Source organism: Sorghum bicolor, chromosome 9, assembly GCF_000003195.3.
Source record: "Sorghum bicolor cultivar BTx623 chromosome 9, Sorghum_bicolor_NCBIv3, whole genome shotgun sequence".
Classification (NCBI taxonomy): domain Eukaryota; kingdom Viridiplantae; phylum Streptophyta; class Magnoliopsida; order Poales; family Poaceae; genus Sorghum; species Sorghum bicolor.
This window is the reverse complement of record NC_012878.2, coordinates 52786249-52857484: the sequence shown is the minus strand read 5'-3', so window position 1 is coordinate 52857484 and position 71236 is coordinate 52786249. Positions and strand designations below refer to the sequence as shown.

Below are 71236 nucleotides of genomic sequence, written 5' to 3'. Positions count from 1 at the left end.
ACAGTGTCGAAACCACACTCACTAACCACACTCACTGGCACACGTTATAAATTCCTCCCACTATATCGTATTAGAGTTTTACTAGTATGGTCTCTTTTTTTTTTGAACTTCCTTCTATGGCCCTCAAACGAACTTTCATTCCTTCTATGACCTTTCATTCGTTTTCAGCACTTAACGGTGTTAAGTGGAGAGTAAAAAGATCATAATACCCCTGACATGAATTTTTTTTCACAAAGTTTGGTTTGTTTCTTGTATAAATGAAAATTTTTAGCACATACTGTATTGCTATCCAAATATTTATTGTGACCCAAATATGTACTGTTATAATGTTTAAGTTGTCAATTTATTTGTTTACTACTCCCTCCATCCCAATTTGTAAGTCATTCCAAGAATCTTGGAGAGTCAAACTTTTCTAAGTTTGACCAAATTTATATTATAAAATAATTATTATTATGATACTAACTAAGTATCATTAATTTTTTCTTAATTATATTTTCATATTATACTCACTTTACGTTACAAATCTTAGCATTTTTCTCTATAAATTTGGTCAAACGTGAAAATGCTTTGACTCTCCAAGATTCTTGCAATGACTTACAATTTGGGATGGAGGAAGTATTACTCAAAATATACAAGAAACAAACCAAACTTTGTGATTTTTTTACGCTAGGGGCATTATGGTCTTTTTACCCTCCACTTAACACCGTTAAGTGCTGAAAACGGATGGAAGGCCATAGAAGAAATAAAAGTTCGTTTGAGGGCCATAGAAGGAAGTTAAAAAAGAAGCCATACAAGGAAGAGGTATTTTTTTAGAGCCATACAAGTAAATCTCTCATATTGTATAGCCCTTCACAACTACTACAAAAACAATAATATTTTTAATTGCAAACCAATCACACGCATACTATATCTAGTAACAAGATTAAGAATGTGACTGATGCACCTCACATGAAAACTTGCCCATCACAAACTAAAGAACTATGCTCGCCTTCAGTTCTGGAATCGCATCCTTTACAGCAACCTCACATTGTCCAAAGTAAGAGAAAACATTTTCTTCGCAGCATACCGTTTCAAGAGACATGCGGTGAACATGTGTATCAATAGCTTCTCACTAGTAATATCGTCCTTCAACATGGATGAAATTGACTATCGGCTTCCAAATATTCCAGTCGTAATCAATCCGATGTACAATGATACACATATAGCCCTTGGTCTAGTAAACATCCACATGTCCATTGTGGCACTAAAATGAAAATTAATGGTCTTGAAATTTTCATACATGTGATCCTTCCCTTGCATACAAATATTCGCTATTTGTTTCCTCATTGTGATCGGGACTTTAGCAGATAACAATGTGGATGCAATGATTTGACCTAGTCTTGAAATAACTCATGCTCAACCATATTGAAGGGATACTCTTGCATGACTATTTCCATATAAAACTTCATGTCCTCTTCTGATTATACTTAAAGGTTTGACAATAATGACATCGAACCAATCATTAGTTTTAGTTTTTAGTTGCTACTGGCATTTAATAATACTATGCATTTCCTTACGTGACCTTGGAAGCCTGTTGTTCTGTATCTATTCTCACATCTATCTGCTTTTACAACCAAATTTGCATTTTGCCCAGTGATACTGCTCCTACTTGCCATTACCACCACTTCATCCAGTACTTATCAAAGTAATCCCAAACTTATTGTGTACACTTCTTTTGCATCTTCACATCAAGATCTGCCTCTCTGTCACTCAAACATTCAAAATTAATGGCTTCAATAGCATATGTACCTTGTGTCTCATTCTCATTAGTGGTATCACTAGGAACTACTCCCTCTATGCAAAGTATTCTAATGTTGTAGGTGTTGCAGATTATGCAGACATAAGTCTAACAATTATTTGAAAATGAGGAAAATTAATTTGATTAACTCTTCTTTTGTTTGGTACTTTTCGTATATGATCATGGTAGAACAACAACGATAATGAAGTAAATAATTTCTTGGGCAATGGCAAGAACAAAGGAGGGGTTCAAACATTTAGCCTACCTACACTTGCGTTGGTGGTGGTGGTGGCCCATCAAATAGTGTTGGGATTGGGCATATTGATCTCTAGCCAACACCATGAATTGTTGATGTGCGACATGATATGTTGGCCTCTAGGGTGTATGAATGGAGGAGGAGGCATTATCTTGCTGCCCATGAGTGGCAAGCAAGCTTTGGCAGATGGGAGCAATCGTGGCATGTGACCCGTAGAGGCATACCTACAACCCATAGAGGTGTAACACAGTAGGTTGATCTAGTGTATGGTGTAGGAAAACTAAGGAATATAGTGGGAGGTGAAGGGCAGAAGAGTAGCGGAGCGGGTGGTGGAGGGTGGAACATGAGCGAAGCGGGTGGCGGTGCACGACGTGAGACTAGTGGGTTAGTGTGGAGTGCTACTAGAGCCCTGTGCGATGCATGAGCCATTGTGCACTATAAGATTAAGCAAGTGCGGGACTAAGGCAAGTTCTTTGATGGGCTTGGGCTGCCAAGAGATGACCTCTTTTTTCCTTGGATGATAAGGGTATTATGGGTGGCATTTTATCGCCAGAAATGGGAAAATACCTAAATTGAGAAAAGATAAGTATGTCAACTCTTATAATTTCCATATTTTTTATTGTCACCATTACTGCATTTACGATTACCACTGCATTTCTGTTTTAGTCAAATACGCGATAAAATCTCGAAAACAAGCCCTCATAAGTGATATCTTCCATTTTTTTGCTTTCATCCTTACTTGCCTGTGACTGTGACCTTGCGCTTGCTTTTGAACTCTTCCCTTGTCTTCTTGACGAGTCAGGTTGGACCTATTTGTGTCATTGGCGGGTTCACTGTTTTGAATAAACTAAAATTATACTAATGTGATAAGTGAAGTAGTACAATATGTTATTTTTTCTTGGGACGGATAGACAAGACTCGATCAATTTATCTTATGAAAAAAAAAAATAATTTTTGCACAAACGCCTATTCTCGCCAATGAGAGGTGCTACCGTGCTAGACACCTTGCTCCAGTTGCAAAACCGTAGTACTTACATGTTACACCTTATTACAAAAAAATATTATCTATCATCCTATTAAAATATTTTTTAAAACAAGTAACCGCGTTTGTCAAGATGGAGTAAGAATTAACCTTACAGAGAAGGAGATAGATGTTGCTAATATCTTCTACTCCCTTTGTCCTTGAATAACTAAATTCCTAGCAAGTTCAGGACAGATTAATATGATAGAGAAAATATCATACTACCATTCATTAATTGTGGTATTTGCATATTCATTGGTGTAACACACTAATTATAATATTTACTACATGCATCCAACTACAGAGACTCAACACTGGATTGAGAGATGGGAGAGCGTGCAGTAGATGTGAGGAGACTTTGAGGAAAATAAATATATAGGCCAATGGACCATTCAACCTCCTAGAAATTGATTTATTTGTAGATAAATTCGTAAGTTAGGAATCTATTTATTTAGGGACAGAGTCAATATAAATTTAGTTAAATTTAAGAAGATTTGCCCGACACAAATTTATAATGATAACTTTCTTTTTAGCGATGGAGACATTTTTTTTAGAACGGGAGTATGGATATACTCACGTTTTGTTTAGAAAAGACACAATGCAAGGGTCGTGCAGGTCAACCGCAGTCGGGGTGAGAGACACGGGGGTACAAGGAGCCCAGATTTTGTCCAGCACCCCCCTGTGGTCAAGCGTCTCAACATCAGGAACCGCATCATCAGTCACCTCACAGCCGCGCTCTCAAGTCGCAACGTACGCGATCCTTTTCCTTCCGGGCCTGGGGCCTCGCCTTCGTGCCCACGCGGCCACGCGCCGAGCTCCGAACATTGTCTGCGCGCGCGCGCGCGCGCCTAGCTGCCCGCCGTCTGCGCCGCCTCCGTTTCCGTGCACCGGACTCGACCGGCTCACGAGCCAGCAGTCGCGCTCTGGAGGGGAGGGGCCGTATCGTCGATCGATCGCCTGTCGTCCATCGGTCCATGAGCCATGACAAATCATCGGTGTGGTGTGGTGCACCGCGCACGGGCACGGGCACGGCCTGCGACGGCAAGCAGCGACGCATGGGGGCGGTGCGGGCGGTCGGGTTACATCGGATAAGACGGCGCGCGAGGGGATCGAGAGCGACGACCGCCCCCTGCGCCGCGACCGCGACGCCCACGCACGCACGCCAGACCGCCCACGCCCGCGTGGTTTTCCGTGTGAGGGATCGCTCCAGGCCGGCCGGCCGGCCGATCACGTGAATTCGTGAAACCTCGCGGCGGATGCATGCTGAAATTGCTGGCCGATCCCGCGGACCGCGCGTCGATCGCGAGCGAGTTCGCCGCCGTCGCGCCGGCCCGCGCGTACTACGTGCGTGTGACACTGTACCGAAATCTAAAAAGTTTTCAAGATTTCTCGTCACATCGAATCTTGCGGCACGTGTATGAAGCATTAAATATAGACGAAAACAAAAACTAATTACACAGTTTATCTGTAAATCGCGAGACGAATCTTTTGATCTTAGTTAGTTTATGATTGGACAATATTTGTCAAATAAAAACGAAAGTGCTACAATAGTGAAATTCGAAATTTTTTCGAAACTAAACAAGGCCATATATATATATATATATATATATATATATATATATATATATATATATATATATATATATATATATATATATATATATATATGCATCGGCGCGCCACACTTTCTCATGACGCGACGTACGTACGTGGTTCTCGTCGCGGCCGCCGCTGCCTGTCATTCGCGTGACGAGGGCGGCGTTCACACACGTACTGTTAGCAGCTAGCGAGGCGCGTATTACGTGCCGCCGTGCGTGAGTTGAGCGAGGACGAAGGCTGGACCTGGACGTCAGGCGTCAGGTTTGGCCAAAGGCTTGGCAGCTAGCATTCCTAATGATCTTTTTTCTTTTCTAATGACCAAGAGCTCTTCACAAGGATACATAAACGATGTGATGTCACACTGAACGTGTATTTGTAGTGTACTCCTACTCCATAGGACGCTGGACGAAGATGAAGATGACGAGGCTGTGACAAAGACGGACGATCGACTTTAATTTACTGAATGCTGGCCAACTGTGCGTTAGTTTGTAGTACTATACTTAGTAAGGACTAAGGAGGTTGTAGGCTATGGTTTTATGGAAACACGCGTGTATGTACATCCCTACGGCGCCGTGTGCTTCGAAACTCCAAACGTACTGGATGCCATCCTCTGCCATATATTGTTGGTTACACTTGCGAAGAACAGGACGACTTCTCTGACCAGTTTCGTATTTACCAGATCCTGAGTCAGGGAAAAACGATAGATGCGTGTATTTTTTTTATTTGATGAGAAGGGTTATTTTGCGTACAGTTGGCCCCTCTTTTTCGTTTCTGCTGCATATATCACACATAGTATATATGACCCTGTTTGATGAAAAGCTGCCTATCTGAACTGTTCGCACTCACCAACAACTCTTTAAGAGCCAGCCACTGTGCCTTTATATTTATATCTTTTTTGCATCTGTTATATTTTTATCTATATCTATACTCTTTTTTCTAGATAAAAGATATAAAATCTTGTTGCCATCTATATCTATACTCTTACCTGATATATTATACATTAAAAAACGATTTTTCTCCTTCTTTTTTACTTTCCAAAGTACCATCACGTTCTTCGTGTCCCATATGTGATCCAGATTGACAACCTTATAGAAGAACAATTTGAGCCCAGTGATGATTTATAGTCAGATTCTAAGAGGCATTAATTAAGTTCCATTGCAACATTCGAGCACGTCAAGAAATCAGCCACAGCTCGAACGGCTCTCGTTCTGTGCAAAGATTATTGACGTGGTCAATCCATGGAATCTAGAGCAATAGCTAAGCCCTGTGGGATGCTGAAGGTACTCCGCATGCATGCATTGGCATCACGTATTCCTAGCTATAGTTGCTTCCCTACCGATCGCGATCAGCAGGGTTTAACTGTGTGCTGGTCTGATCGGGTACCAGCTGCTGCAGTGCCGCGTCCATTCATCAACTAACCATTTCATGAGTCCCCCTGGCGTGTTATGCATGTATCCATTCACTGGAGTACTACTGAACCTACAAAGGTCTTATTAGCTACTTGATCGTACTAATAAGCAGGTAGACGTAGGCATGGCATTTCTTGTGCAAATTCATTTCATCACGCGTGTATCGAGTATCGACTGATTAGCTTCGACTTACATGCATGATGCATCGCAATCACTCAACTAGTCGTACGGCCGGAGGAATTGATGAATACAACATGCTATACGAACATGGACGATCCTACTCGTATCACAACGACAAGCGACACACTGTTCCAACATATAGTACTACATATAGTACTGCCCGTGGTGAAACTAAATAAATTAAAGTAGAGTGCTCTTAGTTTGTAGTATATGCAAAGAGGTATACTCCCTCCATTCTGAAATAGAGTGTACTGTGACTTCTAAAATTTGTATTGAAATATAATGCATTCTACATAATGATTATATTTCAATTTGGTAAGGTTTGTTAAAAAGGAAGCCACGATTCGAGGAGAAAGTTTATTGGAATAGTCTATGAGTACATACGTTATTTCAGTGTCACTTAAATTGTCTTAAAATTTATAGAATACACTATATTACAGGACAGAGGGAGTATATCATAGTGATACACATATATGGAAATGACTTGGTTACAGGCTGGCGGCCGATAAACTCTTTGCATGACCTCTCTCTCGATCTCTCTCTCTCTCTCTCTCTCTCTCTCTCTCTCTCTCTCTCTCTCTCCACAGTAATTGCGAGCTCCCTGCGTCTGCGCCAGTGGCTCCAGCTGAGCCAAGCTAGCTCGCCAACCATGGCAAATCTAGCGAGGTAGGCCTCCACCTCCTCCTCATCCCCTCGTGTTAGGGCTCCATCAAGCCCCTCCCTTCTTTCCGAACTCCGGTGGCCTTAAAATGAAAGTAGGTTTAGGAAGGAAGGCGACCAGGGTAGGGAGGCTGGCATGTGGTTTAGTGGCCCTGGTGGCGGTGCAAGAGGTCGGGCTAGGTTGGGGCGGGGAAACTTTGGCGAGGGAGGAGGGGGAGGCGGCCGCCGCAGGGGCACTAGGGCTAGGACAAAGTTCTGCGACAACGGAGTTCTGGCCAAGCCCTAGCGCGATGCGGCGGGGCTAGGGAGGCAGCGGGAACGAGGGCGACAAGGAGCACGGCCACCGGCGAGGAGGAAGAAGGCAAGAGCCCAGTGGGTGGCGAACGAGGGGTTGAAGATGGACATGCATGCGGCCTAACATACACGCACGGTCCTTTTTTAGCCACATCCCATATATAATGTAACTTTATATTTTTGAGAAGGAGCATTTGCACTCCTAAATACAACAATATATCTTCGTGCCCGAGAAGTACTATTAATAATAGCAGATTTCGACCATGATAAACCAGACACAGAAACTAGGGAAGAAGAATAGGTCCAGACATTCATCACGCGTGCAAGCCATGTTACATGTATGGGAATTATCCAACTATCCAAGCTTGCACCCGCACACTTGTGAGGCCTAACCGCCTAAGGAAAGGGCTGATTAGGCTATTCATCGATCTCGATGAATGACAAGGACTAGATGTCTGCTTTGGCAATCGGCACTGATCTCTTTCGATGATAGGCCGGTCCATTTCCGAGTTTTGGCCACAACAGATTGTAGCTCTACTGCTCTAGCTAGCGTAGCCGCGTAGGTTAGGCAACAACTAAAAGAATCTTGACCTCTGCCTGTTCTTCTGCACTTCTGCATCAGTCGTAGGTTGGACTTGGTGTGTAGCTGAGATGTGTGTTGGTGCGTGCTTTTGGTTTTGGTATTCGGTGCGTGCTAACGAACGCCCAGCTGATACTAGCGGTCTAGCGCTAGAAATGGACCAAACATGCATGCACGAGTCCTCAGTGACGGTTCGATTCCATGTGAGCACCAGTGCAGTAATGAAATCAGACTGTGATCATAGAGTATTGACAGCAGCTCATCGCTGATACCGCCGCCTGCTACAATGGCAATATATATTGTATACTCGTTTAAAATAACAGTAGTTTACTTTAGATTTATTCTGAATAAAAACTATCTAACTTTAGCTATGTTTTTAGAAGAATATATTGCCATCTAAAAACTTTTTATCGAAATATATTGTGTGAAAGAAAAAAATCTAATGAAACAAATTTGATGTTATAGATATTTGTGCATATTTCTATAAACTTAGCTAAAGTTAAAAATTCTTGACTTATGATAAATCAAATAAAATTTATAATTCAGAATGGAGGGAGCATAAGGTTGTTGCATTTTTTCCCCTAGGATGGTTTTTGCCTCGTTGGTTACCCTATATTCGTTTTTTTTCTTCAATTGAGATCGCTAGTTTAACTACTTTTTGTCAGGCCACGGAAGGGAGGACTAGAAAGTTCGCCATGCACTGCGTAGTGGCCAGCAGTATTGCGCTCTGTAAGTTTGCTCTAATTCACATTTTTTTTAGAACTTCTAAATTCACTCTGCCTCTGCTAGGTACTAGTGTTCCACCGTGCTTTTTTTAAGAGTTGCACCGTGCTTTGGCAAGGTCAGATAGTTTTCTTTGCGAGAGGAGCCAAGCCCATAAAATACGACAGGTAAAAAGAATTGGGCTAGAGGTTCACCTGCTAAATTGGTGTTATGGGCTCAGAGTTGCAGCACGGGTGAACTTTTGGCCCAATTCTACACGGGCCTCAAGCACAGTCTGTTAGAGTCCAAACACGGTAGCGCTATTCTACATGTAGAATATATATAAGAGGAAATATAGAAAAAAAGGCAACATTTTCAACTGCAGGGGACAAGATTACATTGCCTACCATGACATGAATTGTGATACTAAAAGTCTGACATCATCATAGAAAACTAAGTCATATCCATATATCAATCAAGAACAACACTCCATTAGAGGAAATGGAAATAGTTAAATAAATCACACAAGATCCTGAAATTCTGAGAAGTCATCCGATTCAGAGTAATAGCCAGCAAGCTCATCGACCAATCCTGGTGCAAGCACAAGCACCACATGTTAAAAACGAGAAAACATTTGCCAACTCAATTGGTTGTTGGTTGAGTTTTCTTTATGGTGGAACCTTTTTATCTAAGTTAAGTCTTCGACATCTCATCGCCAGCGAAATGTTTACTGTGACTTCATAAATCTCAAGATCTGTCGGCTCAGTCTATCAGAGATACTTATAGAGATAGAATTTACGTACTCCCTCCGTATAGGATTTGGATGTTGTTTAGGACAACGACATGATCTTCAAAATATAACTTTTATCTCTTATTTTTATAAAAATATTTAAGTAAAAAATGATGAGAGAATTATTTTTTTGGCCTATTTGGCTAGATTCAAGTTTTGCTTAGTTTTAAGGTCCTTTTGTTAGTTGGCAACGGATCTAGTGCAAACTCATCTCCCGTGCAAACTGTGCAAACTCTAATCTGGACCACATGATGTTGATCCAAGGGGCGCGGAGAGATTAGATAATTTTGCACTTAACCACCCGCTCTTAATCACACTTTTACAAATCCCTCCTTCCACCTCTCTCATGCACCCCCTTGGATCAACATCCTGCGGTATAGATTAGAGTTTGCATAGTTTACACGGGAGATGAGTTTGCACTAGATCTAATATCTTGTTAGTTTGATGGGGTAACGGGGTTAAGTAGTACACGAAAAGACTATTTTACCCCTGACGCTGAATGAAAAAAGCAGTAATCTACATATGCATTGTACGGGTTTTTTAGACGGCTTGATATCGATAATTTCATAATATAGTCTGCAATAATTTTTTGAAGCATGGAATCACTATTTTTTATATATATTTGCACACGATAATTATAAATTTAAGTGCATACATACTAATAATAATTTTCATGTGCACAAATTCATATTAGTGTTGTTATGTATGTGTGTATGGGGTTGTCACGAGCAGTAGCCTACATAATTTTTTATATATTTTTATAAATTCAAGTGCACATGGCAATGATTATTACATATGTGTGCACTTGAATTTTTATATATATATATATATATATATATATATATATATATATATATATATATATATATATATATAGGGTCCTTCCAGCGAGTCGAGCGGACGTAGAGGTTAGTGGATTCCGGAGGATCCAATTAGACATGCCGCATGCATGTAACAAATTAAATTAATGAATAAATAAAATAATATATACGGCTGTACTGTTGCCGTGATTCTTGCTGGTTGTGATCTGTATTATGTAATGCTTGAGTAATCGTCATGGCCGACTACATACCAATCGATCGGATTATATATGTGTTATCTGACATAAGGAGTACTTGTATATACTTTTTAGAAAGGAGTTTCGTATATACTTTTTAGAACAGTATTTATACATACTATTTAAATACTTTTTAATTAGATACATTTTGAAATAAAGTATCTATACATACTTATTAGAATAGAGTATTTATATATACTTTTTGAAACGGTGTATGCAGACATACGTAATGAGAGTATGGGTACATACACATACATAAGAGATATCAGTGCATATTTCTTAGTATGGGAGTATGTGTTCATACAGCCGTATACCAAAATATATACTTTTTTGAATAGGATCTAAAATATTTGCAAGAGTATAGATACATACTTCTTAATTAGGTAGTATATATATGTACATATACACGATCTTTAGAAAAAGACTACGTTTATATACCAGAATTGATACTTTAATCTAAAAAAATGAATTGATACTAGTTGAGTAATGAGATTACATTACTTTTACTCATACTTTTAAAAATAGAGTATTTATGTATACTTATTGGAATTGAGTATCTATACATACTTTTTAGATACAGTATTTATACATACTCTTTAGAATAGAGTATGTATACATACGCAAGACTGAGATTGCATAAGTCCATACTTAAATCACATGATTGGAGTATATGTGCATATATTCACCTGATATACAAAACAACATTTTTCCATGGCGACGAATATACATGCTTAGGCAGGAATGCAGATAGAAAGGAGAGAGATAGATGCATGGCATGGAACATACGGGGCAACACAAGATCCTAAATTTTAGGATCCTAGCTACCTTCCTAGACGGGTGTGTTTATTAACCCACTAATCAACCCGCCACCCGTTGAAAGCCCTAGTTTGGTTTTGGATAATTGATGAAACCCTAGTACTAACCTCTATGCTAAGTGTGTGTAGACTTAATGAGGTTGGTACATGCCAAGTGATGGAGCAAGTGATGATCATGGTGATGATGGTGATGACCACAAGGTGATCAAGTGCTCAACTTGGAAAAGAAGAAAGAGAAAAACAAAACCCTATGGAGATCAAGGCAAAGGTATTGCTTAGGGTTTTGGTTTTGGTGATCAAGACACCATAGAGGGTGTGATCACATTTAGGATAGATAGCCATACTATAAAGAGGGGAATTCTTTGGCTAAACGGTTATCAAGTGCCACTAGGTGTCATTGTTCTTGTGCATGCATTTAGAACCTAGTGAGCTAACTTAACTCCTTCGAAGAAAATGTTTGTGAAAATGCTAACACACGTGCACTTGTTGGTACACACGTTGTGGTGTTGGCACACTTTGAGAAGGAGGTGGAGTTTCAAAGGTAGAGAGAGGATGGGTTCCTCTCTCCCTCCCGCCGAGCTTGCTCAGCGGGTTTTCGGCGCTTTTCGAGAAAATGAAGTGCATTTTTTCTATTGCGCCGGTGGTAATTTTTTTGGAGAAGTCGCGGGAGTGTTTTCGCTGAGAAAACACTCACCGGACGCTGGCCACTGAGGCACCGGTGCAGACAGTGCCTGGCCTAGCTAGGGTAAGGCTCCGGACGATAGGCACCGGACGCTGGCTTGAGCGTCCGGTGGTGCGGGCGTTTTGCGACCCTCTCTGCGCATGGGTCCGGTGAGCACCGGACGCTCAGGGTGCGTCCGGTGGCTTGCGTCCGGTGACCCTGCAGGTTTGCGGAGCTCTCTGCGCATGAGTCCGGTGTGCACCGGACGCGTCCGGTGCCAACCTGCTCAGCGTCCGGTGCTCTGCAGGTTACCGTTAGACTCTGACACGCGGCTGATGTTGGAGCACCGGACGCTGGTGTTGAGCGTTCGGTGCCCCTTTAAGAGCGTCCGGTGACCCCGTATTTCGCCCAGTGAAAGAGCCAACGGCTCTATTTTTTTGAGGGGCTATAAATACGTGTTTGGTCGGCTTAGGGCTCACACTCTTGGCATTCTAACATACTTGACATCCTTGTGAGCCTAAGCAAACACCTCCCACTCATCTCCTTCATAGATTAAACATCTTTGTGAGATTGGGAGTGATTCCAAGTGCATTTGCTTGAGTGATTGCATCTAGTGGCACTTGGGGATCGTTCTAGCTGCGGTTTTCTTGTTACTCTTGGTGGTTGCCGCCACCTAGACGGTTGGAGCAGCGGAGGAGGATTGGCACGAGTTGGTGATTGTTCGTGGCCATCTCCCGTGATTGTGAGGGGTCTTGTACCTTCCCCGGCGGAGAGCCGAAAGGTAACTCGAGTGGATTGCTCGTGTCATTGAGCTACCTCACTTGTGGGTAGGTTCTTGTGGTGTCCTAGTGAGGACGAGGTTCGTGCTACACCTCTTAGCCACCGAACCACCAAGTGTTGGTCGACACAACGGGGACGTAGCGTGCCGGCAAGCACGTGAACCTCGGGAGAAAAATCGGTGTCTCAGTTGTGTTTGATTGGCATTCTCCCGATGCTTGATTGTTTATATTGGTGATTGGTTCATCCCCTACACGGCAGTATAAATATCTCATCTTATCTTTACTTACCGCAAACTAGTGTAATTAGTTTAGTTGCTTACTTTGACTTGTGTAGCTTAGCTCTCTAGTGTAACTTGTAGAGACTTAGTTCTTGTGTGCATAAAGATCTTAGCAACTAGAATTGTTGGGTAGGTGGCTTGCAAACACCCCTTTAGAGCTAGAGCAAAAAGCTTCGCTTTGTTATTTACTAACCTTGCTCTAGTGAGTTTGTAGAATTTTTAAATAGGCTATTCACCCCCCTCTAGCCATATTAGGACCTTTCACCCGTCAAACGTGAGGAGGCGTGGATGTATTTGTGCATGCGTACATGAGGGAGTAATTACTCCTAGGGAGTAGGAAAAAATTACCATATATATATATATATATATATAATAGCAATCCCATGCTTCAAAAAGTTATTGGAGACCATATTGTGAAATTATTGATACTAAGTCATGTAAAAACCCGTACTATGTATATGTAGGCTACTATTCTTTTTCATTCAGCATCGGGGGAAAATAGTCTTTTCGTGTACTACTTAACCCCATTACCTCATCAAACTAACGAAATGACCATAAAATTAAGCAAAACTCGAATCTGGGCCAAATAATGAGCATCTCCAACAACTTGGTATTTCAACATGCTATCCTACCAAATTTGCTAAAAGCATAAAAATCCTCCTCCAACAACTCCTTATCTCAACTTGCTAAATTTTTCAAGTTGCTATCCAGAGGTTTCTACTGCCGAGATTTGTCAAGTTGCTATCCCAAGTTGCTATCCCGAGCGCAACTTGTTGGAGACACATATTCTTTTACCAAGTGAGCGAGTCCCATCTGTCATACTCTATTTTTACCAAGTGAGAATAGCAATTTATTGGAGACACATCCTTTTTTTTGCTAAACAAATTAGCAACTTGCTATAACTCAAGATTTGACAAGTGAATTTTACCAAGTTGTTGGAGATGCTCTAAGAGGCACTTTTTTAGCCAAGAAAATAATTCTCTGAAAAATGATATATGTATACTTTTATAAAAGTATTTTTCAAGACAAATCCATTCATATAATTTTCACATTTACAAACTCAACAACTTAAAAGTTATTGATAATTTATATTCTAAATGTTTGACTCAAACTTTGTCCAAAACGACATTTAAATTATATATGAAGAGAGTATATGTATTTATATGAGTGAGTGTGTGCGCATTGTGATGTCTATATAATTCTTAAAAAAAAGGAAACGGGAAAACATCTGATGTCATGTGTAATTCTTAAAAAAAAAAAACGGGAAAACTTCTGATGTCATCTCGAAAGTGTAGCAGCAGAGGAGCCGAACTTCTGAGAATGGAGGGTCGACGGAAAGGGTGACTGGGTGAAAGAATCTATGGCTCCACCGGCCCTCACTTCCGTCTCGTCCTTGAGGCTGTACACGCACACGTCTCCCTCCACGACGTAGTAGATGCAGTTGGCTTCCACGGAGGCACGGATGCGAACTTGTCAGCGTCCACGGATAGACTTGCAGTGCCCGGTAGGTCGCGCGCGGATGTGTTCTCCGGCTCGCCCGCTGGCCGAGGTGCTGGCTGCTGCTTCCGGTTGTCCACCACATGTTAAACAAAATGCCACAAAGAGATAAAGTTACCCACTAGGCCTTGTTCAGTTCCTAAAATTTTAGGTTTTTCGACACTGTAGCACTTTCGTTTTTATTTGACAAATATTATTTAATCATAGACTAATTAAGTTTAAAAAAATTATCTCATGATTTATAGAGAAACTGTGTAATCAGTTTTTTGTTTTCATTTATATTTAATGCTCCATACATATGCCACAAAATTCAATATGACGGATAATCTTAAAAATATTTGGAAACTAAACAAGGCCTAAGAGGTGACTTTATACAACGAAAACCAAACAACTAAACAATCATAGATTGGTTTGGTGGGAGTATGCTAAGGCTTACCGACTATAATTCTAGCCAGGTTAGGACAAAGAGAGGAAACTAAACGGACCCTATATCTAAAATATCTTTCATTTTGTATCTAGGCAAATTATAGAATGGAATATTTGTTTTTTAAGGAAAATCGTACGGGTAAAACTTTGAAAAAAAAACTTTAAGGTCCCTGAATTTTCACAAGATAGAAAGACTTCGATCAAAAGAAAAATTCGGTTCCTCAATCAGAGAATAATTTCCCTTTATCTCCACAAGACATAAATGCTGCACTTCTACCAAGAGGCAACAGGCAAAAAAAAATCTTGGATTATAATGACCAATTTCTGATCGTTATAATGCAAATCGTACTACTATGATAGTATATAAATTTTGTCCTTATAAAGTAACATTGTTGCGAAACAATTAAGGCCTTATTTAGTTCACCCAAAAAACCAAAAACTTTTCAAGATTTTCTGTCACATCAAATCTTGTGGCACATGCATGAAGCACTAAATATAAATGAAAATCAACCATACTATCAATCATTCTTTTACCGGCCAAAGTTGATCAAATATATAAATAAAATATTACTATCGTATGTCACTTTCATCATTTTTAGGTTCGATTTTATTTGTATGTGTTAGTCTTACCATCTGATTCACGTGAACTTATCAATTAGAATCAGCCATACTTTTCTAACCATATAATAGTATTTTCACTCACAAGAAATGAACATCAGCATCAGCCGCATAAAAGATCCAACAAACAAGGGGAACTAGATGGAAATAAACCGTGCTTTAGGAATGTTTGGATTTCGTAGGGTTAAAAAAACAGTCCATCTTACAACATTAATTGAATATAGACTAATAAAAAATAGAATTAGCCCATTACTTCTTATTGATCCATGTTCAAATCAACTGAAAAGTAAAAAAAAAAGGAGTACTAAATGTTGAGGGCGAGTGGCAAGAAAAGGCTAAATGGCACGTTTTATTTACATGTATGCAAATTTGCAGTCCGGTCAATGAAATTTTTTGGTGCGCATACGTTTCTGTTGCGAGAACCATTCAATTGGCATTTCTGCGGCGATCTACCACCTACCATGCAAAAAAGTTCTGCCCTCCTTCCTCATTTGGGCAACAGCAGCGGCAGCCAGCAGTTGATCATCCTGGGCGCATCATCATACACCTATCGCAGTCTTCTTTCTCCAGAAATTGCTCGACTCATTACATGACCTTTACCAAACTTCGTAAAAGACTCGAGAGATTACGGCCTTGTTTAGATACACCCAAAAATCCAAAACTTTACAAGATTCTCTATTACATTAAATCTTGCGACACATACATGAAACATTAAATATAGATAAAAAAGATAACTAATTGCACAGTTTAACTGTAAATCACGAGACGGATCTTTTAAGCCTAGTTGCTTCATGATTGGATAATGTTTGTTAAATAAAAACGAAAGTGCTACAGTGTCAAAATCCAAAGCCTACACGTAGCGACTTGTGCGGCAATCCAGTTGTCTTTGTCACCGTCAAATCGTCCGTACATTGTACAGTACAGACGCATGTTAAACATGGTAATAAGGCCTGATTTCTCACCCAAAATTTTTTTATCCATCCCATCGAATTTTTAGACACATGCATAGAACATTAAATGTACATAAAAAAATAAACTAATTACACAGTTTGGCTGAAAATCGCAAGACGAATCTTTTAAGCCTAGTTACTCCATGATTAACCTTAAGTGTTACAGTAACCCACATGTGCTAATGACAGATTAATTATGTTTAATAGATTTGTCTTGCAGTTTTCTGACGAGCTATGTAATTTGTTTTTTTATTAGTTTCTAAAAATCCTTCCCGACATCCTTCCGACATATCCGATGCGACACCCAAAAAATTTTCATCTCCAATCTAAACAGGGCCTAATAATAATCTCTGCAGCCCTTGTAAGTATGACGCGTGTTAAACATGGTAATATATTTTTTTTCTAGAATACACACGAGTATGCGTATTTTGTATTAAGAAGAAGTGTTATATACAAGAAAATGACGCGTGGCCAGGCAAAATAGAAGGATCACATTGTGAAAAAACAACAACGAGAAGACCACTCGACGAGACGAGAAAGCTATGGCTGTGCGATTACCCGAAGCCCGTTCGCTCCCACTTCAATCCACCGTTTAGCCTTTGCATGGATGACTCGCAGGAGTTTAGATGTCGTTGTCGGCAGCCCCTCGGAAGCATCGCACATTGCGCTCCTTCCAAATCTCGCATGAAACCAACGCGAATAGGGAGTCCATGCCTGCACGCTTGTTGCCGGTGAATAATTAGTCCATGCCTCCTCCTCCCACCAGCGTATAGTGAATAATTAGTTTGGATTGTTGAGAGGATCAGAACCAAACCTCCTTTGTCACCAGGCACTCACATAGGTTGTGATCGATTGTTTCCTGAGCACAAAGAAAACATTCATCATGAGTTTCAAGACCATGTCGTCTCCTGCAATCACCAGTCTAGTGACGTCGCCTGAATGCTAGCCACATGAAAATCTTGATCCTAAGTGGCGCCTAGGTTTTCCATATGAGATTATGCCTTTGGAACGGTGTTACCCCGGCGTAAAGCATACGGTAAGCCGACTTGGTCGTGTAGGTACCATCAGAGGTCCATCTCCAAATTGTCTTATCTGACTGTAAACATGGTAATAATAGTAATAATAACAATCCTTCAGCCCTTCTCATATGTCCGTTTCTATGAAATTTAGCTTATGCTAATTCTCATATGTTTATTTTACTAAAATTTAGCTTAAGCTAATATTAATGATGAAATATTGTAAGTGAATACTGAAGTAGTGCAGCACAACATGTCACGCCAATAGTGAGTGCTGATTGCTGAAAAAGATCAGCACCGGGGCTTATGGTACTAGCCTTCGTACCGATTGACTTTCTTGGGGCAGTTCGCATGCCAAGCTGTCTGCCTGTCTCTAACGTCGCATGGGCACGCCAATATTTGTGCTGAAAAAGATCAACACCGGGGCTTGTGCTACTAGCCTTCGTACTGGTTGACTTTCTTGGGTTCTCACGTTGCCCAATAGCCAAAACTTGCGACAGTAGAAATAAAAAGAGCTTGACAAGTCCATGCGCACCATGTGAACATTTAGGTCAGAAATTGCGTGCAGATGCGAGCCACCTTCGCCAGTTCAACGCGTACGCACCACCGGTTACGTGATAAGCCATCGAAGCATGTTCTAGCTTGTGGCTTGTGATCTGTGAACGCGTAAGCACACGGCCACCGCTGCCGTCGAAGGAAGCTCTGACGCAGAGGCTGCCTGCGGCCACCGCAACACCAACACACACTGCATCGCTCGCCCCCCAATCAGTCAATCACGCATCGCGGCCAGCGGCGGAAGGCGCGCCCGCATCTCGGTTCTTCAGGCCACACACACAACGCGCGTCGTCGGTCGACCAGAATTCAGCAGACCCATGGACAGCCACACCTTAGAATACGATACGGTACTCGGTACTACAGGAGTATCTTTTTTTTTTCCGTTCAGAAAAGGAGGGGGTATCTTTGCTTTCTCAAAGCGAACGGCAAGGATGGCGTACTTGAATCGAAGCAACGCGACGCGTCGCCAAAGATACATGCATGATTGGCATCAAGATGCACACTGGCAGGCAGCACGGCAAAAGCGGCGGCCTTTCGTGCTCAAAAGCCGGCGGATGCAAGCTGGGTCTGCGCTCAGTTGCCTCCCTCGCCAAGCATTTCCAGCTGAGCCGCACATTCTCGTCGTGCGGCCTTCTTTTTGGGCGTTCCGAAAGGATTTCGGATTTCGGTACTGTAGTACTTTTGTTTGTTTGTGATAAATATTATCTAATTATGGACTAACTAGAATTAAAAGATTTGTCTCGCGATTTCCAGCTAAACTGTGTAATTAGTTTTTGCTTTCGTCTATATTTAATGCTTCATGCATTGGCCGCAAGATTCGATGTGATGGAAAATCTTGAAAACTTTTTGCTTTTTGGGGTGAACTAAACAAGGCCCTGATCAATCAACCGACCGGACCGGAAGGCTGGAAGCTCTGTCCCCGGCACCGGCAGCGACGAGCGGAGCCCACGAGGACATGCCAGCCTAGCTGCACTCATCGACTATTGTACACAATCATTGGAGGAATTGTCTTGCGTTCGTACGAAATTTGGGAACAGACGACAACGTTAATTGCGCTTGTTTGGAATGCGGACGTCACAACAATGGAGCTCAAGTCACTGGTTCGAGCGATTTTGTTGCTTTCCTTTGTATTTTCTTGAGACATGACAATAGGTAACAAATGTTTGATGAAAAAGGGAAAAAAAACGTACTACAGTACTAGTATCTTGTATTCACAGTTGATCAATTACCCACGGCCCAAATCACGGACCAAAGAATCGTGAAGGCCTTGACGGCCAACAACAAATTTTGTACAAGAATCGTGGTAAAAAAAAAATGGCTTCGCTTCTTTTTTTGAGCTTCTATCTACTATACTGATCGTGTAGTAGTGGATTTCACGACGCCACCGTGAGCCCCGACGCGTCGCCGGAGGTGGGGCACTCGGTGCCCTGCTCCGCGTTGGCGGCAGCGGCCCACCGTCGGCACGCCCTGCCGAGCGACGCGGCCTTGCGACGCGCGCGCTCCGTGCCGGTGCCCAGCAGCTCCCAGATGGCCCACTCCACGCCCGGGACGGCCATCACCTGTGACGCGGCGGCGGCGCCCGCGCGCCGGCACAGCAGCACCAGCGCGGCGGCCGCGCACTCCCGCGACCACTCCGTGCCGCGCCGCATCTCGGCCACCAGCCGCGCCACGGCGCCGTCCAGCGCCACGATCGCCTCCGCGCCGCCGCGCTTCGCCAGGGACGCCAGCACGGCCGCGGCTGCCTCCGCGTCGCCGATCGCCGACAGCGCCGCCTCCGCGGCGCCGGCCTCGACGATCCTCGGGACGTTCTCGCGCTCGGCGGACAGGCACAGGAGCGCCGCGAGGGCGTCCTTCTTGGTGCTGGCGGGGCCCGTGCGCGCGAGCTGCACCACGCTGTCGACGACGCGCGGGTTCCGGCCGAGCCGGCGGCGGTACGCGTGCACGGCCGCAAGGCTGAGGACCGTGGCCGCGGCGTTCTCCTTGGCGCGCCACGTGGCGCCCGAGCACATCACGTGGCAGAGCGCGTCCACGGCGCCCTCGGCGTGCATGATGCGCTTCTTGTTGGCCTCCAGGATGGAGAGGTTGAGCAGCGCCGTGACGGCGTTGAGCTGCAGAGCCGAGTCCTCGGACCGGAGCAGCGGCACGAGGAGCCCCGCGGCGCCGGCCTCCCCGATGAAGGCGCGGTTGTCGGACCCGGACTTGGCCAGCTGCCGGATCTCCTGCACCACGCGCTTGGTCGCCTCGGGGGAGAACGAGGCCGACAGCTTCTTCACCAGGAACGACGCGGTCATCCGCGCCGCCTTCTGCGCGGCCTTGTTCGCGCCTACCACCACCGGCGCCGGCTCGGATTTCCCAGACTCGCTGCTCTCCATGGGGATGCCGTTCTCCCGGCACCACCGCGATATCAAGTTCTTGAGCGCCTTGTTGGGCACGAGCTCCAGATTCGGCAGCACCTGCCCGGTCTTGGGGCACGTGGATTTGCCGGAGCCGAACCACCGCGTGATGGAGTCGCGGTCGTACGTCTGACCGCTAGAAGCCACGACGGGATCGGCCATCAGCTCGAGGGAGATGGGGCACCTGAAATCCAGCGGTGGCGACGGTGGCTCCGCGCCGTCGTCGCCGTCGCCGTCGTCGAGATCCACCTTGTTGGAGTCCACGGGCCGCGGCGTGGCGGCACTGAAGAGGACGCACTTGGCGTAGCGGAGGAGGCCGACGAGGGCGATCATCGACGACGTCCACCTCTCAGCGACACGGTCGCCGATCTCTCGCTCCAGGGTCTCGATCTCGTCGCTACAGCTAGCCGGATCATTGATGCCCACGTCCTCCAGTACGCCCTCCAGCCTCTCCCGCCCCGGCACGATCTCCCGCTCCACCTCCTGGATGAGCGCGAGCACGCCCGCCTTGAGCTCCAGCTCCGGTGCCGCGACCGCGCGGCGGCACTGCCGCGACGCGAGCGCCAGGAGGTCCGACACGTCGTCGGCGAGGCCGAGGTCGGCGACGGGGAGCAGGTCGAGGAGCGTGGCGAGGTCGTGCTGGAGCTCCCGCGCCCGGGCCGCCACCTCGTCCGACTGGAGCAGCAGGCGCGTGCGGCTGCGCGCGGCGCAGTCGGCCACCAGCGCCTTGAACCGCTGCAGCACCAGCAGGAGCTCCCGGAGGCACAGCGACGCGGACCGCGGAAGTAGGAGCAGCGGGCCCGCGGCAGCGCCGCAGAGGAGGAGGTCGTCGAACACGGCCGCCAGCAGGCGCGCCCGCCTCGCCACCGCCGCGAAGACCGCCCGGAGGAACGGCGCCGGTGCCTCGGCTGCAGACAGGTCCCGCGCCAGGCGGTGCAGGGAGCGTAGGACCTCCCCGTCGGGCGCCGACGAGGAGTAGGGGGAGGATGGCCACGCGTCGCTCGTCGCGCCGCTAGCCATTGTTACTGCTGCTGTAGTTTGTACCTTGAGTCTGTGACGATGCAATCCGATTGCAATCCCAATCCGAAGAGAAGGCGGCGAAGCAACACCAACACGGATGGATGGGTGAGACGAGTTCGAGCTGAGATGAGACGAGGTGAGAGGAGAAGACACGGAACGGGAGCGCGGGGAGGGGTGGCATATATACGGGTGGCCGGCATGGGGGCGGTAGGCGCGTTGAGTTGTGCGCGAGCTGGGGTTGAAGGGGCTGGAAATCGGGCGGAATCCTCCTGACTTTTTGTGGCAGCTGATGTGAGGGATACCCATGTCAATATGTCATGGCATTGGCATGTGCATTTTCCTTTCTTTATTGCTGCCGTTCTCTCCTCAACACTACTACTAGTACTATCTTTTTGTTCTAAATATAAAAAACACTAGGGCTTTGTTTACTTCCAAAATTTTTTACAAAATGTGAATAGTAGCACTTTCGTTTGTATTTGACAAATATTGTATAATTATAGACTAACTAGGCTCAAAAGATTCGTCTCGTCAATTCCGACCAAACTGTGTAATTAGTTTTTATTTTTATCTATATTTAATACTCCATGCATACGTCTAAAGATTCGATGGGACGAGAAATCTGAAAAGTTTTGCAAAATTTTTGGCCAAGTAAACAAGGCCGTTGAGAGGCGAAATGGTTTGAAGCCGAGATCTTGTCAACTGCTGACGCGCTCGATTTTGGTGTACGGACGGCCGGATTGGCGGGGGTCCTGGCCGACTTGGCTTGGGTCTGGCCGTTAAGAGAGAGGGGTTGGTAAGCAACAAACGGGTTTGAGCGGATCTCGTCCATGGTCTTGTTTTTGTTGCAGGCCGGGATAACAAATCAGAAATGGAAAGGTTCAATTTTCATCGAAAAGGCAAAAGAAATTGAAATGGAAATCTTCCAAGCTTTGTGCTGTGCAGTTGCAGGCCGCAGGACAAATTCCAATTCCATGCCATCATCCCCTCGATCGGGTGAGGACAGTTTCCTGTCCTTGCGCAGTTGCTCATTCCCCCATGTGGAAATCGATGTGGCAACTTTGGATCACAAGATCCGACCGGCTCTACGCTCCTGGAAGGAGACGAGAGGCCGATGGGTCGCTACCTGATGCACGTGTCGTAACCCAGGCGGATGTGTGTGATATAAAAGCTTACACTACACTACATTTTGCATGTACTACTGGCAAAGTTTTGGTCTGCACATGACGCCCGCGTTGCACCGAACTGGCCAAATTTCGGTTCGTGCCACTGTTGGAGTTGGACCGCAGTGACCACTGATGGAGCATACATAACGAACGGCTAACAACAACTGTGGCAGGACAGAAAAACAAATGCCTAATCAGGTACTCGTAGTAGGCACGCACTTGCAGTCGTCACGTAGTGCTTTTGCCTAGAGAGGCAAAGAGAGCGGCATATGGCGACCAGCCGACCAGGCCCCACGTACGGGGTTCGCATTCACGTCGTCAGAGACGGGCGGCCAGAACAGAATTGACAAATGCCCGTGCCAAATCCACCACGTACCGCCGCCGCATTCACGGCTCCACCACGTACTAGGTGCGCCGGACGGCCTGCGCCTCCAGCTAGGCTGTGTTTAGTTTACGAAGAAAAATTTTTTATGATAATTTAGTATTTTCATTTATTTGTGTTAATTATTATTTAACTATATACTAATTAGATTTAAAAAATTTATCTTATAAATTCTAATCAAACTGAATAATTAGTTTTTATTTTTATTCTTTATAATTAATACTCTATATATATGTTTAAAGATTTAATGTGACGGAAAATCTTAAAAAATTTTAAATTTTAGGATGGAAGTAAACAAGACCTAAGAAAAAGAAAATCTAAAGCAACCTGCCGCGGCGCCCGATCCCGTCCCGAGCCGCGGTCAAAGCTTCGGCGGTAAAGAACCCTTTGACAACCGAAAGTTACCGAGCTGTGGTGCGTGCAGTGGGCAAGGCTTCACAAGTTACGGCCAGGTCGATCGGTCTGTCCTGCTACACACACGCACGCGATAGAATACTGATTAGCTTTCCCTTCGTATAAAGTAAGAAAAGTATATTTTATTTTTAAAAAAATTCGCAATTAGCCAGGTGCTATGTCCAGGAGCCACACGTCCCCCGATTAACAAATCATTTGACCCGATCCGTTCATCCGATCCAGTTAAGACTCAGGGCTGTGAGGCGTGGCAGGATGACATGTGGCAGCTGGCGGAAATCTTTGACGAGCCGTTGACGGCCGGCCGGCGAGCCGTCGAGTCAGTGGCTGTGAGAGTGGTGGCCGGCAAATCTCCAGCTAGCACGGGTTCGCGTAGACGGCCGGAAGAAAGCAGCTGGCCCGGAGCGCCCGTGCCGTCCGCACGACAGGCGCGCCGGCCGGCCGACGTGGAGCCAAAACCGTCCAGAATCCAGATCCTTTCCTTCGCCCTCGCCCGCCGATCCTGGGAACGATGCGGTAAAAGCGACGGCCGCGTCTCGCGTGCGGTGCGGTGCGGGCGACGGCGACCTTGCCTGCCGCGGCAAAGCAAGCCCCGGCCCGTGCGTGGTGCGTGGTGCGTGACCGAGGCCGTGACGGCGCGGCGCCGCAATCGTGACAGACAGAGTCAGCCGACGAAGGGAGAAAAATAGAGAAAAATCCCGTGCCGCTGGCGCGCGCGCGCGGGCACGTTGCGTGACGCCCAGGCTAGTTTCCCCTGCTGGTCCGTTTTTCTTCTACTAGATTAGTAGAGAGCCGGCGGCTGCCCGCGGTTGGTTTCGTGGATTTGCTTGCGGTTGTAACTGTAGTCAGCGATGGGCTCGTCGTCACGAGCCGTCGCTGCAGCAGCCTGAAGAGCGAGAGCGACCTCACCTTGCGATCGGTGAAGCCGTTGGCCGGCGTGGGTGGAGCAAAAGCGTTGACAAACGCGGATGTCGGGAGAGGAGCGGCTTCGCGTCCACGCGCCCTGTGGTGCGCGGTGAGGGACGATAACACGGACACGGAGGGCGTGACGATGATATGATATATACGAGGACGATCGGTGATGGTACTAACAAATGCGGAGTTGCAGACCCGTGTTGTTTTTTTTTTTAAAGATTTTTTTTTCTATTTGGAATTAGCCGTGTGGGGTTGGGGGTTGCGCGTGTGACTTGCGAGCGTGACATCCACTGGCTGGACCGTTCGAGGTTAGCGACAACAGGAGTAATAGTAGCACTCCACAATACTAGACGAGCTGAGGTGCCATACTAGTGGGGCTGATGTGAGTGTGACACTGACATCTACGTATGCGCTGTCCATGTTAAGTTTCGCGTTGTGTTTTGTGGTCCAATAAAATTAGTGCAGTAGCGATGCAGGTGCCGTTGTGACGCTTGCATATACTGACTACAACTCGGACAAAATCGCCCACGTATTTCTCCGCTACCAGATCGGTGGTCTAATTTCGCTTAGATCATGTTAATGTTTCTGTGGTGTAGGTAGAACGCCAAGTGAGAGTCTGGCAAAGGAAGGAGAAGGACACGACTAGAGATCCATTATACACTGAATCTTCTGTTCAATACATCCCAACACAAGGGACACAGAGTCATGTCTCACTCTCGCCTAATCCGTCGCTAACTAATTAAGTAACTAGTCTCGTCGGTTCAGCGGTTGGTCCGGCCAAGTTCATCACACGCCACACCATGCCGCCAACTACTGGTGCACAAACACAGCAGGCTTCCATTATTGACGCTCCGGCCGGCATCATTCAGAATTTCATCAGATTATAATCATCACCAAACTAAAATCTAAAGATATATATATATTTCACGATGCAGTATTCTCAGGAGGCAGTTTGCACTAGAATAATGCAGCCTCGTCAATTCCAGATCAAAGGATCCAGCTTGGTTCCTGAGGCCTGACGAAGCCGCAGACGCAAGCAGATGGGATGGAGCGAGTGTCCACCGCGGCGCTGAATCAAAGCCATGGCTGCTTTCGAAACAAACAAAAGAATCACCAGATGTTCTACGGTGGCAACTAATCCTAAGCAGCGATAAGATTAAGAGCGCGAGTAGTCTTTCGAGCAAGTTTGTTTGAGCAGAGGACGCTGCTGCTGCGCGAGCACCGCACCGCACCGCCCCGCCCCGCCACCGGAGTCCGCAGGTTGTCTGCCAACGCCGCAACGCGCAACATCTTGGCGCTATGCACGATTGCAAGTTGGGGGTCGGCAACCTGCGGCTGGCCTATGCAATGCAGCCCATGCGGCTGGGCTGGCCTCGCGCTGGGTTCGGCGGTGTGCCCTGCCGCTCGTTCCCAACGCAATTGGCATACGTTGTTGACGTTACACGCACGGAGCGCAGCGGCAGCAACAACCATTTGCCGCCGAAATCATGTGAGGTCGTTCCTCCTCCTTCCTGAAGCTGTGTCAACTCCACGTTATAACTGTCTGTCGACCTCATCTTTGCTTCCCTTCTCGGGAAACGCAGAGTGCCTGGACTGCATGCTTTTTCGGTGCCGTGCATTTACTCCTCCTGCGTCATCCACCACCGCACACGCCGATTGTTCTATATAGAAAAAATTCCCGTTGCCCTTTTTTTTGGAAAAAAAAAATCCACTGCCCTTGCCCAGCACACGCATGCGCTGCCGACATTGTGTTTTTTTCTAAAAAAAAAAATCAATTATGGCCTTATTCAGTTGATAAAATTTTTTGGTTTTGAATATTGTAGCAAGTTCGTTTGTATTTGATAAATATTGTCTAATTATGAACTAACTAGATTTAAAATATTCGTCTTACAAATTACAAGCAAATTTTATAATTAGTTTTTGTTTTCGTCTATATTTAATGCTATATGTAAGTGCTGTAAAATTTGATGCGATTAAGAATCTTGAAAATTTTTAGGTATCTTCTGGACTAAACATGGCCCAAGTAAAACTCGTGTACACACAGGACAGGACGTTGCAAACTCCGGGGCTTCAAGCGGTCTTTGGATCTTGGGTGGGCCGGCCTCTATGAAAGAATTATGGGCCTAAAAAATAGTCATGTATCTGGACGGGTCAGTCGCTCTGGGGAAACAGCGCCTTCAAGAACATTAAGCGACCTGTGGCCCAAACCAAGTTAGACATCTTGTACTAGTAATTCAGAATGGCATTTTTCTCGATCGCGCACAAGAAATTCAGAATGACATGGGCAATTTGCTGGAGCGTTTCGGTTGGTGTCTTGCGCACTTGAAGTTGCAATGAGGGCCACAAGCAAAGTTCCAAGGCAGTTTCTGATCATAGGACCTGTAACAGGATTAATGAGCACGGTCCCCCGAAGGAATCCTGGCATTAACACTATTTTCTGCAGCAGTTTGGGCCACAAATTGTCATATCCGGATGAGCTTTTACATATGTATGAGGTCCCTGGTCTTCTTCAACACGAAAACTTTTGGTTGCATGCTTGCATTTGCTTGTACAGTATCACTACATACCACTGTGGCAGTGACATGAAGAGTCAGAAAGTAGGGGCGGCGCACAAGCCTTGGTGTGTTAGGCCCAGTTTAGTGCACACCTAAAAAATATTTTACACATCTCATCCAATCTTTGACACATGCATGGAGCATTAAATATAGACGAAGAGAAAAGTAATTATACAGTTTAGTTATAAATCATGAGACGAATCTTTTAAGTCTAATTAGTCCATGATTAACCATAAGTGCTACAGTAACCCACATGTGCTAATGACACATTAAAATAACTTAATAAATTTGTCTCGTAGCCAGGCGAGTTATATAATTGTTTTTTATTAGTATCCGAATAAGAATCTAGTGTACCATCCAAATTCTTTTAGAATAAGAATCTAGTATACCATCCAAATAGTATGATAATTCATCGTAGAAATGATTAATGAGAGAATATTGATCCAAAACGTTTCTATACCAAACATGCCTAGACTCATCTTGAAATTACATGAAACTCACACCAAATAAAACAACTAATTAACCACTAAGCACTATCACCCCTTCAGAACCATCTTAGATAGATCCAACCACTTAACACTCTTCACAGTTTCTTCAAAGGACGTTCTTTGCGTCAACAAGGACAAACTTCAAGTTCCAGTCATGTGCGTGCTTATAAAGGAGTTGAGACTTTGTCAGGTTATCGGCCAGTTAATTCAGAGAGGCTTTCAGCTTTAACATGAACTGATCCAATAACGCCCGGGTGAAAATCAATGGGACACAAACACGGGAGCCTACGCGCTACATGGATTCTGTTTTTTTTTTTCCATTTATTAAGTTCATGTTTGAATGTTCTTGTTTTTCGTCAATCGTTGACATAGAATTGCTTAGCTTTGGACCGTTGCAGCTATCAGTTTCTTTGCCCTAACAGCATATGCCCTCGCAACGTAGACCACACGATTTGCTCTGGGATTTGTGTCCAGCAAAAGAGATACTAATAGAAAATTGTCTCTCTCTCCTATTGAACGCGAATCTCAGAGTGAATCTTGTAGTTCACATTATGAGAGCATGTGCCGTTGAGGACAAATTTTACTTTACCTACACACTAGCTAATCCACAGGCTTAAAATTTGCATTCTGAAAATAAAAACTATTCCTCAGCTTCCAAAGTCCCCACGTGGCAGCATAATTCAGGATATTAACAACTACGACTTCTTGCTACTTAACCATAACTTGGCAGCATCCTAACCGTAGATAAACCCAGCTATATCTGAAATGATGCACCAACAACACCATAGAAAAACAAATGATGAACATGTTCAAGTTCCGTACTAACTTTTGTCTTTGAGTACTCAAGTTATCTCTAGTCAAAACTTTTTTTTAGATAGCGACTAAAGAAAAATTGTGGAGTCTTTAAATTCCAGACGACAAGTGTGCAAACAGGAGTAATTCCTCTAAAACTATTTATCTTATACAAGGATTGAGAGGAATACATTCTACTAGAGTTGAACTGCCAAATTAAAGTATTTTCATCATTAGAAAAAACAATAGTAGTGCGGACACAGGTCACAGGTCCCAACCCCTGAGCCCTCTTGGAAAATCTGTCTGCTTGAACACTGCAACGTGCGTGCGATGACTGATGACACAACACAAGAGTACAAGACACCAATAATATCGCTCTCTAACATCTCCTTCGTCGCACTCGACGACATACACCGCGTAGTGCGGACACTATGCACGAGTGACGGAGCGAGCGAGTGGCAATTGCTCTCGATGCACAGTTTCATCAGATATATAAATTCGGACGAGACGGATGGGGATCAAATGACTTGGAACTTTGGAAGGATCGAACCCAACAGAGAATTTACACTCCCTCTGGCCTCTACTCAAATTCACCTTATCCAAGGCCTTGTTTAGTTCCGAAAACTGAAAAGTTTTCGGAACTGTAGCACTTTCGTTTGTTTGTGGTAAATATTGTTCAATCATAGACTAACTAGGGTCAAAAGATTCGTCTCGTGATTTACAGTCAAACTGTGTGATTAGTTTTTATTTTCGTCTATATTTAATGTTTCATGCATGTGCCGCAAGATTCGATGTGACAGAAAATCTTGAAAACTTTTTGGATTTCGGGGTGAACTAAACGAGGCCCAATAATGCAATGCTGCTCAATTTCGTCTAGTATGGCTTTTCCTCCAGTAGTGGTACGTTTTACACTCCCAGCCAGCATATTATTGCTGCTAGCCAACAGGCACCAGTAGTCAGCTAGCGAACACCGGAAACACTGCACTTGAACTAGCAGTACGCCCCAGTCTGCCTACTGCCACACCATGACACCGATACTGCGATACATACACCGTCGCGTTGCATCGGAGAAGCTAGAGATAAGCACTAGTAGAGCTATAGAGGAACAGCAAACATGTACCACTGTTGCAGCACATGAGCCCGGCCTGGGCGCGTCACCGATGCGGCCAGGAAACGGCAGCTGGAAAGAGACGGATAGACGACGGCGAGACACCCACCCAGACAGATGCATTTCCGGTTGGCCAATCTCATCTCTGAACCCCCCAAACGATCCCGACTCGGCGATGTGACCCAACCTGGGGGGAATACTAGCCTTTACTTTTCACTGTTACTCGCCACGGTTTTACTGGGACGACGAGGACGAATCCGACTGGCATTGGCCGGTCGGCCGTGCCACCGTGCCGGTGCCGGCCGGACGGGGGAAGCTGGCTGCAAGCGTGCGTACGGCCCGGCCAAATGCTCAGTGACTACAGGTAGGCGTAGACAGATGCCCGTGGACGGCCGGCCGGCCGGACGGCTGACGTGCGAAGTAGCCTCGGATGGCCTTGTTTAGTTCCGAAAAATTTTGGGAAATTGACAAAGTAGTATTTTTATTTGTATTTGACAAATATTGTCCAATTATGGACTAACTAGGCTTAAAAGATTCGTCTCGTCAATTTCGACCAAACTGTACAATTAGTTTTTATTTTCGTTTATATTTAATACTCAATACATGCGTTTAAAGATTTGATGTGACGAAGAATGTGAAAAGTTTTGCAAAATTTTCTGAAAACTAAACAAGGCCTAAGATGCCCGACATACGCGGCGAGGACGACGACGACGACTACGAGTCTATCGCTGCCACACACCCCCCGGCCCTACGACGTGCAAGCAAAATCTATAGCGTGCATCCTAAAAACCAAAAAGTTTTCAAAGATTCTCCGTCACATTGAATCTTGTGGCACATGCATGAAACATTAAATATATACGAAAACAAAAACTAATTACACAGTTTAGCTGTAAATCACGAGACAAATCTTTTGATTCTAGTTAGTCCATGATTAGATAATATTTGTCACAAACAAACGAAAATGCTACGGCACCTAAATCTTTTCACTTTTCGGAACTAAACAAGGCCTCCGTCGATCGACGTAACTACGTGACTGGTGGTGCAGTCACTCGCCGAAGCTGCGAAGCATTCCGCATCCAAGCGTTGTTTTTTCACTGGGAGTGGGAGGGAGGAGGAGCTGTGGCGCCGTGGTTGAATGTGCAATGGCGGAGGGAGAGTGGGAACTCGAAGAAGGCCACTACTGTCCGCAGACGGCAGTCGGCAGACGTACAGGCCGCTGTCCGCCCGCAGGGCATGGCCGTGGCCGGCGAAGGGACAGGACGAGGACGGCACGCATCCCGCGCAAAGCCCGTTCCAGCCACAGCCCGGGCGTCTGCATGCGCAAACGTGTGCCGGGCGCTTCCGCTTGGCGTCCCGTTGCTGGGGAGCGGAGCCCCCTGGTCAGCTGGCCAATGGGACTGATGGAGTTATATCAGGGTATGCACGCATGGCCAACGTTGAGCGGCTGCCGTGCAAATGCAATGCATCCACGGCTCTGGTCAATAGTCAGAGTCAAATAGATGCATGGTCGGCTCCAAAACTTGGGCCTTGTTTAGGCTTTGTTTAGTTTCCAATAATTTTGGGTTCGGATCGCTGTAATATTTTCATTTGTTTGTGGTAAATATTGTCTAATTATAGACTAACTAAACTTAAAAGATGCATCTCGTGATTTACAGTGTATAATTAGTTTTTGTTTTTTTACTATATTTAATGCTTTATGCACGTGCCGTAAAATTCGATGTGACGGGAAATTTTGAAAATTTTTTGGTTTTTTGGTGTGAACTAAACAAGGCCTAGTTTACCCAAAAACCAAAAAAAGTTCAAGATTTTTCGTCGCATCGAATTTTGCAGTATATGCATGGAGCATTTAAAATAGATGAAAACAAAAACTAATTGCACAGTTTACTTGTAAATCGTGAGATGAATCTTTTAAGTCTAATTATTCTATGATTAAACAATGGTTATAAAATAAAAATGAAAGTACTACCGTATCAAAATATAAAAACGAAGGAGCCATGAGCAACTGTTATGTTAGTTGATGAAATGGCAGATCACATGATACGATCGGTGCTACGCACGCATTGCCGGCATGGCGGCATATCCTACTATTGCATGCCAAGTGTCTTGGGTTGGGCATCCCAGAATCTTTCCGATCATGCACTGGGCCCTTTGCCGCATATCTCTCTCTTTCTACCAAAATCCCAGGCTTTGTTTACTTCCACCTAAAATCTAAAAACTTTTTAAGATTCTTCGTCACATCGAATCTTTAGACGCATACATAGAGTATTAAATATAAACGAAATTAAAAACTAATTGTACAGTTTAGTCAAAATTTACGAGATGAATCTTTTGAGCCTAGTTAGTCCATGATTGGACAATAATTAACACGAACAAACGAAAATGCTACATTGTCCCCAAAAAATTCGGCAACAGATGGAGAAGAATAACCACATTCATCCCTACTATCATTTCGGTGCGGCCAGTCTTAGGTCTTGTTTATTTCCAAAAATTTTCAGTCACATCGAATCTTTAGACGTATACATTAAACATTAAATATAGATTAAAAATAACTAATTATACAATTTGTTTGTAATTTATGAGATGAATCTTTTAAGACTAGTTAATCCTAATTAAATAATAATTGTTAAATATAAATAAAATTACTACAGTAGTCAAACAAAAAAATTTGGCAAATTAAACAAGGCCATAATGTTGTCAAAGCCGAAACATACTAGGGCACACGATCCACGACCCACCAATCAAAAGTTTTTTTAAAGAGAGAATCAAAAGCTTTTTTTTCTTCTTATTACCACTGTTTAGCGAACAGGTATTCAACGAGGCCCCATCCATCCATCGCGATCTGCGTCAGATCTGTCAAGTAACATCCCACCCGAACAGGGCCCTGCATGACAACGAGAACACATGAGCGACGAGCTCGACTAGACCACCATTAGCATGGCGAGGAAAGTGACACAGGACCTACCCCATTGCTGCCGCTCACCATGCATGCCGTTATTTACTCGCCGAGATGGCCATGGTATTCATTGAAGGGCACCACATCGATCAGACTATCATTGCAAATGGTATTCATTGAAGTGCACCACGTCATCAGGGCAAAGAAATTAAACTCCCAACCACCAGTTTTTTTTCCCTGAACAGGAACACTACTACTCCTAGATCATATCAGAGGGGGAATTAAATTCAGAGTGGCTTCCCGTTGCTCGTGGAATCCAACAGCTGCAGAACAATTGCTAGCGGCCGTAACCCAGCCGGCCAGCCCCACGACGACGACGACCGGGCCATTGGCTTGTCGCGGTCGGCTGCCACTCTCACGCACGACCTCGCGACTAGCTTGGACCACCTGCCTGCAGGATACAGGACGCCATTAACATGCATGGCGCAAGCCTGATAGCTGCCACAGTGTCTCTGCGCAGTGCACACACATGCAACCGGGTGGTCCAAACCAAAAGCATGTCCCCGTGCATGCAAGAACCAAAAAGATCACCTTCTGAAATCTCAGACCCAATTCTCACCCCCCCCCCCCCCCCCCAAAAAAAAAATCTTAGCGAGTGCACACAGAACTTATCCCCTTGATGATGATTAGCTACATATGTATGTACTCTGTGTGGAATGTGTGCGATCTAATCCCCTTGTTGATTATAGTTATTACAGGTGAAGTGTGAGCCCGTACAGGTGTATTACAGGTAGGGGCCGTCCCACGTTCTACGGAGCGCACGCAAAGCTGGCCGTACAAGCGGTTTAGGTGGCAGCGTTCTAGAGCACACGTCCCTCCCAACTCCCGGCCAGAGTCCCAGGCAGGCAGGCAGGGGCATCATCACAACGTACGCCTGCTGCGTGCTTTGCGTGCTTGCCGATATTAAAAAGCCCACCACCGTGCGTGCCGGAGCCGCACACTCCTGCACGCTGCTGCTGCTGCGGGGAGCTGCACTGGACTGGAGTGCGAGGCCGACTGTGATGCGGCTACAGTGCGTGCGGGGGGGACACCGGCCAGCCAAAGCAGAGCAGCAGCAGCAGGCTGCCTCGCCCTCGCGTCCGCTCATCATCGTCATCATCATCTCCTCTCCCCTCGTCCGGGTCTCTTCGCCCCCGGCCCCCGGACGCCGCTTCTGGGTTTCTTCGGCTCCGCATTTTGGCTGCTGTTGGGTCCGTCCTTGGTGCTTCCTTCTCCAACCAATCGAGCAGCCAAGAGCCCCTGATCCGCGCTAGCTAGAGCTAGCGCGCGAGCAATCTGCTACCTCCGAGGTCTAGCAGCTAGCAGCTAGCAGCTAGATAGCCGTCTTCTTCCGCGCCGGCGGCAGCTTGGGTTGGTAGCTAAGCTAAAGCAAGAGAGGTACGGTACAGTACGGTGGGTGGTGGAATGGTGGTTCAGGTGATGCCGCCGCCGCTGCTCATGGTGGGGAGGCAGCAGCCGAGGTGGTGGTGGTGGAGGGGGAGCTCCGGATCCGCGCGGTCGACGACGCTCGGCGGCGTCGCGGTGGTGGTTGCGCTGCTCGTCTCCCTCTGCTTCATCGGCAGCCGTTTCACGGGGACACAGCTGGGTGGCTGCAGTACCCTCGCAGCACTCGCTTCATCAGGTAATAAGCTCAGCTATAGCCTTTGCTCATCTTTCGTACCCAAAACAAACAAAAGAAAGGAAAATTCATTGTATTGTTCTCAAAAAATGTGCTCATCCTTGTTGTACGTTCGTCGGTGGAAGTATATAGAGATTCTTGTTGTGTTTTTTCCCTCTCTTTTCTGCTGCCCAGAACTGCATGCCTGTACTCTGTGTGAGTGCACATGCAGTTTGCTGATAATAACTGGAGAGAACGAAGAAGACCCAACAGATGTAGTAGAGGCGCATGAATCTGCACTTCTGTTCTGCAGCACAGTTTCCCTTTTCTAGCGCAACGTTGTACTGCTTGGAGCCTGGTGATCACTCATTTCAGTTCCTTCTCCGTGAACAGATTCCGGGAGGACGACCGTGGCAGCGGCAGCAGGAGCAGCCCATCCCGGCGGTCAGGTGGTGGCGACTGATGAGGTGCGTCCATTCCTCGTCTCTCGTTTTTCATTCATTCATTAAACGAAAACACACCACGGGTACGTCTGATAAGTTAGGTTAGGAGGAAACCACCGTTGCACACACGAACAAATCATCATGCATCCGAGCATCTCGGCATCTCCTTTGGGCTTTGGCCCCATATGGATGGCCGCTTCATGTTTGGCCGTCGGTTGTTAGCTGGATGCCGGCTTAGAGTTACTCCTCCGTGTCCAAAAGAGTGACGTTTTTTACTTTTAAAAATCGTATTTAACCGTTCGTCTTATTTAAAAAATTTTATGTAAATTATAAAATAAATAAATTATTAGTAAAATATCTCTAATAATAAAATAGATCTTAACAAAATATATAATATTTATGTAAAAATTTGGAATAAAACGGATAATTAAACAAGATGTCTGAAATTCTAAAACGATACTCTTTTTGGAGAGTATGTAGTAAGCATGTTGCAGGTGACATGTCTTAATCGCACGTACGTTACGGTACGGTGCCAAGCAGCCGCGCATCTGTGAGCCGGCCGCAGTCACGCGTCGATCTCCACCATGCAACTGGGGGTCGTGAACCGCGATCTCGCCTCGCAAAAGGGCGTGGCGAGCCACGCCGGTCTCGATCACCATTACCGTGCAGGAGCTTCGCTCCTGCCAGCTTCACAATGGTGGTTCGACCGCCCGATTGAACTTATATCAGCTTAACTTATCAAACCATAGTTCAGTGGTTCTGTTGTCAGTTGTCACACCACTTTATCAGCCGCAAAAACCATCAGCCAAAGCTCCTCCCCATCCCGACAGGCCTTACACCGTTACACGGCGGCAGGGCCCGGTGGACGTGGACTAGGCCCACCCTAAGCAATCGATCGACCATACCATGCATTGCCATTTATTATTGCGGCAATCAAAACTCCACCATATCATATAGCAGGTTAGGTCTGTTTTCCTCGATTGAACTTTGTACCCTGAGCGATGGGTTGTGTTTCTGTTGTCGTGTGATTGCAGACGCAGGAGGAGCGGGTTTATTACATCATCGCGCGACGACGACGCCGGCTGCTGTCGGGCGGGCTGGGGTCGCATCCGCCACGGTGCACCACCAAATGCGGCAGCTGCAACCCGTGCTACCCGGTGCACGTGTCCGTGCCGCCGGGGGTTCTGGTCACCACCGAGTACTACCCGGAGGCGTGGCGGTGCAAGTGCCGGAACCAGCTCTACATGCCATGACCGTCAACAGCGACTGCTCGCCACAGGCCGTTCGATCGGCGCGTAAACCATATGCATCCGAAACCCGCAGGAGAGACGACGATGACGATCCAAGTAGTGGAGACGACGACCAAGAAGGGCGGCCTGCCCAATATGGTCGTCGCGAGTCGCGACGCCGGTGCCCGTCCGTGCGTTGCCACCAGAGCGTGTGTGTGTGTGTGTGTGCCACTGTGCGTCTGTGCCTTGGACCGGCGCGGCGGTGCTCGCGAGGACGCCCGTGGCGTGGCCGGCCGGGCAGCCACCGCAGCAGAGAGAGAGAGAGAGAGAGGGGGGGGGGGGGACGGACGGCCGTGCTCGTCCGTGTGTGCAGCGCTGAGAAAAGGGTGCGGGCAGTACGCCGCGGCCCTACCACGAGGCTCGCACGGCGTGACGGCAGGAAGGAGTCAGGCCGGGACGCAGGGCGCCGCGGTAACCCGGCGTTATACTGTTCATATTGTTCATACGATTTGGGTGTATGCCTTTCGATTTTTTTTCTTTTTTAAAAAAATCCTCTTCGTGTCTTGTCGAATCGACCCACTTTATGCGTGTTGTATTTTGAGTCGTGCTACATGTATACTCCCTTCGTCAAAAAAAAAAGTGTCGTTTTAGGTTTTCGTGCCACAAGTTTGACTCGAAATATGTGCAATATTTGTGTCTCTAAATAAATTTGTTAAAAAACTAGACTTAAAGATCTTTTCAATGATATTAATTATGTACTATAAATATTAATATTTTTTACAATATATTTAGTTAAAGTTATTTTTTGGAAAGCGCAAACGACACTTGTTTTGGGAGGGAGGGAGGATGTTTAGTCATGCTGTTGCGTTCGTACATTTTGAATTATTAGGCGACAGCCTATTTGCTGCCTCAGTCACAGAAAGATGCGAGTCCCAGGTTTGGATTGAATTGAATCAAATTTCTTTAATGTTGACTAAGTTTATACAAAAAAAAATGTTAATATTTAGGACTCCAAGTAGATATTTCTTGAGTATTTGGTATCACATATGTTAGTATTTTTTTTACAGGTTTGGTTAATTTTATTTATTAAAAATGTTTGATTCTTGAAAACTAGCTAGAAAAGCCGGCGGTGGCTGTACCGCGACACGAGCCGCAGCCGTGCATGCATGGCAAATCTGAAAAGCGCAGGGTGCACTGGTAGACAGCCGCACGACGACGGCATGGCGCTGCGGCCACAGGCGGCAAGCCGGAAAGGTCACACAACCTGCTGGTGTACAATGCTTGCGGCAGATTTTGAGGCCCGCCCGGTGTCAGATTTTACATTTTAGGCCGTAGCCAGCCCCGCTCCCGCGGGCGGCAGCCTGTCTGCCTGTGCAGGGCGTGTGAGGTGGTAATTTTTGGCAAAATCACGGACGGTCGCAGATGCCCTGCTCGTCGGTGGTACATGCTCCTTAAATCACGCTAATTGGAGCTGCAGGTGAGAGGTGGAGTACGAAAAAAAAGCTGTATATATACATTAGTAGCAAATTGAATTCTACACAGACATTAGAGCAATGTAGTTAGTAAAATAAGCAAACCTAATAGCCACTAATGTGCCTAGCTGTATATCATCCAATGCAAACTCTATTAGAGCATCTCTGTAACACCCTAAAATTTACTCCTTTTGAAATATAGATAAAATTATTTAATTTTGTATTTTTGTGCTCATAAAAATATAGGAAAAATAATATTTTCATTAAATTAAAATTTATCATAAGGCATAGCAATATTATTATGCATACATGCTGGTGCATATGTTTTGATGTGATGCTTGTTGCTCCTTTATGTGTTGATAGTAAGAAAAATATTTAAAATACGTTTAGTACATCGATCTTCCTTATTCGGCACGTATTTATCTTTTATCTACAACCAAATTCCTTGTTTCTAAGCTCAAATTTTTATTAGAACCTTCCTAAAATATTTTCTTTATCACTCAAAGCACTTCTTTTAGTTCCTCGTCCATCAAGCAATCTCTACAAACTTTTCGGAAATTTTTCCATCTTCTGTTCTCACTTTTCTCTGAGCATGATCTAATTTTTAGATGCTCTAAACAATCTTATCATGAGCTCTAAAAACTTTATTCGGGTTCCCCATGTTCTATAATATCTCTGAGAATTTTTCCCGAATTTTCGGAGCTTTCGGAGTATTTTTCGTGGCTTAACTACTAATTCTAAACTTTTCTAGAATTATTTTATCAATGAAAATAATTAATTCCGAAAATAATAAATCTCTTATTAGTTTTTCCAACGTCAAAGCCCATAATAAATCCCAAAAACCATATAGTTATTTACTAATGGGCTTTAATAATTAATTAGGCCTATTAGTAAAGATGAAGGTTGCAAATCAATTAGTACCATATCGCTAGTTGACGTGGAGCTGTGGAGTTTCTCTCCCTATATATTTGTACCAACTCTTAGGTTGAGCACACCAAATACTACCATATGGGAAGCCTCTAGTTTGGGGATTCCTAAGGTAGTAAAATTATATTTTATCCTTTCTCTACACGTTGCCCCTTCGTCATCAGAAGTCGAGCACCATGCCCTGGTAGCACACGACACCGTTCGTCTTCCAATGTCGTGGCTTGCCATGCTAGTTCCTTCCGCGAGACATGGCTGAAGTCGTTGTTGGCACTTGAGTTGTCCATGGACGGTACATATCTACTCATCTCCTTTAAACCTCTGTTTTTCTTGCTAACTCCCAATATTTATAGTTAATCCCGCTTAAATCATTTGGCGTTGATCTTTGTAGCTCCGTTTTGCTCTGTTCGTTAGTTTCATACGTAGCAGCAATGTTAATTCGTCACATGTTTTATAATTTAATTAGTAATTGTTATGGGTACGATTAGCTTTCTATTTTTTTAAAAAAAATAATAACATATGAGTTACACTTCAATAAGTTATACGCAAGTGTGAAAACAATTTGATTGCTATCACTAATGTGTTCTGAAATTAAAATTTGATTAAATTAACTCACGTCATATGCAATTGAAATGGATGCTTTCATATATTTATTTTCTTTAACAACTTAAGTTTAACTAATCTGAAAACTACTTAAATATTTTTAAATAAAATATGATTAGTTTTACCTTGGCTTTCTAAACATAATTTGACTTAACTCAATTTAGGTATTTTTCCCTGTAGTATCTTATACATATTATATATATATAAATAAAATAAATAAAACTCGTAGTTTTCTTTTTCTCGTAAAATAAATTTTATGGTAGTCGTTTAGTTCTATTACGCTCTCATTAGCGTGCTTTTTACGTCTGTGTGCTGGTGGCGATACGTAGATTAGTTTCAAATCTTTTTATTGTTTGGTGTTTGTTCTAATTTAGTTCTATTATTTGCTTTGTGTATGTTTGGCTCCGATTGCTTGTGTGTTTCTATTCGATGATCGAGTTTAGTCGGTGAGCAACTCGTGGTGATCAAGAGCGTTTCGGTGATCAAGATCAAAGCTTTGGCAACAAGTGAGACCAGCAGGACCAAAAGGATAAGCAAGAGCAATTGGATTGAGGCAAGTATAGCATTTGGATTTTATTTCTGTGACCATGATCGTGTGACTAGATTAATGTTAAGTAATAAATGATAAAAATGACTTTTTAGCCACTTGATGATTTGTCTGTACGTGATCACCCGGGACAACAGTGCAACCATGAGGGCTATAATGGCTCTGGCTTTAGCTCAGTATGAAGACCTTTTCTAGCTTGTTAGAGGTTACCCGAGAGGGCGGAGGGGCTGAACCGACACGGGTATAGTGCGAGCCCCTGTCCCTATGTGTATAGGCTGCGCGTCATTGTGCCATTCGGAAGGGGGGTATCTATATCTGCTCGCAAAGGAAACCTTGCGGCCCTAACATGTTAGACGAACTTTTGAAAGGCTTCATAGTGATCCCTGCCGACCTTCCTTGGAAGTGGGTTAAGAGGCTGATCACCTCGGGCGAAAGGGTAAATCATGACTCATGGGTAAAGATGTGCAACCTCTGCAGAGTGTTAAAACTAGTATACTAGCCGAGCTCACGGTCAGGAGCGGCCTTGGGGACATCTACATTAAGGATGATGATTCTTGTGTGTTAAATATGCTCAGTGTTTATTGTTTAATGCTTTACATTATTTATGTCACACTGATCATGAGATTGTGGGAGCTATACAATCTAGTTGCTATACTTGTTGAGTTCGACATGGACTCACTCTTGCTATTTCCCCAAACCTCAGGAGAAGTTTAGGCTTGTGATCAACGAGTCAGTTGGATCCTGTAGAGAGAAGTTAATACCCGAAGTTTGGAGTTGTCTATCCGCTGTTTGCTATCACAGGTTATATCTTTTATACTAAGTACGTTATATATTTATGCATTATCTTTTGATATTACCCCTTATTTGTAGCTATATGTGGGATTTGACTTCTAAAACTCACATATGGTGCGTATCTGATTTGTCCTTAAAATCGGGTATTACAAAGTGGTATCAGAGCAATGCTGGCTGTAGGACGCAAGCCTAGTTAGAAATTGGTCGTCTTAAGGTTTTGGAATTGTCATAAAATCCTTGCTCTATAAACCTTGGTACTTTCATCCATACTATATCCCTATCCTTGCTATTTGTCTCTACCTTGTTGCTTATTTTAAAAGTACTTGTTTTCACCTTCACTCCTTGATTTGGTATGCTTTTAGAACCTTTTCTTATCACCTTCTTGCGTCTTTGAAATATAAGTTTTACGATCTCTACCCTTACTATGAAGAGAACGATAGTATCGCAAGTTGAGTGAAGTGTGAACCTTCGATGCTTAGTTGGTTTGTTATTATGTTTATGCTTGATTTGGATCTTTGTAATGAGTGCAGTGATTTTGTGGGATTTCTCCACAATATCATTTAGTTTATAGGCCTAAGGCATAAGGATTAATGAAATAAGTAGTTGGGTATGGCTATCTTCTGTTTCTGTCCTTTGCTGTTTTCTGGAGCAGTCTGCAATGATTCTGGTGTATCTTCAAGATCTGATCGTGAAAAGTTTATCCAATTTTTCTGGGAACAACTAGACTTCAATATATTTCTCTGACCACAAGAATCACCCTCATAGCTGTTATGGTTTGGAAGTTACAAAAATCACAAAATGATACATATGTTCTGTCAGGAATCTGGACCAGTTTTGGTTGCCTAATATTTGAGACCAATATAACTATAGAATTTGGAAAAGTGTTCTATAGAAAAGATGTACACAATTTGATAATCTTTCCAACGGTATAAGATGGAACTTATTTGGATAAGTAGAACCTGAGATATGATATTTACAATTGGATGTTTCTGTTCTGTATCAAAGTCTGGGCAGTTTTGGTATTCCCCATTTTCGGCCAACTTGAAATCAGAAGATGGGAAAGAGTTGTATACGAAAGTTGTAGAGGATTTCATAAGCTTTTAAACAATATAAGGATCATCTGCAGATGATTTAAGGAGCTCTAGATATAATTTCTGGAAGTTATTACACCTTGGCTGAGACATTATCAGGAAGGATATTATAATTGGCTATTTTACCTAAACTTAAAGACAGAACCTAAGAAGGTCTTCTACGTGAAAGTGGTAGAGAATTTCATAAGTTTTCTAATGATATAAGCTATAACTCTATTGGAATAACAGAATATGAGTTATACCTATTTTTCTATGCTGGTGTTATTCATATCGCGGGAAAATTTCAGGATACATGTTTATTCTCTTGCACATAAGCTCTTTGGGATGTCATGAGTTCTCAATGTTAGCTAACTTGTCTAGAAAACATGGAAGATACCTTTCTTGTGCCCTAGTTGACTTTTCATAAGGGGGGTAGCCTAATTAAAGGAGTTACAATGAGAAGGATTGGCTAATGTTGGATCATATATGAGGATCACAAGTGTTCGGTGAATTTGGTTTTGTTTCAAGATATCATCTCTTTTAGAGAATATCAATGGAGGTATATGTCATTGCTGATACTCATAGATTGAGAGTTATGCTTATGAGGATCAGATGACACCAAAGTCTACAAAGTTATACATACAATGTGAGAGTGAAACAACTTGATTGTGATAAAGGTACCAATAGATGGAACATAGTGATGAAACCAACCTTGGCTCAAGAGACTCGGTACAACGAATTTAAAAGACTATATGATGTGTAGCGTCTAAAAAGGATAGGAGAAATAAGTTTAAAGAAGGATCGTACCTACTACACTACACTAGGTGTCTCGTCAATATTTTAGGAATACTTGAGGCTACTTGGAGTAAGAGAGTGGAATCATTGCAATGAAGATATAACTACTCAAGAAAGTGAACAAGATTCAAAATATACATCTCTTTGATAACCGTCTTCCGAATCTCGAGGACGAGATTCATCTTAAGGGGGGTAGAATTGTAACACCCTAAAATTTACTCCTTTTGAAATATAGATAAAATTATTTAATTTTGTATTTTTGTGCTCATAAAAATATAGGAAAAATAATATTTTCATTAAATTAAAATTTATCATAAGGCATAGCAATATTATTATGCATACATGCTGGTGCATATGTTTTGATGTGATGCTTGTTGCTCCTTTATGTGTTGATAGTAAGAAAAATATTTAAAATACGTTTAGTACATCGATCTTCCTTATTCGGCACGTATTTATCTTTTATCTACAACCAAATTCCTTGTTTCTAAGCTCAAATTTTTATTAGAACCTTCCTAAAATATTTTCTTTATCACTCAAAGCACTTCTTTTAGTTCCTCGTCCATCAAGCAATCTCTACAAACTTTTCGGAAATTTTTCCATCTTCTGTTCTCACTTTTCTCTGAGCATGATCTAATTTTTAGATGCTCTAAACAATCTTATCATGAGCTCTAAAAACTTTATTCGGGTTCCCCATGTTCTATAATATCTCTGAGAATTTTTCCCGAATTTTCGGAGCTTTCGGAGTATTTTTCGTGGCTTAACTACTAATTCTAAACTTTTCTAGAATTATTTTATCAATGAAAATAATTAATTCCGAAAATAATAAATCTCTTATTAGTTTTTCCAACGTCAAAGCCCATAATAAATCCCAAAAACCATATAGTTATTTACTAATGGGCTTTAATAATTAATTAGGCCTATTAGTAAAGATGAAGGTTGCAAATCAATTAGTACCATATCGCTAGTTGACGTGGAGCTGTGGAGTTTCTCTCCCTATATATTTGTACCAACTCTTAGGTTGAGCACACCAAATACTACCATATGGGAAGCCTCTAGTTTGGGGATTCCTAAGGTAGTAAAATTATATTTTATCCTTTCTCTACACGTTGCCCCTTCGTCATCAGAAGTCGAGCACCATGCCCTGGTAGCACACGACACCGTTCGTCTTCCAATGTCGTGGCTTGCCATGCTAGTTCCTTCCGCGAGACATGGCTGAAGTCGTTGTTGGCACTTGAGTTGTCCATGGACGGTACATATCTACTCATCTCCTTTAAACCTCTGTTTTTCTTGCTAACTCCCAATATTTATAGTTAATCCCGCTTAAATCATTTGGCGTTGATCTTTGTAGCTCCGTTTTGCTCTGTTCGTTAGTTTCATACGTAGCAGCAATGTTAATTCGTCACATGTTTTATAATTTAATTAGTAATTGTTATGGGTACGATTAGCTTTCTATTTTTTTAAAAAAAATAATAACATATGAGTTACACTTCAATAAGTTATACGCAAGTGTGAAAACAATTTGATTGCTATCACTAATGTGTTCTGAAATTAAAATTTGATTAAATTAACTCACGTCATATGCAATTGAAATGGATGCTTTCATATATTTATTTTCTTTAACAACTTAAGTTTAACTAATCTGAAAACTACTTAAATATTTTTAAATAAAATATGATTAGTTTTACCTTGGCTTTCTAAACATAATTTGACTTAACTCAATTTAGGTATTTTTCCCTGTAGTATCTTATACATATTATATATATATAAATAAAATAAATAAAACTCGTAGTTTTCTTTTTCTCGTAAAATAAATTTTATGGTAGTCGTTTAGTTCTATTACGCTCTCATTAGCGTGCTTTTTACGTCTGTGTGCTGGTGGCGATACGTAGATTAGTTTCAAATCTTTTTATTGTTTGGTGTTTGTTCTAATTTAGTTCTATTATTTGCTTTGTGTATGTTTGGCTCCGATTGCTTGTGTGTTTCTATTCGATGATCGAGTTTAGTCGGTGAGCAACTCGTGGTGATCAAGAGCGTTTCGGTGATCAAGATCAAAGCTTTGGCAACAAGTGAGACCAGCAGGACCAAAAGGATAAGCAAGAGCAATTGGATTGAGGCAAGTATAGCATTTGGATTTTATTTCTGTGACCATGATCGTGTGACTAGATTAATGTTAAGTAATAAATGATAAAAATGACTTTTTAGCCACTTGATGATTTGTCTGTACGTGATCACCCGGGACAACAGTGCAACCATGAGGGCTATAATGGCTCTGGCTTTAGCTCAGTATGAAGACCTTTTCTAGCTTGTTAGAGGTTACCCGAGAGGGCGGAGGGGCTGAACCGACACGGGTATAGTGCGAGCCCCTGTCCCTATGTGTATAGGCTGCGCGTCATTGTGCCATTCGGAAGGGGGGTATCTATATCTGCTCGCAAAGGAAACCTTGCGGCCCTAACATGTTAGACGAACTTTTGAAAGGCTTCATAGTGATCCCTGCCGACCTTCCTTGGAAGTGGGTTAAGAGGCTGATCACCTCGGGCGAAAGGGTAAATCATGACTCATGGGTAAAGATGTGCAACCTCTGCAGAGTGTTAAAACTAGTATACTAGCCGAGCTCACGGTCAGGAGCGGCCTTGGGGACATCTACATTAAGGATGATGATTCTTGTGTGTTAAATATGCTCAGTGTTTATTGTTTAATGCTTTACATTATTTATGTCACACTGATCATGAGATTGTGGGAGCTATACAATCTAGTTGCTATACTTGTTGAGTTCGACATGGACTCACTCTTGCTATTTCCCCAAACCTCAGGAGAAGTTTAGGCTTGTGATCAACGAGTCAGTTGGATCCTGTAGAGAGAAGTTAATACCCGAAGTTTGGAGTTGTCTATCCGCTGTTTGCTATCACAGGTTATATCTTTTATACTAAGTACGTTATATATTTATGCATTATCTTTTGATATTACCCCTTATTTGTAGCTATATGTGGGATTTGACTTCTAAAACTCACATATGGTGCGTATCTGATTTGTCCTTAAAATCGGGTATTACAATCTCAAAGGGTTTTGCATTTGAGGTTTGCATTTGAGTAATTTGCTAAAAAGCTCCAAAGAGGTATCCAACGATTTTACATTTGGAGTTTGCAATTTGGGCAACTTGGCAAATGAATGAGCAAACTTGGCAAAAATGTCAAGTTGTGTATGGCTTTGCAAACCTGATCGCGTGAGCAAAGTCATGCGCAAGAAAAGCGCGCGCCTGGAGACCTCCTATTTTTATCCTTTGCCAAGTCCAAATGCCAATTCCCTTGGAGATGACCTATTTTTATCCTTTGCATTTTGTTATGGGAGTTTGCAAACAACAACAAATGCCAAGTCAATTTGCCAAAGCCTTTGGAGATGCTGTAGCAATTGAATTCTACTACCAGTTCACGGTGGCGAATCCAGCTCGAGAAATGACCTAGGGCGGACTTATACTATAAAATTTTGGCAAATCAATGGCAATGTAAGCTAAAAAATTCCATAAGTTGCTTTGGCAACATAATAATTTGACCAATATTAAAGTTTTCAGCATATAATTTCCATATCAAAATTAGAGAAGTTTGTTCCTTAAATTAAGAGAAGCCATACATACTAATACTAATAGTTCTAAACTGACTTCACCAAATCATTCGATGATTCATCCTTAATCAAATTTTAAACAATTAACTATGTGAAAAAGGCAAATGAAAAATAAAGATACCTGCAGCCCGACGCAGGTTCTTAGGTTCCGCAAGTTTGTGAATTAGTGAGAGAGACGACCAGAAAGTCAGAAGTCGAGAATAGCGAGAAACGTGAGAAATGCCGATTGTATTCTTATTGCGTTTTGTGGGCTGTGATTTTCTACATGGGCTGAACCACACATGATGGTCCAAGACGTCTAAGTTGTCTTCAATCTCCGTCGGATACTCTGGGAGCTTCTTTTTATTTTGCACTAATGCCTAAAATTTCCATAGAGTGTCACATCAGCCCCAAGAAAACCTAGAGCGCCCCCCCTGGCTCGCCCTAGTGGTGGATGCGCCCACACAAGGCTAGCAACTAACAAGCTACCGGTACCTAGCTAAATAAAAAGAGCAACTAAGGTCATCTTTGGTTGTTTTTGTTTTTTCTTTAACATCTATCACATCAATATTTAGACACATGGATGGACTCACCCTTGTTTAGATTAAGCCCTGTTTATTTCCTTTTATATAGCAGGCCAAGTACCTATACATTTCATGTACTCAGCCCTTGTTTGAATTAAGCAATAACAAACCAATTTCTCTAATCTACCTATTCGGTCTTAATCTCATCCCCTTTAAACATTGGGCATCCAAGGAAGAATCTCTGCACCATTACCGGTCCAAGCTACGAGCTTCGTAGCTGCGAACCAGCTACCTTAGGCACTGACACCTTTGACACAAATATGCAGTATGGATGGCCGCACAAGCAAACACTTGGCAAAAAGCCCGAGAACAGATGCCTAACGAACGACGACCAACATTCATGTAGGCGGAGTTGAGAAACTTCTTCTTTCTAATGTCTTTCTTCTTCTTTCTGCCACCAAAGAATGAGAAAGACTGATCAAAAATTTATTCTCCCTAGTCCTTCATCTTGGCCAGATCTAACCACGATAAAACATGGAAGAGTCCGGAGAAAATTATTCCATGACGGCGATACTATCTCCATCTTGATGTCGCTATCTAGAAATAAAAGTCTCTATGTCGTCAAATCGGTGAGGATACCGACACCGTAATTGTTGCCCGCATCTTCAACGGGACCACCATGGAGAAAACAATTCCACCCTACCATCTCACCGTCGCCGGAGAAGAGAAGGAAATAAATCTCCCAAACCAAAAAATTTGGCATGGAGAAACTATAACCCTAAATACTCGATCTAATAGAAAAGCTTATTAAAAATGATAGATCCCCACTCCCTCAAGCCTCTGGTGATTATCACCAGAGGGGGGAGAGAGGGGGACCAATGATTATGGCTATAGGAGCGGCGGCAGCGGGGCGACAACGCTGAGATGGGTTTATCAAATATAAATGAAAGTGTTACAGTAGCCATTTTGTAAAATTTTTTGTAAGCTTTGGTTCCCTAGTTCTTTACCACCGTGGCATCCTCCTCATTTTCAATGACCTCACTTTCGTCCTCCACATAGCGCTCGACATTGTACTAATGGATGAGGGTCTGCTCTTAGTCACGGAGCTTGGCATCGACAAAAGTTGTGAGGGCTTTTTGGAAATAGACCATTATGAGATCGAAGTGGGCTCCGGTGATATGTCATCCCATAGCGAGGCTTCGCCAACTTGCCATTATGAAACACGACCCACCCGCTAAAATGCCATCCGATGCCCTTGGAATCCTTTTATTCCTCTTCTACTCCTATCGCTTATATTTTTTCTTTAGGAGCTCGTGCCTATGACAGAATGGAGTGAGTCACACCTTCATAGAACAGATTGCGGCTCAAGCTGGGTACGAGCACCTCCTCCCCGGTCAACTTCCCCCAGAGTGTCGCCCCTCCCTGCGCTCCCTCTCCTCTTCTAGGCTGTTGTTTCTTCTCCGAGCGTCAATGCACTGACCTTCCCCATGGGTTGGTGTTGTACTCCATGGTCGCCGTGGAGGCACTGCAGTCATGCGGCCAAGGCGAGCTAGGGCTGGTCATGGCGAGCAGGCCACGCAGGCAATGCTAGGCGTTGGGGACATGGGAGAGGTGGCACGGAGGGGCTCACGTGTGGGTGGAAGGGGCTCGTCATCGTTGATGGGCTGCGGCGCTGCCGTGGGGGCAGAAAAGTAAGTGCTCGATCCATTTTGTGCAAGCCCATTCCATCCAAACGTGCACCTGTAAAAGAAAAAAAGAAAAGGGTAGAGGCAAATGAGTGGGTACCGATAACATTTTAGCGGGTGGATTGTGTTTCATAGTGGTAAGTTGGCGAAGCTCTGTTGCGGAATAACATATCATTGAAACCCAGTTAGAGCATCTCCAAGACTTTCCTACTTTTTTCTTCTAAAAACTTGTAGTTTAGCAAGTCCTAAAAAGATTTAGAAGAGAAAAAGAAAGTCATCTCCAATAGTTTTTAATAAACGACATCTAAAAATCAAACTTGAAGCCCACATCAATTATTTTCTGCCTTTTTTTCTTTTTCTGTCACAGAAAGATAGGGCTCCGTACATGAGGCCGTGACCTTCTGCCGCCACCGCCAATTTCCAACCACCGCGGGCAGCACCCAGCCGGCTGCCGCCTCCAAGCAGCTACCGGCGGCTACCTTTCATTGAACCACGCCCTCCACCGTGCCAGCCACTACCACCTCCCAGCCGCCTGCGAGATGCTCCCAGCCGGCCATAGAAGTCACATCCTGCAGGCTGCCTCACAAGATCACTAATCATGTCTTGAGAAATCTCTGTTGCAAAAGAAGGCGCTTGGAAAGACTCAACGCGGTATCCGCGCGTGGCTAGGATCTCGCAAAGTTACACGGAACTATGAAAAATTTCCCAAGTCCTAAAATATTTAGGAGTAGATATTAGGAGAGAGATTTTTCTTCATCTTTCTAAAAAATAAGAATTAAGAGTATGTATAAGAAACTCTTAGAGATGCTCTTAGAGCAACTGCAACAATTTGCTAAAAGTACTTGGCATTCTAGGATTTTTACTAAAACAAAAAAAACAGCCTCCAACAAGTTGGTAAAACTACTTGGCAATTTTGTGATCTTGGCAAAATTCTCCCTTCACTTGGCAAATATGCCAAGTCCTCCATCACTTGGCATCACGTGTATCCTAATTTGTCAACTAGTTTTGCCAACTTGTTGGAGACTCAATTTTATGATTTTGGCAAAATTCCTAGGATGCCAAGTTTTTTGCCAAGCCCAAATAGCAAACTGTTGGAGAAGACCTATTTTTTTTACTTCGCATTTGGTTTTAAGACTTAGCAAAACTATAGATTTGCCAATTGACTTTTAGCAAACTATTGGAGTTGCTCCTATGTACTATCTAAAAAGCTCACTGGACTACCTCGGCACTCCTTTCCTTTTTAAAAGGATCAAGCACTCCTCTTGGTTGCGTGAAGAAAACAAATACGTGGGATAAAACGGGAGGCAACCAACCGAAATGCGCCGTACTTCTAAAAAGGTGCTAAATTGTTTTTTTTTAAAAGGTGTTAAATGAGCTACAGATAGATGCAACAAAATTGTTCCTTAGAAGATATACTAAAACTTCAGCCAATTGCCTTTTTTTTTAAAGAAGTAGCCAATTGCCTTTTAATAAAAAAACTTTGTATATAAAAGGAATAAGAGCAGTGGCCTTTTTGTATTTCAAAAAAGCTGGACGCCATCATTGGGTTCGGCCGGTTTAGCCCGAGAACTCTCACGCCACGCAATGCATGACACGGAGCACCGATCTCCATTCTCCGCTTCTCTTCTCCAATCCTCCACTCGGGGATTCCCAAAAAAATCACTAAAACTCAGAGGGGCCTGCCGCGAAAAAGATCACCCGCGCGGCCGCGCCGTCCCCAGATCGCCGCGCCCCTTGGCCTGCTGCGGCCCTGCCACCGCTCCGTCCTCCGTGTGGACTGCAGCCGGCGACGGGTGCGAGACGGAGACACCAAGGAAGCTGGCGTCCCCTCCTTGCCACCGGGGTGAAATGTGGGAGGTCCAAAAGTGCCGCCATGGGTTGCCACGGCCGAGCTGAATCGGCCTCTTCTTCTCCCCCCTCTTCCATTCGTCGGCGACTCCTCCAGCCAGCAGGTGCGTTTTTCCTTATTCTGCCTGCGATGCTCTGCCCCTCCCCTCATTCTCCCACCCCAAGATTGGACCTGATGCAGGATTAGGATTTTTTGAGAAAATGTTGGTTTAATCTCCTCCAGAGGCAAAGCATTTTTGAATCGTTGGTGACGTGAGGATCAGTTAATTTTCGCACCACTTGTAGGATTTAGCAGCTCCGTGTACCCATGTTATATGCAACGCAATATATACTCTCTTTGCTCCGAAATTGGTCATGTACCCATGTTATATGCAACACAATATATACTCTGGTGTTTTGCGTGCAATTCTACCTTTGGCAGCTGGATTTTATTGCCTTGCTTGTTCTGTACTGTATCGTTTGTGCACTCCATTTGCCTTTTCATGAGCTCTGAGCCTATGAAGGTGTGATCTGACGTGTTGATTTTGCAGATACCATTTGGCTCAAGACAGCTGAAGCTGGTTCACCTAGGAATGCAGAATCATGTTGTATTGCAAGAGGCAGTCATCTAAGTTCAACAAGATCATTTCCTTTTCATCTGAACCAGTTCTGCAGAGTCTTCATGAGATCTTGGGGCTCAAGTCATATTTGACTGTGGTGTGGTGACGCTGTCACCAGTAAACTGTAGTGCTTGTGAATTTGTGCAGGTGTTTACAATAGTTTACATAATGGAAGACAGAAGTGTTTTAATGAAACGGTATGAAATTGGGAGACTCTTAGGGCAAGGGACCTTTGCAAAGGTATATTATGCCCGTAATCTTGCTACTGGTCAGACCGTTGCCATAAAAATGATCGATAAGGACAAGATTTTGAAGACTGGTCTCATGGACCAGATAAAGAGGGAGATATCGATAATGAGGATGGTAAGGCATCCGAACGTTCTGCAGCTTTTCGAGGTAATGGCTACCAAGAACAAGATTTACTTCGTTCTGGAGTACGCCAAAGGCGGTGAGCTTTTCAACAAGATAACGAAGGGGAAGCTTACCGAGGAGGCTGCAAGGAAGTATTTTCAACAGTTGATCAGTGCCGTTGACTATTGCCATAGCCGAGGTGTTTATCATCGTGACTTGAAGCCTGAGAACCTGCTGCTGGATGAGAATGAAACCCTCAAGGTCTCTGATTTTGGTTTAAGTGCCTTAGCTGAGTCAAAGAGACAAGATGGTCTACTCCACACTGCATGTGGTACTCCAGCTTATGTTGCTCCTGAAGTGCTCAGCAGGAAAGGCTACAGTGGTGCAAAGGCAGATGTATGGTCTTCCGGAGTAATTTTGTTTGTGCTTGTGGCCAATTATCTTCCTTTCCATGATAAAAATCTCATAGAGATGTATAAGAAAATTTCAAAAGCCGAGTACAGATGTCCTCGTTATTTTTCTGTGGCTTTGAAGGAGCTCCTTTATGGAATGCTTGATCCAGATCCCAATATCAGGATGTCCACCTCAAGGATAAAGAAAAGTCCTTGGTACAGAAAGCCCATTGGGATGGCAGCACTGAAAAATGTAACTTCTGACAAGAACTTTGGCTTGACGGGTGATATTGATTCCGATAAAAATCAAGGATCATTGAGCTTGACGAACTTGAATGCATTCGACATCATTTCCTTCTCTACAGGATTTGATCTATCCGCCTTATTTGATGAGAAATATGGCCAAAGGGAGGCAAGATTTACTTCCAAGGAGTCAGCAGCAGCTGTCTTTGCGACGCTGAACGAACTGGCCAGACGTTTGAAGCTTAAATTTACAAAGAAAGACAATGGTGTGTTGAATTTGGCCACAACCAAGGAAGGAAGAAAGGGCATGCTTGAGCTTGATGCTGAGATATTTGAGATTGCTCCTTCTTTCCTGTTAGTTGAGTTAAAGAAGACCAATGGTGACACAATGGAGTACCAGAAGTTGATAAAAGATGACATTAGGCCATCACTTAAGGATATTGTTTGGGCATGGCAAGGTGATCAGCAACAGACACGTATACTTAGACAAGCAGAACAAGAGCAGCTGTCGCCACTTCCACCAATTTCACCAATTCCACCACAGCAGTCATAGTAGGAGCTGCAAATGCCTCTCAAAAAGCAAAAACAGAGTTTGCTGAGTCTTGGGCTCTTGGCTCTTGGCCGATTAATTGTCCTTTTTAGACTAGCAATCTACTGTAAAACTCATAAAGGTCCACATTGTTTGTGGCATACTGGCGTGCTGCCTTTCTGGCTCCCATTTTTATTCATTTATCATTTTTCGCTGAAAATGAAAAGCCTGTATGTACTAAGGATATCTGGCATTTTCAATATGATCACTGCCAAAAAGAATTCAATTAACCAGTGCAATAATACAATTGATGCTTTTCAAATTGTATAAGATCACAAGTGGCTGGTTATAACTGGGAAGTCAGTCATTACTCAGAGTCCATGGCAACTAGTCTGAGGATTGCAGTTGCCTTGGTGAAAGCGGAACCTTTTAAGATCAGGGATTCAGGGTTTTGATAATTCAGAACGTAATTCAAGAGTTTACACCCAACTTTGAATTTCAGGGCTCCCCTATGTGACATCCATTATTGACATTTCACATTCTACAGTACAATGTAGTATCACGTTTCCAACCCAACAGAAAGTCAGAACAAATTCCATCTGGCGTCGGTTCCTAGAAAGCCTACACTGTCAGCAACTCAGAACGTGTAAATTTTACTAGTCAGAATGAACTGCAATTGCATAAACTCGAACACAACCAGACATGACTTAGGTACTAAATATCACTAGGTCAGGTAAGCAATACATTACATTAACTAAAAGTACCAAGGGGACCAATGATTGTCTCAATCCTAAACATTAAGAAACAAATACTTCAATAAATAAGTTGGTTACAGACAGACAGCCATCATGACACAGCATGTCCAGGGGATCCACAGGTAAACGTCCTGGTAGACTGGTAGTTATATGATTCGAACAACACCATCTCGTATCATTATCCTGTTTGCATCTTGCATCCTCTGAGAGCACAAAGAAATAAAATTTTAATGCAAACGACATGCTTAGCTGTATGTTGAAATAAAACCAGCTTTGTTTTTTCATACCTCCAAAATAAACTCTACTTGGCTTCTGGTGTAAGGTGCAGTTGACTCCCTATTCACCGTCTGCTCGATTTCATCAATTGACATTTGATCTACATGGCTTGCCAACACATGCTGACCCAGAATTGCTTCGAATGCTTCAATTCTGCAGGTTATACAAAAACAAGGGCAGCAAAGGATCAGGCATAAACAAAACAAAACAAAGCTGAATGTCCAGATTTACAGGTTATGTAGTGACCTCTCTGCAGGAACATTCTGATCATTTGAAGTGTTTCCTACATCCACATCCATTGGATCGTTTCCAGAGCTGTGAAGAATACAGATATTTTTAGATACAAGAACGGGGAGTAGCCAAGTAGGTAAAAACTAAGTGGAACAAAAGTCTGGGATGGGAAACATACTGCAAATAAGCTACTTAGTTCTTAAAAAAGTTCAGACAAGTGGGTATATGGACAAAGTTATAAAATATTAAAATCACCTTCCATGCCCATCCTCAGTGCCACCAGTTGCACCTGCATCATGATCAGCTTGCTGTTTCATCTCCATTTCTCTCTGTTCACGCTCTTCCATCTCAGTCAATTCCTTGTGGTATATTGCAAAATTTAGAACTTGCAATGCAGCCTCAACATCGGATTTCAGAACCTGCAAGACATTGCCATGATGTGATTCTCTCAAGGACAAATGGCTCAGTTAACCTTCCAAAAATTAAACTGTTTCTAAAATGGAGAAATTGCTTCATTTCTTGGTGAAGTTTCAGGAAAATCATGAGCAAACAAATATGAACTGTGGTTGATCCAGAGAGTTGATGTGGGTAGGTTGCGAGTGGAATTAACAAAATACCTCATGTCTCAGTTTCATCTTGGCATGAGCTGTGGATAGACGGATTATGGTTTCCAGTGTCCTTGCTGTAATTGGAAGTGTACCTCCACCAGACTGTAAAACACAAAGGTAAACAAATGCGAGATACAAACATATACCATTAATGAGACAGCAGACAGCCATGCTTGAATCAAACCTTTGCATTTGCACTACCATCCCTGAGCTCAGCATATGAAGTAGCAATATGATCAGATGCCTGCAGCAGAAGAATTTCAATGCTATATCTGAAGGGAGACCTTTGTATTTTGTAAGAGATTCTCTTCATCTCTTGAAGAATTGAGAATACAATAAAAAAATACTGAAATACAGGAAGTGTATTGAAAAGGAAAAAGAAAGCAGCCCACACAAGGTCACATTGCAATGAAAAATAAAGGCCTGTTTGGCAGAGTTCCAGCTCCAAGAATTTTTTGGAGCTGTGGTCATCACTTGGTCCAGAAATTCCTGGAGCTGGAACTGTTGGCAGATTGAGTGATATCATACAAATTCTAAATTCTGCATGGATCAGACCTGTAGCTCTTCCATAAACACTCAAGACACATGCAGTGTCACTGTATGGGCTGATGTGCAGTGAGATCCATGTCGTACAGAGTGTTATCTCATGTTTTCAGTGCACATTCAAGCCCTCAACTTGGTGTGAGGAAAACATGGTATATTAATGCAAAATAGTGGAAAAGGTTACCTCGTCAGTGAGCTTTGGTTGAATAAGGTTCTTTGCATAATGAATATATTTCTTCACAAATTTGACAGTTAGCCTATCCTGCTTAGCTTTCTTTCCTCTTCTTCTATCCTGACCATGGAGCATCCTATCATACTTAACAAAAATAGCATCACCATCGTCTTCTTCAGCACATCCATCCTTATCAAGAGACCTTGCTCCTACAGTTTATGAGGTTTGTCTTTTATTAAGCAAATGAAAAGAATTGAAGAACTGAACAAATCTATTTGACTGTAAAATAGCAAAGCTACCTCCATCATCAGTGCAATATCTATGCATTCGAGCAACGTGTTCTGAAATTTGCCGGTCAATCTCAGGATCCATTTGATCAAGAACAATAAAAAGTAAATCAAAACGGGAAAGCAGTGAATCGGGAAGCCCAATATTCTTTGTTGGCGTCAATGATCGATCATACTGTCATAAGGCCAGAAAGTATTGTCAGAAACAACAACCAATCAAATGGAGCACGCTTATGGAGCTAGGGAAAGAAATGAGATAAGAGCTTACAGTTCCATATATTGGATTTGCTGCAGCAATTACACTACATCTCGCATTTAGCGAGGCATGTATTCCTGCCTTTGCAATGGTTACAGTTTGCTGTTCCATGACTTCATGAATAGCAACTCGGTCTTGATCATTCATTTTATCAAACTCATCAATGCAGACAACACCACGATCAGCAAGAACCATGGCACCAGCTTCAAGCCTTCTTTCCCCTGAACAGAAATTTGTCATGTGGCTTTTACAGGAAAATGAACACCAATGCACTAAGTAGAGTTGCGTAATTTACCAGTCTCTTGATCAGAAGTCACAGCAGCAGTCAAACCAACACCAGATGAACCCCTGCCAGTTGTTGAGATAGCCAAAGGGGCAATGTTCATCACAGCTCTTAGGAGCTGGGACTTGGCAACTGAAGGATCTCCCACCATCATCATGTTTATATCTCTGTATGCCAAAATATAGGAATAAATAAATAAAGCACAATCAATAAAATCATGTATCAGTAATGATCTGAAACATCACTTACCCTCTCAAGTGAGTTCCATTTTTTAGATTCTTCTCAACGCCACCAAGCATCAGTAGTACTACTGCCTTCTTTATCCATAGATGACCATATATGGATGGAGCAAGTGAGTTTCCCAGCACGTCGAAGGTGTCATTTCTCCTTGATATTTCTTTCATCCGCTTCAGATCTTCCCGAGTATAGACAGGTGCATTTGCCTCTTTGTTAAGAAGCGACACATTATTTGCGATAAGGACAGTTCTACAGACATAGTAATACAAAACCACATCATACTTCGGAAATAGGTAAATTGAAGCCAGCTTTGGGGAGGGTCATAGTCATAGCTGAACTAACCTGAACACACCACTAACACTTCCCTTGCTTTTCCCTGGTAGAGCCTTGTATACACCGACAATTGAGACACGATCACCAGGTTTGCAACAATCTACAAGATCATCTTCGACAATAACATCGACAGTTCTTGGGAGCTGTCCAGGTGCAGAATTTTCAGGCACTTCTTGCATGGACAATGTCTGGTGATCCTTGTATTCACACATTCCATACTCGGTGACCAACAAGTTACCATTCTCATCCTAGCCATTGCAGATTGAGCAGCATTACAACTACAGTACCAAAGTGGTTGATTTAATGAAATTGCAGAGAGCAAATAGGAGCATACCCTTGTTGGATAAACAGAGCCAGTAGGCAAGCCTACAAAAGAAGTGATGTCCCTGTATTCACGCGATAGAAAGTCCCCAGTCACAGGGCAGAAGTGAACGCTCTTAACAACTTTTGGCCTTACCAACGAGCCTGTTTTTTCAGGAGGAAAAATAAGATTAGCACTCAAAGGTGTAGAGGTACTTCACTAGAAATCTGGTGTCTGTCTATGCTTAAGTATTAGTAAATTGCTGGGCGTGGACTAATAATTTGATAGACCAAGTAGTTAGCATCAAATTAGTATGCTACATGCACAACATTAGTGATGAATTAACATAAGTCAACACTAAAGTTTCTACAAATTCGAGTAGCTCAGTCATTCTGACACTGTCATTCATGACACAGCTAACAAGCACAATTTTACCCATTCTGTTTTGCAGTTTCCCTTTACCACAAAGGTACCAATCGAACTACCACAAAACTTCTATCCACCAGCAAGAAGAATCATATAGTTTAATTGGAGCTTGTTCAAAAGACCCTGACAACACAATCTAGAACCATGTAAACAAAGTGCATTCAACAAGCAGTATGACTGGAATCAGATCATAACAACAATGTGGTCCATCTGCTGAAAGGGGGAAGTGAGCCATTACATTTGGTGACGATGCCCTCAACGCAGACCATGGTGCCGATGAAGGAGGACATGAGATCCCTAGGCGTGACCCTGTGGAACCCGAACGGCCCCGAGAAGCCCACCATCACGCGCTCCCCTTCCTTCAGAAACTTGGGATCTAGATTCCTCGCCACCTCCGAAACCGCGTCCGACGCCGGCTGCATATACTCCCCGGGGCTTCGAATCACCCTATTCACACGCAAGGGCAGACCGTATCAGCCAGAGAGGCAGGAACTTGCCCAACAGAACAACAACAGAAGCGCACGAGAAAGTGAGGGGGAGGCAGCGGCGGGGCACCTGCGGGCGAGATCGAGGTTGTGGTTGCGGAGGTCGTCCATGCCGATGATGAGGCGGTGGCGCTTGTTCTGGACCATGTCGCGGACGGCCTGCATGTAAACCCCCTTCCCAACCTGCGATGAGGGGCAAGAACGTCAGCCGAGTACCCGGCGAACCGGCGGCGGCGCTAGGGACGGCGAGGGGACTTACGTCTTGGTCGAGGAAGTCGAGGAAGGCGCGCTTGTGCGCCGCCATGGCCTCCTCGTTGACGTCCATGGCTGCCTGCGGGTTCGGAGACGGAGCGCGAGGCCGGAAGAGAGCGAGCGGGGCTGCTAGAGGAAGGGGCCGAGGCGCGGGAATGGGGGGCTCGGGGCTGCGGCAGGCGGGCGGATTTGGATTTGGGGGTAGAGGGTGGGGATGAAGGCGGCGCGTTTTGGCGGGAGTTGGCGCGCGGCGTGGCGGGAAGACGTGGTTTTCGCGCGCTCCGGGTGACGCGGGACAGCGGATTCCGCGGTCCATGGGCTTTCGATCACAATATCACATGCGCGACATGTAGAGAAAATAGAGGCCGTACTTGAGGCCCACTAGTGAGAAAAAAAAGGTTGGCAGAGGATGGTCGAGCCCATCGACGAGCACTGGTAGCATTTTGGCCCAGTAAGGAGCGCGGCTAGGTTGCGACAGAGCGCTGTGGCAATTCACCAACTCGAGACCAACATATTTGTTGCTGGGAGTAAGCTACACGGCGGCGCACCTGAGCGACGTGCAATTCGCCAACTCGAGACATACACGCCACTCGCCAGCCAGGTATTTGATGTACTTCCTGACCATACTACGAAACCATTTGGCAGTGTGGCACACTGGCACTGACGTCTGACCCTTCAACAGCAAGTGTGGCCAGAACAGGGAGTAGCTAGTACTAAAAATACCAACTTTGTTCATAGAACTAACTAATTACAAATGTAACGATTATTCCGATCTCTTATTGTAAAATATATAAACGACTACAGCGCAGCTGAGCACTGACCATCCGAACTAAACTAGCTGAAGCCACCGTGAGTGCAGGAGGCAGCCTTCCTCCTCCTATGCCTCTGCTTCGCGAGCAGCAGCGCGTACACGACGAACCCCATCCTCTTCCTCCTCGGCTGGAACTGCTTGCGCGAAGCGCAGTCGTGGTCTATCCTCAACGGGGAGAACATTTCGTACTTCTGGCTCAGGATCTGCCCGAGAGAAACCTTCTTCCTCGTGTTGGTGGTCTTTGTCATCTCAAGCTCGCGGTCCAGCTTCATGCTCAGGATCTGACCGATGGACACCGTCTTCACGTTGTTTGGCCCCGTGGTCACCAGGCTCAGGCCGTTCACGTCATATATCCCAGAGCCTGCTGCTCGCCGGGGCGCTGCCAGTGCCGTGTTCTTGAATTTTACTGAACTGTTGCTGATCGGGCGCCAGTTCTGGATTATTTGGTCTGACCGCAGTTTTCGGAGCGTCTCTTCAGCTGCTAGCTTGGCTTTGTTTTCAGATTCCTCCCTCCTCTGGGCCTCCTCCAGAGCCTTCCTGCTCGTCTCGACAGCTGCCGTTGCTTCCTCTACTCTTTCCAAGAGTTCTAGCTTACACTGGTTTGCTTGATCTAGCTCTTGCATTGCTGCGTCAATTTTCTTCCTAGCGGCACTGTCCGCTTCTTGTGCTTTGAGCACAAACGTAGAGTGCTCCTCAACAGAGAGTGTAACATCAGAAGTATTGGCGTTCAGGTCCCACCCGTTGCTCAGTTTTTTCATCTCTGCAAGAGCAATAGATTCTCCACGTTGGGAGGCTTCCTTTAGTTTCTCAGCCATGACGATTCTGAACTGCATAGTCTTTGTCTTAGACCTTGTGTGCTCGATTGCAGCTGTCAATTCACAAATCTCATTCCTCAAATCCTCTGACACCTTCTTGTGCTTTGCTTTCTCAGCATTCAAGTGCTTCATCTGCAACCAGATTTCAGAAGGCTCAAGGACAGGTTGTGGAGTTTTTACTACCTGCAGCTGTGCAACAGTTTTGGTCAAATCTGTTTCTAATGATGAAGCCTTCCCCAGGTTGAATTGTAACCTTTCGCGGGTTTTCTCAAGTGACCCTTTCTCCTTCTCTATCTGGCTCTTTAACATGTTGACAGTGTCCGTGTTAAGGAATGCTTTTGCCTGATTCAGCTTGATCAACGTGGTTAGTGGGGACTGTGTACCTTTTGTGCTCTGGATTGATGGCTCGGTGTGGCTACTGGTTTTTTGTTCGACAGCAGGAAGTGGATGTACGATCCCTGTATCAGCATGGCCTTTTGCCGCATTTGTGTCCTCCGCTGTTACCTTCTCTATTTGTACTTTCAAGGCATCTATAACATGCTTTGTTTCCTGTAGTTCTTTCAAGACCTTAAATGTTTCCTTTTCCTTAACAAAAAGTTCCATCTCCAGCTTCACTGTTTGTTCCTCAACTTTCATAAGTTCTTCTTCCTGAAATAAATGGTGCCCATGGACAGAGTTACAGATTTTATTTGTGAAGAACAGAAATGTGAACTGTACAGTGTACACACTACACTGAAAAAATGCATAGAGGGAGAACACTTCTTTGAAGAAATATGTTCAAAATTGGACATCTAATGCGAAGGTGAAGAATAAAGTTCAAACTGAAATCCCCTTATATATTCTGAATAACATGGCAATCAACAGCAAGCCAAACAGCGACTAGAAGATAAAAATTGGCAACAACGACGACCAGTAATTCCAACTTAAATTTCCATAGGTTACTTCATCAGTCCTCACCATGCAATTCATAAGAAAGTATACTTGGGACTAATACTGAAAAACATTGGCAACGTCTTACACTGAAAGACTTAGAAGATTAAAAAAAACACTCTAAAATACAACTATTCAATTGCCTCCTGATTCTTATATTACATCTACAGAGACCAGCTAGTAATAAAGTAGTGACTCCAACATCCTATCTAAATCCTTGGGTGCCTCACATGTTCAGCTAATGCCAAAATTGTTGGCATCCTCCTGTACTCTGATCTAAGCACTTCCACACTAGGACCTGTATCAAAGATCATACTAATAGTAGTCTTGACATACCTACTCCCTCCATTCCAAATTATAAGTCATTCCAAGAACCTTAGAGAGTCAAATCATTTTCAAGTTTGACTAAAATTATAGAGAGAAATACTAAGATTTGTAACATAAAGTGAGTATACTATGAAAATATAATTAAAGAATAATCTAATGATACTTAGTTGGTATCATAATAATTATTATCTTATCATATAAATTTGGTCAAACTTAGGATAGTTTGACTCTCCAAGATTCTTAGAATGACTTATAATTTGGGATGAAGGGAGTACAAATAATGCCAATAGTTTACTTAGTTGTCTCCTCGAGTAATAATACATAATACATTCAAACCATAACTTCTTCCTAGTTGTGAGTTGTGACAAACCAGGATCCCAAGCAAACTATATGGGGTTGTAAATTGGACAAAACTAACAACTTGTGTCTTGCAAAAAAAAATGTCAAGTAAAAATATGGCCATCTTTTTTAGGAGAAATGAAAAAAAATCAGGTGATGATGTGTAACAGCAACAGTAAAACATAAACACCAGCATACTGTAATGAAGTGTGGCAATTCATGCTTGCTAGTCAGTTGTAATGTTGTACTACTACTACTACCTTTACATCCTGTTATGCTGCACTATATTTCATCTCTTTCAGGATACAGTGCTTGTAACCTGTAAGTGTGCAACAGACAAAGCGAGAGGCTGGTGACTGCTCATAATTCATAACCCAACAGCATCAAGATCTAATAGTGGACCTCTATTCCTCAACAATGTCGGACCGAAGAGGACACCCAGCTTACTAGTAGCTAGTAGTAAATGCCATCATGCATTTGGTTTCTTTCGGCTCCAGATTGATTCCAAAGTCCCACAAGGCCACAATGGCCTGTCACAATCACCCACACCAATGACGCCCAACCACTTCGCCGAAACTCGAAAAGAATGCTGCGTAGTTCGGATGTCGTCTGCCCTGACCACCCCCAAATTAAACCCAGAAACCTAACCACGGCTGCTATACAAACAACAATGCTAGTACTAGAAAGCAAGTTAGAAGTAAAACCCTCGCGTTTATGAATTGGTACCCCTTGAAAATTCAAATCCGTACAGGCACGGCCGATCTCAAACTAAATTGATCAGGAGATGCGAAGTTTCTTTGAAAAAAGGTATTGGCTGAGAAAGCAGCGCGATGGCAAGCATGCCGCCGCCACCCTCCTGCGCTGCGCTTTGAAAAAGCGAAAGGCCACTGCCGTGCCGCGCGGCTGCATAATAAACAAAAATAAAGCCGCAAGCAAAAAAGGTACTACCCGGGGCGGGGCGGGGCGGCGGGCTCCGGTTGACTGACCTCTGGGCGGAGGTGGACGACGGGCGGCGGGTGGCGCCACTGGGAGACGGCGGCAGCCCCGCCGCCGAACAGGTCGACGGCCTGGCGCACGGACTGGAACGGCGACGACGTGTCCACCTCGCCGCGCGCCCGCATTGCCGCCGCCTGCTCGCCGCCACCTGCGGGGACGCCGCCGACGGCGCGCTGCGCCTGCGCCGCCACTCCCGCCATCGCGGGCGTCCGGCCGAGGAGAGGAGCACCGCCGCACTTCCGCAGCGCTGATGAGTGTAGCGGAGTGGGGGAGCGGCGAGCGGGGCGAAGGCAATGGGACTATGGGAGTGTCCTGTCCTGTCCTACCCGGGCGGGTGCGTGCGCGCCCGTGACCGTGAGCGCTGCTGCAGGTTTTCTCGGCTCTGGCTGTCCGTAGCGGCAGCAGCGTGCGGATGCCGGGGTGCGTGTCCCGTCCGCGGTCCGCTTTTTAGCGCGGCGCGGCGTTGGTGGGGAGACGTAAAGAAAGTTTTGTAGTACAAACCCCTCGCCTCGCGACCTGCTTGGTGAATGGTGACGACGAGCGTAGGTGCGCGGTGCGCTGTGGCTTGTGAGCCCTCCCAGGAGATGGAGTGGGAGGAAAAGGCGGTGCTGCCGTGCTGGTAGGTGCGCGGAAACAACAGCAGTTTTCACCCCGTGCCCGCTGACGAAACTGACGAGGTGGGGGTGGGTGGGTGGCGCGGCGGTCCGGTCCGGTCGGGTCGGTGTCTTCCGTTGGGTTGGTGGCTGCCGGGCCGGGCGAGGACGTAACCTGTAGGCTGTAGCTTGGATTGGGGGGACCTGGCCCCGGGGGGGTTCATGGGCTGCTGATCCGTGGATCACGCCCGCCGTGTCTGGATGGTAAAATCGAATGGCCAGAACTACGGCCTACTGTGCCCAGAGACCACCACGGGCCTGGAGGCTCGAGCTTCCGAAAGTTAAAATGGTCCTGTAGAGAGGCCTCACTACATGCACAGTGTGTACAGTATCCACTGTCCACCACTCCAACTCGACGAAGCAGTCTTTTTTGTTCCGACTCTCTGCAGGTTTGCTCCGGTTGTTCCTAACACAAATACTTTGACGAGCATAACCAACCGAATACCAACGATTGTACAAGTTGCGGTATAATGAGACAAGGAACTATACTATCCTATAATCCTACTGCGTGATATTTAAAAAACATTGTAACCAGAAAGAGTCGTCAATTGAAATACAGATCGGATGTGCCTATTCGTGCCGTACGGAACGGCCGTCCGTCGCAGCCCCCCCCCCCCCCCCCCCCCCCCCCCCGGGGCATTGCTCCCTCTCCGGCTCTCCCAGTCTCTCAGGCCCAGCAGCGCCAACGCCGTTAACATTGCTGCATGATTGGATTGGTTTGTGTCATCTCGTGCGCCACGAAAACTGTTCCGAGATCACGGACCAACGCCCGGGCACAGGGCTATTCCGAATTTCCGATTTCCCACAAGACACGCAGATCCTCTATTCCTCTCCCTTCTTCCTCAACCTGGCGGCGACCTGCGTGCGTGACGTGTCCGTCTTCTTCTCACAAGCAATATATAATCCAAAAGTAGCACTGCGCAGTGGACCCAGGGCGCCCCCAAATAAAGGCATCGGCCCCACCTGTCAGGCAATGTCACGTGACAACTAGTACTCACGAGAGGAGGCGTCAAGAGCCACATATGTACCCGAAACCTCATGGTCATGGATCATGATGGAATCTACCGCGCCATGCATTGATGTGATCGTATACACAGTATTGATATACTGCTATGTTGTCGGTTGCTAGATTCTGTTACCCCTGTGATATTGTGATCCCTGTATCCCTCCTGTCATAAAAACCTTTGTCTGGAGACTCATAAGAAGGGCCTTAGCCACAGCTGACAGAGCAACCAGATTTTCATCCGCAGGTAATAACACATGTGATAGATGCAACATGATTGAAGATGACTACCATCTGTTTTTCCAATGCACCCTCCCACGTCAGGTATGGCTCACAGCCAACCCTTCCATCAACACAGCTAATTTTACCCCTGAAATTGATGGTGTCCAATCAACGATAACCCTTATTGTTAATGATACCACTCCTGACGCTCTATTGACCAAGTTTCTTTATACTCTCTGGTTCATATGGAAAGCCAGGAATGACTACCATTTCAACAGAAAGGATTGGACAGCACCTCAGGTTCATCAGGCCATCCAAGCCTACGCGACACAAAATGAGCAAATTCCAGCCCAGGCATCATCTCATATTGCTCAAAACCAAGGTAATCAACTTTCAGTTTTGCAGGAAATTCTACAACAGCCAGCAGCACACTATTGCCCCCTACCAGCAAACCTCCAGGGTTCAAGATGTTATGTTGATGCAGCAGTAACCCCTGATGATCTAAATATATCTGCTAACAATGCTGGTCTAGGCATATTTATCCTAAATTTTCAGGTACAGCCGCCTCAATACATCTATGTCCAAGCTAAACTTCAGCGCTGCCACTCCGTTCTCATGGCTGAGGCTGCAGCACTAGCTCTTGGAGTATCTATTGTTCAGGCTCTTCAAATTCCATTCTGCAGCTTTCTTTCAGATTCCCAGCAACTGGTGCATTTTCTCCATCAGGAGAACCAACAAAACCCGCCCTAGTGGAGAATCAAACCGTTTACACAAGTTTTCATCAATGCTGCAGCCACTCTTCAGACTCAACTCTTCAAAATCAACCGAAGTCAAAATTCTACAGCTGATACTTTAGCAAAACAGGCCCGTACCTCGATGATTACATTCCAAAACTGTAATTGTACCAGGCCTGTTTGTGGCCTCATTTGTACTCTGTTTCAGGCTCTACTCCAAGTAGACCTTAACTCTGTAACCATCTTAGCAGCTTCTTGCTGCGGGTAATAAATTTCTTTACAATCGTAAAAAAAAAATCATCATGTCAGTAAATTAACCCGTGAAGGGCCGGCCCGGGCAACTTAATGAGACTTTTTTTTAACAGTAATAGCTGCAAGAAATTCTGCTTCGGTTTGGGGGCGGGCAGCGGACTCCAATTTACAGGTGCTAGCAGAAAAACCAGAAATTCCGTAGAGGACCTGGCAGATTACATGCGTCCATGCAGTGCAGAGTTCCAGTTCCAGCCTGAAGCAAAATGCAGATGTTTTGTTCTCCCCAGGAGGCGGTCTGGTCGGTGGTTCGTTGTCCGATCTGCACGTTCATCAGCGAACAAAACCTACGTACTCTTACTATATTATTATTGCCTCGAAAATCCTTCCGGTTAAACATGGTAGCAGTCCGTTTACTTATCTTATCAGTAGTATTTTTTATATTAGTTAACAGTAGATTTCCCTTTATAATAAATTAATGAATAATATTTTTTGCCATGATTTTTTTGAGCAAACAGCCTCGTACGGCCATCCTTTCCAATTCGTCGTCTCACGAGCTAATCATGGGCCCGGTCATGCAGTAGAATAGACATGATCTGCTTCTCTGACGATGTAATGCTTGCTGCTGCCACTGTCGCCCTGCTTGCCCGGGACCGGCCTGTGACTCTGAGGCCACATATATGACACTGTTAGGAGCTTAGGATTCGTCTTCACCCGTCCTCGTATTTCTACAGCCGTATATAGACTTATGAGTCTATTTTTATATTAGAAACATACAAATACGTTCTGCAATACAGACTACGGTGTCATGCCCTGCATCATGGCGACGCAAAAGCAGATCTAGTAGGAGTACGTACGTGATGCGCGATGCACGGACGGGCAATCATAAATATCATGGTACAACGGCGCACTCATGCTGTCTCTGGGTTTTTGTTATCACATGCTGGCGTGCTGACGCGTCCCCCACTCCCCCCTGCACAGTAATTCTGTCACGAGGATGGCGCACCGGTCACGCACGCACGCCGTTGCGTCCGCTGCAATAATGCATGACGTGAATGGGCCGGTCTGGGCTTTAAACTGTATAGCTTCTTGGACCAATTTCATCAGCTGACGACGACCCGCAGCCCATCAACCCCGAACCGGCCCAGTGGGCTATAAGTCGAATTCCAAGCAGCAAACACACCCACATATTGGTTGCACTATACATATTATTGGGATATCTAAGAGCATCTCCAACAGTTGGCCATTTGTACTTTGCCATTTGTTGGAAAATGCCAAGTCTAAGAACCATTTGCCAAAGGGAAAAAGAGGAGATCTCCAACAGTTGGCCATTTTTTGAGTTGCCATTCTCCTAAATTGTGGACCCACCGGGATATTCCTTTTTTTCGCGCTCTTGCCGCGATTCCTATCCTTCGCGCGCGCGGGAAATTCTGCCGCCAATTCCATCGAGGATTTCATCGGAGATTGCCATCGATCGCCGGTGTACATCGCGGCGGCGCTCCGTCGTCTCGCCCCGTCGTCTCGTCGTACCGTCGTCTCGGCCGAAGGCGCATCGCCCCGTCGTCTCGTCGTACCTTCTTTCACACGCGCGTGCAATGTGGGGAGGCGGCGATGGGAGGCGCGACGGGAGGCGGCGCGATGAAAAGGACGCGAAGAAAAGGAAATAGCCACGCGCGGGCGGGAAAAAAAAAGAGTCGCGACCGGGAGGGGGAAGGAGGCGACCGAGCGTGGACAAGAAGTCATGGATTCCCGGGATTCTAAATTTGCCAAACCAAAGAGCCTATGCAAAAATGCCTACTTTGGTCCATCAAATGCCAAGTTTGGCAAAATGCATAAGTCAAATGGCCAACTGTTGGAGAGTAATTTTTATGGTTTTTGCAAATGGCCAACTGTTGGAGATGCTCTAAATAAGAGAAAAAAAAATCCTGATCTAGGACAAGGTGCTAATGGCAGCCGTCTTTATAATCACGAAACCTCTCTCCATATCTCTTTGAGCAATAATAATACAAGTTTTCATTACATTGGTGACTTGGTGAGTAACTCTCCATCATGCATTTTATGGCTTATACTATGATTATTTTTACTGCCCAAACTTGAAAACGACACTAAAACACATATGATCGTTGGTCTTATTGAAGGCGCAAATGCATCGTCATGTATGGACTTTTTGCTTGGACGCCGCCTCCCAGGCACATCACATCATCAGCGCCCATATAGCCATCCTGATCCAGGTGCCCAAAACGCATCAATCAAGCAACAAAATGCATGGAGAGACCAAGCGCGAACATGAACAGCGCCCCTGTGTATGCGCCGGCCGTCATGGTATGGTAAGCGAGCCCTCGATGGGCACAGCGCGTGCTCGCAGGGGTTTGGACATGGTGGTGAAGAACAGTGGCGGGCACAATTGTGTTCATTGGACCCAAAAATTTTGGCAAAAAAATTTGTATATATAGTATTTATACATATGTGTATTAGTGTATACAAGAAAAACAACTTGTCACACTCGTGCAAAGGTGAATTACGCAAAAATATTCTCAAACTCCATTGGTAACATGAAGTATATATAGTATATATCATATATGGCATTATACATGTCGAATATGAGCCATTTGGTTGTCAAAAAAATTTGAAGCCATTTACTAGTTGTCAAGTTTTTTTTGAATACCCAGCCCTGAAATCCTGCGCCCGCCACTGGTGAAGAACCCATGGTCCGCCTCGAGATCCACCTTTTGTTCCCCTTCAATCGTCGGACGGCGCCACTCGAAGTCCGTGATGAGGTTGGCGAGGAAGTAGTCAAGGTGAAGCATGGCGTATCCCATCCACGGGCAGATCCTTCGTCCGGCACCGAACGGCATCATCATCACCTTGTTTGCCTCCTGCTGCTTGCTATGCCGATGGTCAACCGCACGCCTCCCCCTTCCCCGCCAGGCATGAACCTGTCCGGGATGAACTCTTCTGGAGATGTCCATATCTGATGAATTTTGAAGGACATATCGTATTATTTAACTATATAGTTAGACATAATGATCGACAAGGTGTAATAAACTGTTATAATTTCTGTTCTCATCAAGTTCAATTGGACTGCTTGGAGTCGACAAACTATTCAAGTTCTCGTTTGAAAGTCTATATCAAGCCCTTCAAAATATGTAGCGGACCAATCCAGTGTGAATTGTTTCATTAAGTTATCATTTCCTTTAGATGAATAAGTTATTAAGCCTACTGTTGACTTACATTTTTTTTCGAACGTGGGGGACTTATATTTTTTTAGGGGTGAGAACGGACTTTTTTTTTTAAAAAAAAAGTGTTATCAAGTTACTTTGAATCATGATTAGTTGTGTATCCAAGCTATAAGATGGACGACCTTGCCTATTACCCTATGCACTACTAGTACATACATGCTTCCTCCGTCTAAAAAAAAAATTATAAGATATATTAATTAAATTTTTAGAAAACAGTAACAATATTTATATTTTTAAATAAATTTATCATAAAAATATATTTAAAGATTTATCTAATTTTGTTAATTATATATAATAATATATATACTTTTTGTCAAAGTTAAAAAGAGTCGACTCGGAGCGAGTACGCAATAGTGGCATAAAATTTGACCCACTCGTTTTTTAGTACACCCAATGAATAATATAGCTTGCCTTGAGACGCTCAAATCATAAAAATTAAATTCTAAATTTTACTCTTTCATTAGGAGGTGGAATGTGATAGTTTGACTTTGTAGGCATATGCAAATGTTTTGGCAGTTTTGCATGGCACTATTTTTGCGTACCTTGGCAGGAAGAAAATTAGATGGACCCTAGGTCCAAACTCTATCGTGTGCGCCCATAGCTTGGATGAATGACACGTGCACAGGTGGAGGCATGAAGGCAATGCAGGTGGTGGATGGTGTGTGCAGGTAGCGAAACTTTAACAAGCAATTTTCTTCGCATTCGAGGGTACAGTCTTTAGCAAAATTCAATACCATCACACTGAGTTTCTCATAGCACCCTCGATCACATGTTCTTTTTCTCTTCCTTTCTCTATTCCTTTCTCTGTGCCACCGTCATGCGTCATCGCCGCTACCCATTATGCTGCCTCACCACTGTTGTGCCCTAGTCTCGAGTCATCACGCCATCATCCGTCAAAACTCTGCTCTCCTAACTGAGCCACAAGTCCACAACCAACCTGCCGTCTTCCCTCGGCCAAGACCAAAGCCGCCACTTTACCATGAAACGGAAGGAGAGCAGGCCATGTCCTATCCTGAAAAAAGAGAAGAAGATGTCACTCTTACTAAATGGCCCATGAAGAATCTTATAGCCTTTCTTTTTCATATGCTTAATCCATTTTGGCACTATCCTTTGTTTTTTGGTCAAGCAATCCAGTCCTTTCTTAATGGCATATGAGCGCAAGTCTAGATCCATCTAAATGGCCACTGAGACCTTAATAGAGGTTAAGACCTAAAATGTTGTATTCTATGAGCCGGGACATAGGCCTCCAAGCGGGCGCCCCTTTTCAGGTTGATCAATGTCCAATATAATAGCATAGCTTTCAGTACACTAGAGAGTTTGAGCATCTATGTAAACTTTATTGACCTAGGACGCCACTAAGGTAATGTTGTAATAAATATTTTTTTCTACCTTAATATAAAGACACACTTTTCGCGTGATCGAGAAAAAAGATAGACAATACACTTTACTCTATCATCAATAATAATCAATCTGAGTAATGGGTGGGGGATACTGCTGTGCGTGCCTTCCTCTGACCACAACCACCAGTCAGTGAAACAGGTTTTTTTTAACCCATAAATGTGAACCTTATGCGCGAGTATGTTCTCAACGAATCCAGCAGCAGGCTGGAAACGGAATATAGCCAACCGCCCTCGTGCTTCGATTCAACCGTTATTGGTTATTCACCGTACGGGCTCCTGTAGCTTTGCTTCCTTGTCGTCCTTGTTTTCACCCGGATTGCTGCTCCTTTGACTTTGAAAAACTTGGGGTAGGGCATGCGGAACGAGATGGGCGCGCATTGCCGGCCGTCGAGCTTTGTTTTCAGCACGGTTGCTCAGCTACAGTGCTTTTGGCGGTGCAAAGCCAGGGACCAGGGCCAGGCCGATAATGGTGGGAATACTGCTTGGTGATCGATCATGCATGGCGCCTTCGCTCTCTTTTTTCCGAGAACTTCTCGACGACTCCACCATCTCCCTGTATAACTCACCCAAAGGTGGCGCGCAGGCGTGAGCTAGGTAGCTGAAACAGTGTCACTGCCTCATCACTGGCTCTGATCACCTTCCAGTGACACGATCTCTCTCACTTGGTAAAACGACCTCAGAAAGGTGCGGTACTGTATCGTAAGCCACAAGCGAGCCACCGATCGAGCAAGCGGCACATGACACGAGCTCCCGTCCCGCGTATAAAACCGGCCGCGCGCGCCATCGGATCGCTCACCGAGCGAGTTCTTGGATCGTGAACTCGATCGCGCTCGCGCCGCGACCGACACATCTCCCACGCACGCCGCGGCGACGACTTCCACCACACCACCGCTTCCCACTGGCGGCCGGCTGACCACCGGCCCGCTCGCTCCACGGCCGATCGAGATCGAGAGAAGAAGCACGATGCCGCCGCCGCCGCAAGCTCCGAGCCCCGGTGGCGCCCGCGGCGGCGGCGGCGCGGTGACGCCGCCGCCCAGCAACAGCAAGCCGCAGAGCCCGCTGCGCATCGCGCACGAGGGCGAGTTCTACGCGCGCCTGCTCACCAGGGAGAGCTCGGCCGGGAACCCGCCGTCCTTCCGCTACTACGGCGCGGGGACCGGCGCCGTGCCGTTCGTGTGGGAGTCCCAGCCGGGGACGCCCAAGGACGCCTACTCTTCCTCCTCCCGGACGATGCTGGCCGCCGCCGCCGCCGCAGTCGCGCCGGTCATCACCCCGCCGCCATCCTACTACCTCCGCGGCGGCGTGCCGCTCGCCCGGCGCCACGGCGGCAAGACTGGCAGCGGCGGCAAGTACTTCGGGTATAAGCTCAAGTGGGTCAAGGTCGGGTTCATCGCCACCGTCTTCCGCCGCCTCGCCTTCGGTAAGTCGAGGTCCTCATCGTCGGCCGCGTCGGTCAAGTCCTCGTCGTCCTCTACACGCTGGCTCTTCTCCGGCTCCGGTTCCGTCGAAGCCCGCGAGCAGGAGTGCTGCGGCTACTACGACGATCCTGCTGAGCCGCGGACCAAGGGGGTGCTCTGCCTCGGCGTCCGCGCGAGCCCGTGGATGGTGCAGTTCTGCAGCGGCCAGAGGGAGCAGGCTGGCTGGGTGTACGGCTGGCGCCCGTAGTCGTCGTCGTCGTCGTCGTCCGGCCGCCGGCCGGCCGGTCGCTGTCGAGCGAAGCATATGTGCACCGTCCGCTCCGTGTCCGTGCATGCCGGCCCGCAGTGTGGTTGGCCGGGTCGCCCTAATTAAAGTGATCTCATATAGGAGCTAATTGTTCGTGCATATGGATGTTCCTGTGTTTGATCCAGTGTCCGTCACTGTGCTTGGAAACAAGATAAGATAAAAAGGTGTACGTTTCGGTCGTTTAGTGGCGTCGTGTTGCCATGCCCGGACATTTATATGTATACATGCATTAATTGTGCACCTCTGGTACCATTGCTGTTGTTGTCTAGCTAGTGGTGTGTGCAATGCATATTGGAGAATGGAGAGATCGATCACGACTAGAGACCTGACAGTTCACGTGCCCCCAACCCCAAACGACTCTCCGTGTCTGGGGTTGTTCCGTTATAGCAAAGAGCATATGGGCGGTGTAGCTCTGAAGTACTACTAGTGGCAATTAAGTTCAGTGTCTCAGGGTGGCCGTTACTCGGTAGCTGCAGTGATAGATTGATCCGACCAGGATAATCTTCAGTAAAATTCCCTCCAATGGTTTTTTCCCGTGATGATAAAAAAGAAAAAAAACATAGGGAACATTTAGTTACACACACGTAAAATAGTGATGCAATACTGATTCTAGCAGACATGAATAACATTGTAATGAATTCAGTGACAATTTAAGGAAAACAAACAAATTAAATACAAATCCAGAATAGGATGTACAAGCTAATCTATACCTATCTATAAAGATAGAAAATTTCAGTCTGCCAATATCTTTTTTGCCTGCCCTGTCCGTCTTCTGTTGCTCGGAAACCTCCGTCCGTGTCCTGTCCGTCTTCCGTTGTCAGGAAACCTCCATCCGTTTAACGCTGGTTAGAGAGAAAAGAAAAATATAATGTTCTTTAGGGTTCCCAATGCAAAATCTCCTATGTCCTCGGAAGAATCGCTAGCCTCTGCGTCTTGTAGAAAAGAAAAAGGAAATAGATTTTTTTCAAGGTTCCCAATACAAAATCTTCTATATCCTATTAGTTTAATTCG

General features: G+C 44.8%; 6 protein-coding genes across 6 annotated transcripts; 3 read left to right on the top strand and 3 right to left on the bottom strand.

The window, feature by feature from the left end:
- Positions 19083-21738, bottom strand: LOC8064133 (U-box domain-containing protein 16). The gene has a single exon (XM_021448317.1). It carries the CDS (start codon positions 21637-21639, stop codon positions 19294-19296), a length of 2346 nt encoding a protein of 781 aa, XP_021303992.1. The 5' UTR covers positions 21640-21738; the 3' UTR covers positions 19083-19293.
- Positions 32813-36019, top strand: LOC8064132. Its single transcript, XM_002441216.2, has 3 exons — positions 32813-33721; positions 34091-34164; positions 35175-36019. Exons 1-3 carry the CDS (start codon positions 33505-33507, stop codon positions 35391-35393), a joined length of 510 nt encoding a protein of 169 aa, XP_002441261.2. The 5' UTR covers positions 32813-33504; the 3' UTR covers positions 35394-36019.
- LOC8076997 (CBL-interacting protein kinase 28) lies at positions 48928-51659 on the top strand. Its single transcript, XM_002441215.2, has 2 exons — positions 48928-49327; positions 49754-51659. Exon 2 carries the CDS (start codon positions 49991-49993, stop codon positions 51359-51361), a length of 1371 nt encoding a protein of 456 aa, XP_002441260.2. The 5' UTR covers positions 48928-49327; positions 49754-49990; the 3' UTR covers positions 51362-51659.
- LOC8076996 (DNA replication licensing factor MCM3 homolog 3) lies at positions 51923-57003 on the bottom strand. Its single transcript, XM_002439910.2, has 16 exons — positions 56790-57003; positions 56601-56713; positions 56284-56492; positions 55653-55783; positions 55328-55566; positions 54998-55234; positions 54761-54915; positions 54478-54686; positions 54222-54384; positions 53935-54131; positions 53392-53451; positions 53217-53309; positions 52855-53018; positions 52615-52683; positions 52380-52521; positions 51923-52295 (listed from the first exon to the last, which is right to left on the bottom strand). The coding sequence occupies exons 1-16, from the start codon at positions 56853-56855 to the stop codon at positions 52239-52241; spliced, it is 2304 nt and encodes a 767-aa protein (XP_002439955.1). The 5' UTR covers positions 56856-57003; the 3' UTR covers positions 51923-52238.
- LOC8076995 (WEB family protein At2g38370) lies at positions 57387-61416 on the bottom strand. The gene is made up of 2 exons (XM_002439909.2): positions 60991-61416; positions 57387-59056 (listed from the first exon to the last, which is right to left on the bottom strand). The coding sequence occupies exons 1-2, from the start codon at positions 61198-61200 to the stop codon at positions 57617-57619; spliced, it is 1650 nt and encodes a 549-aa protein (XP_002439954.1). The 5' UTR covers positions 61201-61416; the 3' UTR covers positions 57387-57616.
- LOC8076994 lies at positions 69310-70497 on the top strand. The gene has a single exon (XM_002441214.2). It carries the CDS (start codon positions 69464-69466, stop codon positions 70163-70165), a length of 702 nt encoding a protein of 233 aa, XP_002441259.1. The 5' UTR covers positions 69310-69463; the 3' UTR covers positions 70166-70497.

Excerpts from the sequence above, each read along its gene's own strand:
- LOC8064133 (XM_021448317.1), bottom strand. The coding sequence starts at position 21,639 with ATGGGTATCCCTCACATCAGCTGCCACAAAAAGTCAGGAGGATTCCGC.
- LOC8064132 (XM_002441216.2), top strand. The coding sequence starts at position 33,505 with ATGGTGGTTCAGGTGATGCCGCCGCCGCTGCTCATGGTGGGGAGGCAG. Across the intron at positions 33,722-34,090 it reads CGCAGCACTCGCTTCATCAG|ATTCCGGGAGGACGACCGTG; the intron begins GTAATAAGCTCA and ends CTCCGTGAACAG. Across the intron at positions 34,165-35,174 it reads AGGTGGTGGCGACTGATGAG|ACGCAGGAGGAGCGGGTTTA; the intron begins GTGCGTCCATTC and ends GTGTGATTGCAG.
- LOC8076997 (XM_002441215.2), top strand. The coding sequence starts at position 49,991 with ATGGAAGACAGAAGTGTTTTAATGAAACGGTATGAAATTGGGAGACTC.
- LOC8076996 (XM_002439910.2), bottom strand. The coding sequence starts at position 56,855 with ATGGACGTCAACGAGGAGGCCATGGCGGCGCACAAGCGCGCCTTCCTC. Across the intron at positions 53,452-53,934 it reads AACCAAAGCTCACTGACGAG|GCATCTGATCATATTGCTAC; the intron begins GTAACCTTTTCC and ends CTTCTGCTGCAG. Across the intron at positions 53,310-53,391 it reads ATGGTAGTGCAAATGCAAAG|TCTGGTGGAGGTACACTTCC; the intron begins GTTTGATTCAAG and ends TGTGTTTTACAG.
- LOC8076995 (XM_002439909.2), bottom strand. The coding sequence starts at position 61,200 with ATGGCGGGAGTGGCGGCGCAGGCGCAGCGCGCCGTCGGCGGCGTCCCC. Across the intron at positions 59,057-60,990 it reads TCGTCCACCTCCGCCCAGAG|GAAGAAGAACTTATGAAAGT; the intron begins GTCAGTCAACCG and ends CATTTATTTCAG.
- LOC8076994 (XM_002441214.2), top strand. The coding sequence starts at position 69,464 with ATGCCGCCGCCGCCGCAAGCTCCGAGCCCCGGTGGCGCCCGCGGCGGC.